Genomic DNA, 72089 nt, shown 5'->3' on the forward strand with positions numbered 1-72089 from the left:
CTGCAAGCACTGAAATTGTAGGTAACAAGTTGTTTGATAGCAAGATAATTTGTAACAAGCAAGTAACGGTAATGGTAACAAAAGTGCAGCAAGGTAGCTCAATCCTTTTGAGGCAAAGGACAGGCCAAAACGGCCTCTTATGATAAGCAAAGCGTTCTTGAGGGTACACGGGAATTTCATCATATCACTTTCATCATGTTGGCTTGGTTCGTGTTCGCTACTTTGATAATTTGATATGTGGGTGGATCAGTGCTTAGGTGTTGTTCTTACTTGAACAAACCTCCTACTTATGATTAACCCCCTCGCAAGCATCCGCAACTACGATAAAAGTATTAAGATAAAATCTAACCATAGCATTAAACTTCTGGATCCAAATCGGTCCCTTATGAAGTAGCGCATGAACTTGGGTTTAAGCTTCTATCACTCTAGCAACCCATCATCTAATAACTACTCCACAATGCATTCCCTTAGGCCCAAATATGGTGAAGTGCCATGTAGTCGACGTTCACATGACACCACTAAGGGAATCACAACATACATATCATCAAAATATCGAACACATATCAAGTTCACATGATTACTTGCAACATGACTTCTCCTGTGACCTCAAGAACAAAAGTAACTACTCACAAATAATAATTATGCTCAAGATCAGAGGGGCATTAAATAGCATAATGGATCTGAACATATAATCTTCCACCAAATAAACCATATAGTAATCAACTACAAGATGTAATCAACACTACTAGTCACCCACAAGCAACAATCTAAGGTTCCGGTACAAAGATTGAACACAAGAGATGAACTAGGGTTTGAGAGGAGATGGTGCTGTTGAAGATGTTGATGGAGATGGCCCTCCCAAAGATGGGAGAGTTGTTGGTGATGACGATGACGATGGTTTCCCCCTCCGGGAGGGAAGTTCCCCCGGCGGAATCGCTCCACCGAAGGGCAAAAGTGCTCCTTCCCAAGTTCCGCCTCGAGACGACGGCGCTTCGTCCCAAAAGTCCTCTCCTTATTTTTTTTCTAGTTCAAAATGACTTATATACCAGAAGGGGGCAACGGAGGTGGGCCGAGGAGGGCACAACCCACCAGGGCGCGCCTGGGCTCCCTGGCACGCCCAGGTGGGTTGTGCCCACCTGCTGGGGCCCCTTTGGTAGTTATTTGCTCCAATAATTCTTAAATAATCCATAAAAAATCTTCGTGAAGTTTCAGCTTATTTGGAGTTGTGAAGAATAGGTAGCTCTGGCGTGCTTTTTCAGGTCCAGAATTCCAGCTGCCGGTATTCTCCCTCTTTGTGTAAACCTTGCATATTATGAGAGAAAAGGCATTAGAATTACTCCCAAAAAAATATTATGCATAAAAACATTATAAATACAATAGGAAAACATGATGCAAAATGGACGTATCATGCTTCTAGACATATCATCAATCTTATTCGACTTTTCTTCTATCGTATTATTGAAAACTTTTTGAGCATATTATTCTCAAGACCAGAGGGGTTCCTACTATTATTGTAAGATGGATTACCATAGGAATTACCATAATTGTTAGAGGAATTTCGAGGAAAAGGCCTAGGATTAAAATTACCTCTATAAGCATTGTTATTAAAATTGGCAAAATTCACATCAACGGGATCACCATTTTGCTCAATCAAAGTAGACAAAGGCACAACATTAAGATCAATAGGAGCACTTTTATTGGCAACTAGTTTCATAAGAGCATCAACTTTCTCACTCAAATTCCTAATTTCTTCAACTGAATTAACCTTTTTACTAGTAGGTGCTGTTTCGGTATGCCATTGTGAATAATTTGCCATAATATTATCAAGCAATTTATTAGCTTCACCCAAAGTAATTTCCATAAAAGTACCACCCGTGGTGGAATCCAAAAGATTTCTAGAAACAAAGTTCAAACCCGCATAAAATTTTTGTATGATCATCCAAAGATTTAAACCATGAGTAGGACAATTTCGTAGCATCAACTTCATTCTTTCCCAAGATTGCGCAACATGTTCATGCACAAGTTGCTTAAAATTCATGATTTGAGTTCTAAGGGAAATAAGTTCCGCGGGCGGAAAATACTTAGTAATAAAAGCATCTTTGCACTTATCCCAGGAATCGATACGTTGGCGAGACGACCACGATGCTACGATGGAGATCAAGGTGTCAAGCCGGTGACGATGGAGATCATGACGGTGCTTTGGAGATGGAGATCAAAGGCACAAGATGATGATGGCCATATCATGTCACATATTTTGATTGCATGTGATGTTTATCTTTTATGCATCTTATTTTGCTTAGTACGGCGGTAGCATTATAAGATGACCCCTTACTAAAATTTCAAGGTATAAGTGTTCTCCCTGAGTATGTACCGTTGCGACAGTTCGTCGTGCCAAGGCACCACGTGATGATCCGGTGTGATAAGCTCTACATTCACATACAACGGGTGCAAGAAAGTTTTGCATGTGCGGAATGCTCGGGTTAAACTTGACGAGCCTAGCATGTATAGTCATGGCCTCGGAACACTGGAGACCGAAAGGTCGAACGTGAATCATATAGTAGATATGATCAACATAGAGATGTTCACCATTGAAAACTACTCCATCTCACGTGATGATCGGACATGGTTTAGTTGATTTGGATCACGTGATCATTTAGATGACTCGAGGGATGTCTATCTAAGTGGGAGTTCTTAAGTAATATGATTAATTGAACTTAATTTATCATGAACTTAATTGTGATAGTTTTTGCATATCTATGTTGTGGATCAATGGCCCATGCTACCGTTCCCTTGAATTTTAATGCCCTAGAGAAAGCTAAGTTGAAAGATGATGGTAGCAACTACATGGACTGGGTCCGTAACTTGAGGATTATCCTCATTGCTGCACAAAAGAATTATGTCCTTGATGCACCGCTAGGTGCAAGGCCTGCTGCAGGAGCAGATGCTGATGTTATGAACGTCTGGCAAGCTCGATCTGATGACTACTCGATAGTTTAGTGTGCCATGCTTTACGGCTTAGAATCGGGACTTCAAAGACGTTTTGAACGTCATGGAGCATATGAGATGTTCCAGGAGTTGAAGTTAATATTTCAAGCAAATGCCCAAGTTGAGAGATACGAAGTCTCCAACAAGTTCTATAGCTGCAAGATGGAGGAGAACAGTTCTGTCAGTGAACACATACTCAGAATGTCTGGGTATCATAACCACTTAACTCAGCTGGGAGTTAATCTTCCAGATGATAGTGTTATTGATAGAGTTCTTCAATCACTGCCACAAAGCTATAAAGGCTTCGTGATGAACTATAATATGCAAGGGATGGAAAAGACTATTCCCGAGCTCTTCGCAATGCTCAAAGTTGCGGAGGTAGAAATCAAGAAGGAGCATCAAGTGTTGATGGTTAACAAGATCACTAGTTTCAAGAGAAAGGGCAAAGGAAAGAAGGGGAACTTCAAGAAGAATGGCAAGCAAGTTGCCACTCCCGAGAAGAAGCCCAAGTCTGGACCTAAGCCTGAAACGGAATGCTTCTACTGCAAAGGAATTGGTCACTGGAAGCGAAACTGCCCCAAGTATTTGGCGGATAAGAAGGATGGCAAAGTGAAGAAAGGTATATTTTATATACTTGTTATTGATGTGTACCTTACTAATGCTCGTAGTAGTGCCTGGGTATTTGATACCGGTTCGGTTGCTCATATTTGAAACTCGAAATAGGGGATATGGATTAAAAGAAGATTGGCTAAGGACGAGGTGAAGATGCGCGTCGGGAATGGTTCCAAGGTCGATGTGATCGCCGTCGGCACGCTACCTCTACATCTACCTTCGGGATTAGATTTAGACCTGAATAATTGTTATTTGGTGCCAGCGTTGAGCATGAACATTATATCTAGATCTTGTTTAATGCGAGATGGTTATTCATTTAAATCAGAGAATAATGGTTGTTCTATTTATTTGAGTAATATCTTTTATGGTCATGCACCCTTGAAGAGTGGTCTTTTTTTTAAATCTCGATTGTGCTGATACACATATTCATAATATTGATGCCAAAAGATGCAAGTTGATAATGATAGTGCAACATATTTGTGGCACTGCCGTTTAGGTCATGTTGGTGTAAAGCGCATGAAGAAACTCCATGCAGATGGACTTTTGGAATCACTTGATTATGAATCATTTGATGCTTGTGAACCATGCCTCATGGGCAAGATGACTAAGACTCCGTTCTCCGGAACAATGGAGCGAGCTACTAACTTACTGGAAATAATACATACCGATGTATGCCAGTCCGATGAGTGTTGAGGCTCGCGACGGGTATAGTTATTTTCTAACCTTCACAGATGATTTGAGCAGATATGGGTATATCTACTTAATGAAACACAAGTCTGAAACATTTGAAAAGTTCAAAGAATTTCAGAGTGAAGTGGAGAATCATCATAACAAGAAAATAAAGTTTCTACGATCTGATCGCGAAGGCGAATATTTGAGTTACGAGTTTGGCCTTCATTTAAAACAATGTGGAATAGTTTCACAACTCACGCCACCTAGAACACCATAGCGTAATGGTGTGTCCGAATGTCGTAATCGTACTTTATTAGATATGGTGCGATCTATGATGTCTCTTACGATCTACCACTATCGTTTTGGGGTTATGCATTAGGGACAGTTGCATTCACTTTAAATAGGGCACCATCTAAATCCGTTGAGACGACACCGTATGAACTATGGTTTGGCAAGAAACCTAAGCTGTCGTTTCTTAAAGTTTGGGGTTGCGATGCTTATGTGAAAAAGCTTCAGCCTGATAAGCTCGAACCCAAATCGGAGAAGTGTGTCTTCATAGGATACCCTAAAGAGACTGTTAGGTACACCTTCTATCACAGATCCGAAGGCAAGAACTTTGTTGCTACGAATGGATCCTTTCTAGAGAAGGAGTTTCTCTCGAAAGAAGTGAGTGGGAGGAAAGTAGAACTTGATGAGGTAATTGTACCTTCTCTTAAATTGGAAAGTAGTTCGTCACAGAAATCAGTTCCAGTGATGCCTACACCTATTAGTGAGGAAGCTAATGATGATGATCATGAAACTTCATATCAAGTTACTACCGAACCTCGTAGGTCAACTAGAGCATGTTCCGCGCCAGAGTGGTACGGTAATCCTATTCTGGAAGTCATGTTACTAGACCATGACGAACCTACGAACTATGAGGAAGCGATGATGAGCCCAGATTCCGCAAAATGGCTTGAGGCCATGAAATCTGAGATGGGATCCATGTATGAGAACAAAGTATGGACTTTGGTGGACTTGCCCGATGATCGGCAAGCCATAGACAATAAATGGATCTTTAAGAAGAAGACTGACACTGATGGTAATGCTACTGTCTACAAAGCTTGACTTGTCGCGAAAGGTTTTTGACAAGTTCAAGGAGTTGACTACGATGAGACCTTCTCACCCGTAGCGATGCTTAAGTCTGTCCGAATCATGTTAGCAATTGCCGCATTTTATGATTATGAAATCTGGCAAATGGATGTCAAAACTACATTCCTAAATGGATTTCTTAAAGAAGAGTTGTATATGATGCAACCAAAAGGTTTTGTCGATCCTAAAGGTGCTGACAAAGTGTGCAAGCTCCAGCGATCCATTTATGGACTGGTGCAAGCCTCTCGGAGTTGGAATATACGCTTTGATGAGGTGATCAAAGCATATGGATTTATACAGACTTTCGGAGAAGCCTGTATTTACAAGAAAGTGAGTGGGAGCTCTGTAGCATTTCTAATATTATATGTGGATGACATATTGTTGACTGGAAATTATATAGAATTTCTGGATAACATAAAAGGATACTTGAATAATAGTTTTTCAATGAAAGACCTCGGTGAAGCTGCTTATATATTGGGCATCAAGATCTATAGAGATAGATCAAGACGCTTAATTGGACTTTCACAGAGCACATACCTTGATAAAGTTTTGAAGGAGTTCAAAATGGATCAGTCAAAGAAAGGGTTCTTGCCTGTGTTACAAGGTGTGAAGTTGAGTCTGACTCAATGCCCGACCACTGCAGAGGATAGTGAGAAAATGAAAGTCATTCCCTATGCTTCAGCCATAGGTTCTATCATGTATGTCATGTTGTGTACCAGACCTGATGTGTGCCTTTCTATAAGTCTAACAGGGAGGTACCAAAGTAATCCAGGAGTGGATCACTGGACAACGGTCAAGAACATCCTGAAGTACCTGAAAAGGACTAAGGATATATGTTTCTCATTTATGGAGGTGACAAAGAGCTCGTCGTAAATGGTTACGTCGATGCTAGCTTTGACACTGATTCGGATGACTCTAAGTCACAAACCAGATACGTATTTATATTGAATGCTGGAGCTGTCAGTTGGTGCAGTTCCAAGCAAAGCGTCGTGGTGGGATCTACGTGTGAAGCGGAGTACATAGGTGCTTCGCAAGCAGCGAATGAAGGAGTCTGGATGAAGGAGTTCATATCCGTTCTAGGTGTAATACCTAGTGCATCGGGTCCAATGGAAATCTTTTGTGATAATACTGGAGCAATAGCCTTGGCGAAGGAATCCATATTTCACAAAAGTACCAAACACATCAAGAGACGCTTCAACTCCATCCGTGATCAAGTCAAGGAGGGAGACATAGAGATTTGCAAAATACATACGGATCTGAATTTGGCAGGCCCGTTGACTAAGCCTCTTCCACGAGCAAAACATGATCAGCACCAAGACACCATGGGTGTTAGGATCATTAAATTGTAATCTAGATTATTGACTCTAGTGCAAGTGGGAGACTGAAGAAAATATGCCCTAGAGGCAATAATAAAGTTGTTATTTACATTTCCTTATGTCATGATAAATATCTATTATTCATGCTAGAATTGTATTAACTGGAAACTTGATACATGTGTGAATACGTAGACAAAACAAAGTGTCCCTAGTATGCCTCTACTAGACTAGCTCGTTAATCAAAGATGGTTAAGTTTCCTGACCATAGACATGTGTTGTCATTTGATGAACGGGATCACATCATTAGGAGAATGATGTGATGGACAAGACCCATCCGTTAGCTTAGCATAATGATCGTTAAGTTTTATTGCTACTGCTTTCTTCATGACTTGTACATATTCCTTTGACTATGAGATTATGCAACTCCCAAATACCAAAGGAATACCTTGTGTGCTATCAAATGTCACAACGTAAATCGATGATTATAAAGATGCTCTACAGGTATCTCCGAAGGTGTTTTGTTGGGTTGGCATAGATCGAGATTAGGATTTGTCACTCCGAGTATTGGAGAGGTATCTCTGGGCCCTCTCGGTAATGCACATCAGAATAAGCCTTGCAAGCAATGTGACTAATGAGTTAGTTACGGGATGATGCATTACGGAACGAGTAAAGAGACTTGCCGGTAACGAGATTGAACTAGGTATGAGGATACCGACGATCGAATCTCGGGCAAGTAACATACCGATGACAAAGGGAATAACGTATGTTGTCATAACGGTTCGACCAATAAAGATCTTCATAGAATATGTGGGAGCCAATATGAGCATCCAAGTCCCGCTATTGGTTATTGACCGGAGAGGTGTCTCGGTCATGTCTACATAGTTCTCGAACCCGTAGGGTCCGCACGCTTAACGTTCGATGACGATTTGTATTATGAGTTATGTGTTTTGGTGACCGAAGATTGTTCGGAGTCCCGGATGAGATCATGGACATGACGAGGAGTCTCGAAATGGTCGAGAGGTAAAGATTGATATATTGGACGATAGTATTTGGACACCGGAATGGTTTCGAAGTGTTTCGGATATTTATCAGAGTACCGGGAGGTTACTGGAACCCCCTGGGGAAAGTAATGGGCCACATGGGCCATAAGGGAGAGAGAGGGCAGCCCACAAGGGGGTGGCGCCCCCCCCCCATGGGGAGTCCGAATTGGACAAGGGGAGGGGGCGCGGCCCCCCTTTCCTTCTTCCTCTCCCTCTCCTTTCCCCTTTCCCCCTCCGAAAGAAGGAAGGGGGCAACTAGGACTAGGAGTCCTAGTGGGTTTCCCCCCACTTGGCGCGCCCCTAGGGCCGGCCTCCTCCCCTCTCCTCCTTTATATACGGGGGTAGGGGGCACCCCAAAGCAAATCAATTGTTTCTTAGCCGTGTGTGGTGGCCCCCTCCACCGTTTACTCCTCCGGTCATATTGTCGTAGTGCTTAGGCGAAGCCTTGCGCGGATCACTTCACCATCACCGTCACCACGCCGTCGTGCTACGGAACTCTCACTTAACACTTTGCTGGATCAAGAGTTCGAGGGTCGTCATCGAGCTGAACGTGTGCAGGACTCGGAGATGCCGTACGTTCGGTGCTTGATCGGTTGGATCGAGAAGACGTTCGACTACATCAACCGCATTAAGCTAAAGCTTCCGCTTTCGGTCTACGAGGGTACGTGGACACACTCTCCCCCTCTCATTACTATGCATCTCCTAGATAGATCTTGCGTTATTGTAGGAACTTTTTTTGAAATTACATGCTACGTTCCCAACAATCTGATCATAAACTCAAAGTTCATCGGATCCCAACAAACACATCGCAAAAAGAGTTAAATCAAATAGATCTCCAAGAGACCATTGTATCGAGAATCAAAAAGAGAGAAGAAGCCATCTAGCTACTGCCTACGGACCCGTAGGTCTACAATGAACTACTCACACATCATCGGAGAGGCACCAATGAGGATGATGAACCCCTCCGTGATGGTGTCTAGATTGGATCTCGTGGTTCTAGAACTTGCGGCACTAGAATTGTGTTTCGTCGACTCCCCTGGGGTTTTTCGAATATTGGGGTATTTATAGGGTGAAGAGGCGGTGCGGGAGGCCACCAAGGTGGGCAAAACCCACCAGGGCGCGCCTGGGCCCCCAGGCGCGCCCAGGTGGGTTGTGCCCCCCTCAGGGCACCCTCTGGTACTTCTTTGGCCCAATTTGTTCCTTCTAGTCCATAAAAATTCTCCAAAAAGTTTTGCTGCGTTTGGACTCCGTTTGGTACTGATATTCTGCGAAGTAAAAAACAAGCAAAAAAACAGCAACTGGCACTGGGCACTATGTCAATAGGTTAGTCCCAAAAAATGATATAAAGTTGCTATAAAATGATTGTAAAACATCCAAGAATGATAATATAACAGCATTAACCAAGCAAAAATTATAGATACGTTGGAGACGTATCAGTGGGTTGCTAGTAGTGTTGATTACATCTTGTAGTTGATGCTAGTTGGTTTATTTGGTGGGAAATTATATGTTCAGATCCTTGATGCTATTCAATATATACCCCTCTGGTCTTGGACATGAATATGATTTTTGAGTAGTTACTTTTGTTCTTGAGGACATGGTAGAAGTCTTGTCAAAAGTAATCATGTGAATTTGGTATTCGTTCGATATTTTGATGATATGTATGTTGTTGCTTCCTTTAGTGGTGTCATGTGAACGTCGACTACATGACACTTCACCATCTTTGGGCCTAAGGGAAGGCATTATGGATTAGAAATTACATGATTGGTTGCTAGAGTGACAGAAGTTTAAACCCTAGTTTATGCGCTATTCCATAAGGGGCTGATTTGGATACATATGTTTCATGCTATGGTCAGATTTATCTTAATTCTTCTTTCGTAGTTGCGGATGATTCCGAGAGGAGTTAATCATAAGTGGGAGGCTTGTTCAAGTAAGAACAACACCCAAGCACCGGTCCACCCACATATCAAATTATCAAAGTAGCGAACGCGAATTGAACGACATGATGAAAGTGACTAGATGAAATTCTCGTGTGTCCTCAAGAACGCTTTGCTTATTATAAGAGACCGTTCGGCTTGTCCTTTGCTACAAAAAGGATTGGGCTACCTTACTGCACCTTTGTCACCGTTACTATTTATTGCTCATTACAAATTACATTGCTATCAAATTATCTGTTACCGACAATTTTAGTGCTTGCAGAAAATACCTTGCTGAAAACCGCTTGTCATTTCCTTCTGCTCCTAGTTGGGTTCGACACTCTTACTTATCGAAAGGACCACGATTGATCCCCTGTACTTTTGGCTCATCAATATGCCCTATCCGTCGCATAGAGCTACCTAGGTTATTACTCCAACCGTAGGCCCTATCCGTCGCGCAGGGCTACAAACCCCAAGGTGAGATTTATCGGCATCCCCGTGAATCAAAAACTTGTTCACTATGCGGTTTCCTCGTTACCGATTTTATACTCTTTTCTTGCTCCCGTGTTTCGGCATCCCCGTGATCAAATCACGTTGTGTCTTGCTAGGCGATGATGCATACCTTCACACTGAGAGGGCGCTAAGAATACCTCTCTATCGTCTGAGGAGCAAATCCCAATATTTAGCTATCAAGTACCTTGTCTTACTTTACCGATGCACCCAAAAGTTGTCGTTATGATCACCCTGTTATGCGTGACATTTGACGAACCCCAAAGTAGATCGTCCGACATGAAGGTACTTGATACTCTCATGGTCTAAGGAATTATGCAGACGTTAACTTTCTCTGTGATGATACTTATAACTTAGTGACTATGTGATCTCAAAGTATAACAATCAATTGTGTCCATTCAACACAAGTGTTATGCGAACATTGTGTCCTCAAAGTTATTGGCATTGTTTGTTACAATAACTCATGCTCATGATCAGGAAAACATAATCATCATGGAACACTTGAGCCGATCTTAGAGGCGAGACTAGGAATCTGTTTTACCGTTTATTATTCCACAGCCATGCTAAATGAGTTTCCCTCTGAGCCTCTTGGATATACCTACTGGCTTGGGGGCATATTTTCTTCACTTCTGCCTAGAGCTTTAAGCTTCATTTATTCACAACTTGACAATGGACTATGCCTTGAATTGCAAGTTTTGTGTGAGAGGTTTCACTTAAAGTCATAACCAATAGTTGACTGCTAGTAGCGTACCCGGCGGTTGGAGCATATGCATCATACTCCCCGGTCTCTTCGCGAGCATACTAGAGAACACCCAAGTCTCATAGACTATGACGTTTAACAGTCGGGGATCATATAGGTGTGTTCTTTCATGAATGGTTTCTAGGACAACATATTTGCTACATGTAGCCAAGAAACGCATTAAGGCATCTTGTTAACATGCCTGACAGTTCTCTTACAGTTCTGAGAGTTTTGCATCTTCACTAGAGTGGGTTATCCGTTACTCCCCTTCATTAACCAATAGGCTGTTCTTCCCAAGTCCTAATTCACTCGATCTCCAATTGCAAAGGTTGGGTTACTACGATGGTGTAACACATATGGGTTTCATACTCATCTGTCTCGATGCATTATCTATCACATTTCGTGGTAGTCCCTTTGAAAAAGGATCTACCAGGTTTTTGTCTGTTTGAACATACATAACAGTTATTGCTCCAGGGTTTCTCAATTTCCTGACAGACTTCAAACATCTCTTCACGTGTCTAGATGACTTCGCCTTATCCTTATAATTTTTGTCATAATTCATAAGAATAATCGACACTAGTTGTTCAACCACAGGCAAGCCCATCGAGGGCTCAAACAACCACCCAGCCTCAATAGTGGCTATGTGTAAAGCAGAAAGTTTTGCTTCCATGGTTGACCTTTGTCAAAATGGTTTGCTTACAAGACCTTCATGATACCACGCCACCTTCATAAGTAAATACATACCCACTTGTGGCATAAATCACACCAACATAAGAAATCCAGCTCGAATCACCATATCCTTCAAGCACACGAAGTGCCTTGAATAGTGAATTTCATAACTCATTGTACTTCTCAGATGGCACAAGACTCTATCAAGTGCATGCCAATGATCACCCCCTATTTGACAAGAACCTATTCAGTTTGCACAGCAAAAGAGATATCGTGTTAGACTACGGTGGCGTCGCAAGTTGTGACATGAGGCAAAACCCTAGCTTGTTTCGGTATGTCTTTGGTTGTGACCGGTAAGTCATATATAAAGGAGAACCCAAGCGGTTTTGTGTCGCGATTACAATCTCAAATGTACTTGGTTTCCAAGTCGTAAGTAACTGGACAAGAAAATAATCAACTTGTCTGCCAAGACATCAAAAAATAAAATGACAAAAGGAAGCAGCGTTGTATGTGGGCGGATCATTCACGTGCATGTCGCATGCCCACGCCCCGGCCCGAGCTCGGTGAGGCAGGGCGAGGCAAGGTGAGCATGCGCGTGTGTTGTTCTCTTTCTCTCCTCATACTCACCATATTAGGTAGTTGGAAGAACCTACTATATAGAGAGGTCCCACATCTACTCACTAGCGATTATATATGAGACTAAAGTTTGGAACCACCTCCTGCCATTGGGCCTTTGATATTTACTTTAGGAATTTCACAACTTGTACATGACCAAACCCATTACTTTTAAGAAGAACTCCCGAGTGCGCCGGTGAGTGTGGCTTTTGGGTGGACCGGACGTGTCGTAGTCCGATGTGGCGGATGCCTAGATGACCGCAAACCGCCTCTACGTCTGGTTCTGATTTGTGTAATTTATGACATCCGGTCCAATCCGAACTAATTAGATGATCGCCATTGAATGAAAAAAATGTTTGAACTGCGTGATTCAAATATTTAGGGGCGATTTGGTGATGCGAGCTGGAGTTGTCTTTCTGGGGGTAGCCGATGGACTGCTCTAACTCTTACACATGCTGGAGTACCATCGTAAGAGCATCTACAACCGGACTTAGCAAATCCGGCCCCTCAAACGCCCGCGGACGCGCCCGGGCGCGTCCGCAGGCACTTACCAGGCACCCCTCAAATTTCCACAGTTGCAGCCGGACATCTCATACTAGATTCTCAAATCCATACAAAGACATGCAAACTAAAATAAACCTACGTACTACGTCGATCACCTAGCCACTCGTTGTCGGAGATGTCAACGATCTCCGTGCCCGGCCCCGGCAGCATGGGTGGTAGCCGCAGCTCTGGCTCCTCCGCCTTGAGTTCGGCGAAGAGCGCGTCAGACTCCTCCTGCTCCCACCGGAGGAACGCCCGGTTGGCCTCCACATAGGCCTCATCCTGGATGGACTCCAGGATGGCCTGCTGCTCCGCCATCTCCTTTGACTCGGCGACGGCGAACTCCGCCTCCGCCTGCTCCATGTTGAAGCTCGGCAGCTGCTGCTCCGGCTCCTACTGTTCCGCCTCCTCCACCTCCATCAGAGCCATCTCCTCCTCCTCCTATTCCCCCGGCTGCTCCTCCTACTGTTGGAAATATGCCCTAGAGGCAATAATAAATGGTTATTATTATATTTCTTTGTTCATGGTAATTGTCTATTATTCATGCTATAATTGTATTGTCCGGAAATCGTAATACATGTGTGAATACATAGACCACAACCTGTCCCTAGTAAGCCTCTAGTTGACTAGCTCGTTGATCAACAGATAGTCATGGTTTCCTGACTATGGACAGTGGATGTCATTGATAACGGGATCACATCATTAGGAGAATGATGTGATGGACAAGACCCAACTTAAGCATAGCATAAAAGATCGTGTAGTTTCGTTTGCTAGAGCTTTTCCAATGTCAAGTATCTTTTCCTTAGACCATGAGATCGTGCAACTCCCGGATACCGTAGGAGTGCTTTGGGTGTGCCAAACGTCACAACATAACTGGGTGACTATAAAGGTGCATTACGGGTATCTCCGAAAGTGTCTGTTGGGTTGGCACGGATCGAGACTGGGATTTGTCACTCCGTGTGACGGAGAGGTATCTCTGGGCCCACTCGGTAATGCATCATCATAATGAGCTCAATGTGACTAAGGCGTTAGTCACGGGATCATGCATTGCGGTACGAGTAAAGAGACTTGCCGGTAACGAGATTGAACTAGGTATTGGGATACCGACAATCGAATCTCGGGCAAGTAACATACCGATTGGCAAAGGGAATTGCATATGGATTGATTGAATCCTCGACACCGTGGTTCATCCGATGAGATCGTCGTGGAGCATGTGGGAGCCAACATGGGTATCCAGATCCCGCTGTTGGTTATTGACCAGAGAGGCTTCTCGGTCATGTCTGCATGTCTCCCGAACCCGTAGGGTCTACACACTTAAGGTCCGGTGACGCTAGGGTTGTAGAGATATATGTATGCGGAAACCCGAAAGTTGTTCGGAGTCCCGGATGAGATCCCGGACGTCACGAGGAGTTCCGGAATGGTCCGGAGGTAAAGATTTATATATGGGAAGTCTTATTTTGGTCGCCGGAAAAGTTTCGCACTTTATCGGTATTGTACCGGGAGTGCCGAAAGGGGTCCGGGGGTCCACCAAGGGGGTCCACCAGCCCCGGGGGTCCACATGGGCTGTAAGGGGTGCGCCTTGGCCTATATGGGCCAAGGGCACCAGCCCCAAGAGGCCCATGCGCAAGAGATAAGAAAAAAAAAGGGAGAGTCCTAAAGGGGGAAGGCACCTCCGAGGTGCCTTGGGGGGGGAAGGACTCCCCCCTGGCCGCACCCTTCCTTGGAGGAAGGGGCAAGGCTGCGCCCCCCCTCTCCCTTGGCCCTATATATAGTGGGGGGAAGGGAGGGCAGCACTATCTAAGCCTTGGGCGCCTCCCTCCTCCCCTGCAACACCTCTCTCTCTCGCAGAAGCTCGGCGAAGCCCTGCCGGAGACCCGCTACATCCACCACCACGCCGTCGTGTTGTTGGATCTCCATCAACCTCTCCTACCCCCTTGCTGGATCAAGAAGGAGGAGACGTCGCTGCACCGTACGTGTGTTGAACGCGGAGGTGCTGTACGTTTGGCACTCGGTCATCGGTGATTTGGATCACGGCGAGTACGACTCCGTCATCCACGTTCATTGGAACGCTTCCGCTCGCGATCTACAAGGGTATGTAGATGCACTCCCTTCCCTTCGTTGCTAGTAGACTCCATAGATGCATCTTGGTGAGCGTAGGAAAATTTTAAATTATGCTACGATTCCCAACACCTACTCCTCCAGCTCCGACGAGTCCGGAGGTAGCCCGGCAGCGATGCGGGCGGCTGATAACCCACAAGTATAGGGGACCGCAACAGTTTTCGAGGGTAGAGTATTCAACCCAAATTTATTGATTCGACACAAGGGGAGCCAATTGCAAGTTTTAGCAGCTGAGTTGTCAATTCAACCACACCTGGAGATTAATTATCTGCGGCAATATGATCAGTAGCACAGTAATATGATAATTTTGATAGCAGTGATGATAGTAACAGTAACGATAACAGTGATAGCAATGATTTTGTAGCAAGTGTAGCAACAACAGTAGTAACTTAGCTGAAACAATATGTGGAAAATTCTTAGGCATTGGATCGGTGAATTCGTTGGATGATATTCATCATATAATAGTCATAACCTAGGGCGATACAAAACTAGCTCCGGTTCATAAATACAATGTAGGCATGTATTCCGTAAATAGTCATACGTGCTTATGGAAAGAAATTGCATGACATCTTTTGTCCTACCCTCCCGTGGCAGCGGGGTCCATAAGGAAACTAAGGGATATTAAGGCCTCCTTTTAATAGAGAACTGAAACAAAGCATTAACACATAGTGAATACATGAACTCCTCAAACTACGATCATCACCGGAAAGTATCCCGAATAATGTCACTCCGGGTTTACATATCATAATATGTAATAGGTGACTATAACTTGCAAGATCGGATCTAGAACATAGATATAATGGTGATAACATAAACGGTTCAGATCTGAAATCATGGCACCCGGGCCCAAAGTGACAAGCATTAAGCATGGCAAAGTCATAGCAACATCAATCTCAGAACATAATGGATACTAGGGATCAAGCCCTAACAAAACTAACTCGATTACATGATGAATCTCATCCAAGTCCTCACCGACCAGAGAGCCTACGAAGGAATTACTCACACCAGGTGGGGAGCATCATGGAATTGCCGATGGAGAAGGGTTGGTGATGACGAAGATCGAAGACCCCCCCTCTCCGGAGCCCCAAACGGACTCCAGATCTGGCCTCCCGATGAAGAACGGGAGGTGGTGGCGGCTCCGTCTCGTGAAACGCAATAATTCTTCCTCCCTGATTTTTTCTCCTAAAATAGGATTTTATAGCGTCGGAGATAGGGTCAACGGGGCCACCAGGTGGGCACAACCCACCTGGGCGCGTCAGGAGGGGGCGCACCTTGGTGGGTTGTGCTCCCCTAGGGACCCCCCCTCCGGTGGTTCTTGGCTCCAGTATTGTTCTTTTATTGTATAAAAAGTCTCCAAAAAGTTTCGTTCCATTTTGAGAACTTTTATTTCTGCACAAAAACAACACCATGGTAGTTCTGCTGAAAACATCATCAGTCTGGGTTAGTTTCATTCAAATCATGCAAATTAGAGTCCAAAACAAGAGTAAAAGTGTTAGTAAAAGTAGATACGACGGAGACGTATCAACTCCCCCAGCTTAAACCTTTGCTTGTCCTCAAGCAATTCAGTTGATAAACTGAAAGTGAAAAAGAAAAACTTTTACGAACTCTTTTGCTCTTGTTTACATAAATAAGCTTAAGTAGCACCTAGGTTTTCAGCAAAGATTATAACTAACCATGTCGACAATAACTCTTAAAAATTATATTAAGTCATGTCAATGGCATAATCAACTAGCGAGCAATAATAAGATATCTCAAATGACAACAATTTGTCAAAACAACCATGATATAATATGACAATCGTGGTATCTCGCTAGCCCTTTCTGAGACCGCAAAACATAAATGCAGAGCACCTCCAAAGTTCAAGCAGCGACTAAACATTGTAATTCATGGTAGAAAAGATCCAGTCATGATCAACATTAGCTATACACAATGCATATGATGACAATAGTGCTCTCAGATCTGGCGCTTATATGAGAAGGTGATGACTCAACATAAAAATAAATAGATAGCCCCTTCGCAGAGGGAAGCAATGATTTGCAAAGGTGCCAGAGCTCAAAATTTTAAAACAGAGATAAATGAAATTTTGAGAAATGCACCCTTCCTGTTTACTTCGCGACCATTAGTTATCGATATCTTCCATGCTAAACACATTAGAGGCGGTTCCCAAGCAATAAATGTAATGTTTACTCCCCCTCCACCAACAAACACATTCCACGGCTAGCCGAATCCACGGGTATCGTCCATACCAACAACAATCATGGGGGAGTTTTGTTTAATTATTTGCAATTTTTGAATTCGGGACTGGGAATCCCTATTACCGCCCCTCTCGTGCAAGGACGAGTGAATAAACACTCATTATGAGAATAACCCGCTTAGCATGGAAGATACTGACTACCTCCTGTCGCTTTATGAACAATCCAGGCACACAAAAACGAATGTTTATTTGAAGTTTTTTAGAGGTGTCACATGCAAATTTACTTAGAACGGCAGGGTAATACTGATGTCTACTACACAACCTTCTTCTTGTAGACGTTGTTGGGCCTCCAAGTGCAGAGGTTTGTAGGACAGTAGCAAATTTCCCTCAAGTGGATGACCTATGGTTTATCAATCCGTGGGAGGCGTAGGATGAAGATGGTCTCTCTCAAGCAACCCTGTAACCAAATAACAAAGAGTCTCTTGTGTCCCCAACACACCCAATACAGTGGTAAATTGTATAGGTGCACTAGTTCGGCGAAGAGATGGTGATACAAGTGCAATATGGATGGTAGATATAGGTTTTTGTAATCTGAAAATATAAAAACAGCAAGGTAACAAGTGGTAAAAGTGAGTGTAACCGGTATTGCAATGCTAGGAAACAAGGCCTAGGGTTCATACTTTCACCAGTGCAAGTTCTCTCAACAATAATAACATAATTGGATCATATAACTATCCCTCAACATGCAACAAAGAGTCACTCCAAAGTCACTAATAGCGGAGAACAAACGAAGAGATTATGGTAGGGTACGAAACCACCTCAAAGTTATTCTTTCCAATCAATCCGATGGGCTATTCCTATAAGTGTCACAAACAGCCCTAGAGTTCGTACTAGAATAACACCTTAAGACACACATCAACCAAAACCCTAATGTCACCTCAAGTATCCGTGGGTATGATTATACGATATGCATCACACAATCTCAGATTCATCTATTCAACCAACACATAGAACCTCAAAGAGTGCCCCAAAGTTTCTACCGGAGAGTCAAGACGAAAACGTGGGCCAACCCCTATGCATAGGTTCATGGGCGGAACCCGCAAGTTGATCACCAAAACGTACATCAAGTGAATCAATAGAATAACCCATTGTCACCACGGTTATCCCACGCAAGACATACATCAAGTGTTCTCAAATCATTAAAGACTTAATGCGATTCTTCAAAGGGAAAACTCAATCCATTACAAGAGAGTAGAGGGGGAGAAACATCATAAGATCCAACTATAATAGCAAAGCTTGCGATACATCAAGATCGTATCACCTCAAGAACACGAGAGAGAGAGAGATCAAACACATAGCTACTGGTACATACCCTCAGCCCCGAGGGTGAACTACTCCCTCCTCGTCATGGAGAACGCCGGGATGATGAAGATGGCCACCGGTGAGGGTTCCCCCCCTCCGGCAGGGTGCCGGAACAGGGTCCCGATTGGTTTTTGGTGGCTACGGAGGCTTGTGGCGGCTGAACTCCAGATCTCTTCTGTTCCCCGATCATTTTAGGGTATATGGATATATATAGGCAGAAGAAGTACGTCAGGGGAGCCACGAGGGGCCCATGAGGATGGAGGGTGCGCCCAGGGGGGTGGGCGCGCCCCCCTGCCTCGTGCCTTCCTCATTGCTTTCTTGACGTGGACTCCGAGTCTCCCGGGTTGTTTTCTTTCCAAAAATAACTTCTCCAGAAGGTTTCATTCCGTTTCGACTCCGTTTGATATTCCTTTTCTTCGAAACACTGAAATAAGGGAAAAAACAGGAACTGGCACTGGGCTCTGGGTCAATAGGTTAGTCCCAAAAATAATATAAAAGTGCACAGTAAAGCCCATAAAACATCCAAGATGGATAATATAATAGCATGAATACTTCATAAATTATAGATACGTTGGAGACGTATCAAATACCGCATATAGGTAGATATATGGTGGACTCATCTAGAATAACTTGGGTTTTAGGATTTTGATGCACAAGAAGTACTCCCGCTTAGTACAGGCGAAGGCTGGCAAATAGGTTGAGAAGCGACCAGCTAGAGAGCGAAAACGGTCATGAACATGCATTATGCATAAGTAACATTGGATAGTAGCATGAGTAGGATATGAACACCATGAACATAAATATCATAGAGGCTATGTTGGTTTTGATTCAACTACATGCATGAACATGTGCTAAGTCAAGCCACTTGAAACATTCAGAGGAGGATACCATATCATCATACTACATCACAATCATTTTAACACAATGTTGACATCCAAGATAAATCATTATACACTCCTAGCTACTTAAGCATGGCATGAGAAACTATAATCTCTAATAGTCATTGCAAACATGTTTGATCATAATAGGCTGAATCATGGATACTAGGTTAAACATATTTACAAAAACAGAACAAGTTGAGTTCATACCCGTTTCTCTCTGCCACAGCCAGTTCATCAAATATCATCATTATTGCCTTTTACTTGCACGACCGAATGATATGAAAATAATAATAGTGCAAGACTGTCGTGGACTAAGCTGGAATATGCAAACATTTTATTCAAAAGGAGAAGACAAGGTAATTTGGGCTCTTTGTTAGATCAACAACAATACATATAAGAGCCACTCAACATTTTCATCGTGGTCTTCTCTTCGGTAAGACTCAATAAAAAGAAAGGAATTTCAGATAAACACATTGAAATATTTTTGGAGTTTTTAGTTTTTCTGAAAGAAAGCGAATTAAAGAGAAAAACAAAAATGAGAAAAACTATTTACACGGGAGAGCTCCCAACAAGCAAGAGAAGAACAAGGAAATCTTTTTGGGTTTTCTTTTTAATACTACAACTAACTAAACTAGAAAGAAAAACCAAAAAGAAGCAAGAAATATTTTTGGGTTTTCTCAAAGTTTTTTAAACACACAAGAAGAAAGCGAGAAAATGAATCTAGCATGGATAATACAATGAAAAAGTGTGGACACCGACAACTGGAATGAAATGTGTGAACATGAATATAGTGTCGGTGGAAATACGTACTCCCCCAAGCTTAGGCTTTTGGCCTAGCTTGGTAATCACCACTCATAGTAGCCATCCGGTCCCACGTTGAAGTGCTGGGGAGCGGGTACCTGAGCGTCCCATTCCTGAGGCTCCTCCTCTGCTACCGCCTGGGCGTTCCGGTAGGCAATGATGTCATCCAGCATGATCCTGTATCCACCCCTGGCAATAGAATCAAACAAAGCAGGTGCAGGAAACAGAATAATATCATGGGTATCCTCACTGAAAACCAGGTTATAAGGAATATGGAAAGTAGTGTTCTCGCCATCAATAAATTGATGAGCTGCCATAGCCTGGCGGTCTAAGTAAACCTTGGGCAAGCGATAATCATGTTGGCGTATCTGAACATTAAAGTGACTCACTAAACGAGTGGCATAAATACCGCCATGAATTTTACCCTTGGTCCTATTAAGGTGTAGACGACGTGCAATAATAGCTCCTAGGCTATAAGTGTTATCACTGTATAGCGCACGGCGTAAGACAGCGAAATCGGGGCACTAAGTGCACCAACCTTCTCTCTAGCAAGTAAACACTTCGCAATGAATAGAGCAAAATAATGCATAGAAGGAAACTGCAAGCTAGTGGCGGTGACACTCGATACCCCTGTCTCATCTCCCATTGACAGAGTACGATAAAAGTCCTCAAACTCTGGAGGCCCAGGCTCTCTTATTTCCCTGTCAGAAGGGATCAAGCATATATCACAAAATTCAGTAAGTGGTATCTGACGGGTTTCAGCATATAAATTAAACTGCACCTCAAGAGGGTTATTCCTACTCAGAAAATGGAAGCCTTGCACAAAGGAATTTGTAAGGAGATGGTATTGTTCACACTCAGCTGTGATGAAGTCGGTGAGACCAGCATTAGCAGCAAATTGTGTGAACTCTTGACGGATCCCGGCTCCATCCATGAAGGGGTTGTGCGGCCATTCGTACGGCCGCACTTCCACCATTCTCCGAGTATGGAGGTCACTATCTGATGATTCCCCAATGACTCCCTTGGAATTCTTCTTGGAAGCAAACTTCCTAAAGAAACTCATCTTATTCCTATGGATAAAATTCTGAAATTTTTAGTCCACAAAATTTTTGTCAACAAAACTTCACAAGATTGATAGCAACTACTCATAGAGATGCATAGAGGCCATATCAAGCATTCAAACTACTTAGAACTCTAAGAATTCAACATGCAAGCTCATCTACAGCAGCACCAAGAGTAGCTAATTATTCAAAATATAAACCACTAAAGCAAGAACTAATTGGACCAATGGAGGAGTCACATACCAAGCAGCAATCCCCCAAAACAGTTTCAAAAACAAAGCTTTGAGCAAAGAGATTGAAATCCGCGGGTTTGAGAGCAAGAACACAAGGGAGAGAGCAATGGTGATTTTTTCCAGAGGTAGGAGATGACATGGGCTAAAGAGATAAGTGAGGGGGCCCACGTGGGGACCACAACCCACTAGGGTGCCCCTGGGGCAGCTGGCGCGCCCAGTTGGGTTGTGCCCACCTAGTGCACCCCCTCTGATGTTATTTGCACTAAAAATTCAGAAATATTCAGAACAAAATCGTATTAAATTTTCAGGGCATTATGAGAACTTTTATTTTGGGTCATTTTTATTGCACTGAAAATCTAGAAAACAGGATAAACATGCCTTTTTATTTTATTTAACTAATAAAAACATAAAATAAAAGGTAAGGACATAAGGTAGTGCCTATTAAATTCATCAACTTCATACCTCTCAAAAATGATCCATTAATAAGGTTGATCAAGTCTTATTAATAACCACCTTCAATTAGCATGAAACCAAAGAACTTTAGTAAAACACTAAGTTACCTCAATGAGGATATGCATGTCCCCAACAATAAGTATATCATATTTCTTTTTAGCAGTAGGTAGAGGTAGTTGAAAACTTCCAATAGTGAGTGTCGGAGATCTTTCAATAACATTAATACCATTCACTTGGAATTGTTTCTTTGGAAAGTGCACCGTATGCTCATTACCATTGATATGAAAAGTGACCTTGCTTTTATTGCAATCAATAACAGCCCTTGCAGTATTCAAGAAGGGTCTACCAAGGATAATTGACATGTTGTCGTCCTTGGGCATCTCAAGTATAACAAAATTAGTTAAAATAGTAACATTTGCAACAACAACGGGCACGTCCTCACAAATATCGATAGGTATGGCAGTTGATTTGTCAGCCATTTGAAAAGATATTTTAGTAGGTGTGAGTTTATTCAAGTCAAGTCTTTTATATAAAGAGAAAGGTATAACACTAACACCAGCTCCTAAATCACATAAAGCAGTTTTAACATAGTTTCTTTTGATGGAGCAAGGTATAGTTGGTATTCCCGGATCTCCAAGTTTTTTAGGTACTCCATCCTTAAAAGAATAATTAGCAAGCATGTGGAGATTTCAGCTTCAGGTATTTTTCTCTTATTAGTGATGATGTCTTTCATAACTCCGCCTATGTTGTCTCAACATAGCCGGTCCCAAGCCCGAGTAAAGGAGGAGGGTTGTGATAGGCTTGGCGAGCCAACGTAAAAACTCAGCCACTCTTATGGAGATGAAACCCAAAAGATTTTCGTTGGGGCGTAACCCTCTCAGCGGCGCGCCACATCGGAACCCGGGTGTGGTGGAAAATGAGCAAGGGCCGGGCCGTCACCCCCCAGGTGGCGCGCCGTATCTTGATCCGGATACGGTGGCAAGTGAGCGAGGATCGGGTCGTCGCATCCTTAGTGGCGCGCTACATCGGCGCCCGGATGTAGTGGAAAATGAGCAAGGGTCTTCGCATTTGATTCGACGAGTGCGAAGGGTAAGGAAGCTAGCCGAGCCTAGGAGGATTCGCTTAGGTAGCTGGAACATAGGATCTCTGACAGGGAAGCTTCGGGAGCTAGTTGATGCAGCGGTGAGGAGAGGTGTTGATATCCTTTGCGTCCAAGAAACCAAATGGAGAGGACAGAAGGCGAAGGAGGTGGAGGATACCGGCTTCAAGCTGTGGTACACGGGGACGGCTGCAAACAGAAATGGCGTAGGCATCTTGATCAACAAGAGCCTCAAGTATGGAGTGGTAGACGTCAAGAGACGTGGGGACCGGATTATCCTGGTCAAGCTGATAGTTGAGGACTTGGTTCTCAATGTTATCAGCGCATATGCCCCGCAAGTAGGCCACAATGAGAACACCAAGAGGGAGTTATGGGAAGTCCTGGAAGACATGGTTAGGAGTGTACCGATTGGTGAGAAGCTCTTCATAGGAGGAGACCTCAATGGCCACGTGGGTACATCTAAAATAGGTTTTGAAGGGGCGCATGGGGGCTTTGGCTATGGCATCAGGAATCAAGAAGGAGAAGATGTCTTAAGCTTTGCTCTAGCCTACAACATGATTGTAGCTAACACCCTCTTTAGAAAGAGAGAATCACATCTGGTGACTTTTAGTAGTGGCCAACACTCTAGCCAGATTGATTTCATCCTCTCGAGAAGAGAAGATAGGCGTGCGTGCCTAGACTGTAAGGTGATACCTGGAGAGAGTGTTGTACCCCAGCATAAGCTGGTGGTTGCTAACTTCCGCTTTCGGATTCGTGTCCAGCGGGATAAGCGTGCCAAAGTCGCTAGAACGAAGTGGTGGAAGCTCAAGGGGGAGGTAGCTCAGGCGTTCAAGGAGAGGGTCATTAAGGAGGGCCCTTGGGAGGAAGGAGGGGATGCGGACAATGTGTGGATGAAGATGGCGACTTGCATTCGTAAGGTGGCCTCGGAGGAGTTTGGAGTGTCCAGGGGAAGGAGAAGCGAAGATAAGGATACCTGGTGGTGGAATGATGATGTCCAGAAGGCGATTAAAGAGAAGAAAGATTGCTTCAGACGCCTATACCTGGATAGGAGTGCAGACAACATAGAGAAGTACAAGATGGCGAAGAAGGCTGCAAAGCGAGCTGTTGGTGAAGCAAGGGGTCGGGCATATGAGGACCTCTACCAACGGTTAGGCATGAAGGAAGGCGAAAGGGACATCTATAAGATGGCCAAGATCCGAGAGAGGAAGACGAGGGACATTGGCCAAGTCAAATGCATCAAGGACGGAGCAGGCCAACTCTTGGTGAAGGACGAGGAGATTAAGCATAGATGGCGGGAGTACTTCGACAAGCTGTTCAATGGGGAGAATGAGAGTTCTACCATTGAACTAGATGGCTCCTTTGATGAGACCAGCATGCGTTTTGTGCGGTGAATCCAGGAGTCTGAGGTCAAGGAGGCTTTAAAAAGGATGAAAGGAGGCAAGGCGATGGGCCCTGATTGTATCCCCATTAAGGTGTGGAAAGGTCTCGGGGACATAGCTATAGTATGGCTAACCAAGCTCTTCAACCTCATTTTTCGGGCAAACAAGATGCCAGAAGAATGGAGACGGAGTATATTAGTACCAATCTTCAAGAACAAGGGGGATGTTTAGAGTTGTACTAATTACCGTGGAATTAAGCTGATGAGCCATACAATGAAGCTATGGGAGAGAGTCATTGAGCACCGCTTAAGAAGAATGACAAGCATGACCAAAAATCAGTTTGGTTTCATGCCTGGGAGGTCGACCATGGAAGCCATTTTCTGGTATGACAACTTATGGAGAGATATAGGGAGCAAAAGAAGGACTTGCATATGGTGTTCATTGACTTGGAGAAGGCCTATGATAAGATACCACAGAATGTCATGTGGTGGGCCTTGGAGAAACACAAAGTCCCAGCAAAGTACATTACCCTCATCAAGGACATGTACGATAATGTTGTGACAAGTGTTCGAACAAGTGATGTCAACACTGACGACTTCCCGATTAAGATAGGACTGCATCAGGGATCAGCTTTGAGCCCTTATCTTTTTGCATTGGTGATGGATGAGGTCACAAGGGATATACAAGGAGATATCCCATGGTGTATGCTCTTTGCGGATGATGTGGTGCTAGTTGACGATAGTCGGACAGGGGTAAATAGGAAGTTAGAGTTATGGAGACAAACCTTGGAATCGAAAGGGTTTAGGCTTAGTAGAACTAAAACCGAGTACATGATGTGCGGTTTCAGTACTACTAGGTGTGAGGAGGAGGAGGTTAGCCTTGATGGCCAGGTGGTTCCCCAGAAGGACACCTTTCGGTATTTGGGGTCAATGCTGCAGGGGGATGGGGGTATTGATGAAGATGTGAACCATCGAATCAAAGCCGGATGGATGAAATGGCGCCAAGCTTCTGGCATTCTCTGTGACAAGAGAGTGCCACAAAAGCTAAAAGGCAAGTTCTACAGGACGGCGGTTCGACCCGCAATGTTGTATGGCGCTGAGTGTTGGCCAACTAAAAGGCGACATGTTCAACAATTAGGTGTGGCGGAGATGCGTATGTTGAGATGGATGTGTGGCCACGCGAGGAAGGATCGAGTCAGGAATGATGATATACGAGATAGAGTTGGGGTAGCACCAATTGAAGAGAAGCTTGTCCAACATCGTCTGAGATGGTTTGGGCATATTCAACGCAGGCCTCCAGAAGCTCCAGTGCATAGCGGACGGCTAAAGCATGCGGAGAATGTCAAGAGAGGGCGGGGTAGACCGAATTTGACATGGGAGGAGTCCGTTAAGAGAGACCTGAAGGATTGGAGTATCACCAAAGAGCTAGCTATGGACAGGGGTGCGTGGAAGCTTGCTATCCATGTGCCAGAGCCATGAGTTGGTTGCGAGATCTTATGGGTTTCACCTCTAGCCTACCCCAACTTGTTTGGGACTAAAGGCTTTGTTGTTGTTGTAGTGATGATGTCTTTCATGTATTTTGCATACGGGGCCATCTTTAAGATATCAGTCAAGCGAGTATGCAAAAAGTCTGTCCTGAGCATTTCAACAAAGCGTTCAAATTCTTCATCATCCTTTTTCTTAGTTGATTTAGGTGGAAAGGGCATGAGTTTTTGAACCCATGGTTCTCTTTCTTTACCATGTTTTCTAGCCACAAAGTCTCTTTTATCATATCTTTTATTTTTAGGTTGTGGTTTATCAAGATCAACAGCTGGTTTTATCTCAACATCATTATCTGGTTCTTTATCATTGTTTGGTTGAGTGTCTTCATGAACATCATCATTATCTTTTTCATTATCACCAGATGAATGTTCATTACCAGTTTGAGTTTCAGCATCAGAGATAGAAACATCATTACTATCTTCAGGAGGTTTTCCTACTTCAGGTTCACTAGAGGTATGCAAAGTCCTATCATTTTTTTCTTTTTCTTTTTCTTTTTCTTTTTAGACGGACTAGGTGCATCAGTGTTTATTCTTTGAGAGTCTTGTTCACTTCTTTTAGGGTGACCCTTAGGATAAAGTGGCTCCAGAGTCATTCTACCTCCTCTAGTTACTACTCTAATAGCATGGTCATTGATATTACTGTTCATTTCATCAAGCAATTATCTTTGAGATTTAACAACTTGTTCTAACTGAGTATGAACCATAGAGGCATGTTTTCGTACACCTCTAACATCATTAGAGATTCTAAATAAAAATTCACTCAGACGAGCAATCATATCAGAGTTGTATTTGAATTGTTTCATAACATTTTCATTGAAGTGATATTGCTTTCTAATGCAATTGTCAAACTCATAAAGGCATTGACTAGGATGCATATTATAAGGGTTGTCCCTGTCATCAAATTTCATTAAGGAGTTTACCTCTACCACCTTGGGTGGTGGTGCATCAAGTCCATGTATTTCTTCAATAGGAGGTAAATTTTTAACATCCTCTACTTTAATACCTTTCTCCTTCATAGATTTCTTTGCCTCTTGCATATCTTCCAGACTGAGATATAAAATACCCCTCTTATTTGGAGTGGGTTTATGCGGTGGTTCAGGAAGAGTCCAATCATCATAATTTTTCAATATGTTATTCAATAATTCCTCAGCTTGTTCAACAGTTCATTCCCTGAAAACACAGCTAGCACAACTATCTAGGAAGTCCCTAGAAGAATCGGTTAGTCAATTATAGAAGATATCAAGTATTTCATTTTTCTTAAGAGGATGATCAGGCAAAGCATTAAGCAATTGGAGAAGCCTCCCCCAAGCTTGTGGGATACTCTCTTCTTCAATTTGCACAAAATTAAATATTTCCTGTAAGGCACCTTGTTTCTTATGAGCAGGAAAATATTTCTCAGAGAAGTAATAAATCATATCCTGGGGACTACGCATACAACCAGGAGCAAGAGTATTATACCATATCTTAGCATCACCCTTTAATGAGAATGGACATAATTTGAGAATATAATAGTAGCGAATTTTATCCTCAAGAGCAAAAAGGGTGGCTATATCATTTAATTTAGTAAGGTGTGCCACAACAGTTTTAGTTTCATAGCCATGGAAAGGATCAGATTCAACCAAAGGAATTAACTCTGGGTCGACAGAGAGTTCATAATCTTTATCATCAACAAAGATAGGTGAAGTAGCAAACTTAGGATCACATTTCATTCTAGCATTCAAAGATTTCTCTTCCAGTTTGCATAATAATTTCTTATGATCATCTCTATCATTGCAAGCAAGAAAATCTCCAGTTGTCTCCTCATCCATAACATAACCTTCCGGTATCTTAAGCAATTCATATCTAGGAGAGCTAGGTCTAATAGGTGTTTCAAGATTTTCAGTTTCAAGCACTTCATCAGTTTCAATAATTTCATCAGTTTCAGTAATTTTATTCTCTTTAGCTCTAGCAATTTGTTCATCAAAATCACCTAGTCGCACCCCATCATCAAGCAAGGTACTAGCATCATCATGATTAGCATTCATAGAGGTAGCATCATCAATAACTTGTGACATATCAGGATTAATAGCATGTGGTGGTGTTGCAAGTCTACTCAAAACAGAAGGTGAATCAAGTGCAGAGTGTGATGGCAGTTCCTTACCTCCCCTTGTCCTAGAGGGAACGATCTTGGTATTTGTATCCTTCAAATTCTTCATAGTGATAAATAGATAATAATCCCAAGTGACTCAACAATTATAGCTATGCTCCCCGGCAACGGCGCCAGAAAAAGGTCTTGATAACCCACAAGTATAGGGGATCACAATAGTTTTCGAGGGTAGAGTATTCAACCAAATCTATTGATTCGACACAAGGGGAGCCAAAGAATATTTGGAAGTTTTAGCAGCTGAGTTGTCAATTCAACCACCTGGAGATTAATTATCTGCATCAATATGATCAATAGCACAGTTATAATAATTTTGATAGCAGTGATGATAGTAACAGTAACGCTAACAGTGATAGCAATGATTTTGTAGCAAGCGTAACAGTAGCAACAACTGTAGTAACTTAGCAGAAACAATATGTGGAAAATTCTTAGGCATTGGATCGGTGAATTCGTTGGATGATATTCATCATATAACAGTCATAACCTAGGGCGATACAAAACTAGCTCCAGTTCATAAATATAATGTAGGCATGTATTCCGTAAATAGTCATACGTGCTTATGGAAAGAACTTGCATGGCATCTTTTGTCCTACCCTCCCGTGGTAGCGGGGTCCATAAGGAAACTAAGGGATATTAAGTCCTCCTTTTAATAGAGAACCGGAACAAAGCATTAACATGTAGTGAATACATGAACTCCTCAAACTACGATCATCACTGGAAAGTATCCCGAATACTGTCACTCCGGGGTTTACAGATCATAACACATAATAGGTGACTATAACTTGCAAGATTGGATCTAGAACATAGATATAATGGTGATAGCATAAACAGTTCAGATCTGAAATCATGGCACCCGGGCCCAAAGTGACAAGCATTAAGCATGGCAAAGTCATAACAACATCAATCTTAGAACATAATGGATACTAGGGATCAAGCCCTAACAAAACTAACTCGATTACATGATGAATCTCATCCAACTCCTCACCGACCAGCGAGCCTACGACGAAATTACTCACTCCCGGTGAGGAGCATCATGAAATTGGCGATGGAGAAGGGTTGGTGATGACGAAGATCGAAGATCCCCCTCTCCGGAGCCCCAAACGGACTCCAGATCTAGCCTCCCGATGAAGAACAGGAGGTGGCGCCGGCTCCGTCTCGTGAAACACGATAATTCTTCCTCCCTGGTTTTTTTCTCCAAAAATAGGATTTTATAGCGTCGGAGATAGGGTCAGTGGGGCCACCAGGTGGGCACAACCAACCTGGGCGCACCACGAGGGGGGGCGCCCTGGTGGGTTGTGCTCCCCAGGGACCCCCCTCCGGTGGTTCTTGGCTCTAGTGTTTTTCTTTTATTGTATAAAAATTCTCCAAAAAGTTTTGTTCCATTCCGAGAACTTTTATTTTTACACAAAACAACACCATGGTAGTTCTGTCTAGTCCGGGTTAGTTTCATTCAAATCATGCAATTTTGTAATCATGCAAATTACAAACACAAACCAGCCCCCTCCCGCGAGCGCCCGGGGAGGGACCCTAGCCGTCGGCCAAGGGCCTCTCCTTCCCCTTCTCCCCTTCTCGTCGCGGCCACGCGCGAGCTGACGGGCATAGCCCGGCCAGCATCGATGGCGGTGGGGCGTTTATCCTTCCCCTGCTCGGTTCCTGGTGGCGAAGGCTGTCGGAGTCGGGCGGTGGCGCGACGCGGGCACGGGGCGTGGCGGCGCGGTGGCAGTAGCTGGCGGCGGAGGCGCGGGCTGCCGGCGGCCATGTGAAGGGGTTGTGGGCGTCAGGGGCGGCGCGCGGCTCCTCGTCATGGTCCAGGTGGATCGGATCTGGTGCGAGGGCTTGCGGCTCTGCTTCCGGCGGCGGTTGGGCTTGGGTCTGGCGCGCGTGGAGGCAGGGTCTGGGCCTTCTCTGCCCGGCTCCCCTGGTGGTGGCGACCTTGCTGTCCGCCGGCCAGGTCCGGCCAGGCCTTGTCTGGACTTGTCGCCGGCAGGGGCGCGAGCTGTGTTCGGCAGGTGCTGGCGACCACTACTGCGTGTTTGCGGTAGTTGTTCTCAGCGATGGTGGTTGCTTGGCCTTCGACCCTCTCCTCGTCGTCCGAGCATTACTTTGGTCGAAGGGTTGGTCTCTCCTAGTGGCGGTTCATCTCTCGTCTCGCGCCCGGTGCAGCAGGATCGAGCTCGTCTCGCGCCCGGCAGCAGGACCGGCTCGTCTCGCGCCCGGCGGCAGGACCATGCTCGTCTCGCGCCCGGCGGCAGGACCGAACTCGTCTCGCGCCCGGTGCTGCAGGACGGATCAATGGAGGCTAGTTTTGACTGGCCTATTGGGTCTCGGCGCTGGGAGCTGCCCAGGGGTGCGAAATGCGGGGCCTTTCCACTCGTCTCTTTGGTTGGGGTAGCGGCGGGTCTCGAGTGAGGTGGTGTCAAGGTCTTGGATGCCGGGGCGGTGGCCCTGGTGGTGGTAGCGCGGTGCTCTTGGGCAGAGCCCGTGGCTCGGTGCTGCCTGGTGACCATGGCCGTGCGGGCGGCGTGGTTGCCGGGGTGTGGCGTTTGGAGGCGGTGAGCATTGGCCGTGGTGAAAACCTGCTCTATCTTCGGACGGACCGGCGGCGGCAAAGCTCGTTCCCTTCTTGAAGGCGTCACCGCGGCTCTCATCGCCCGTCGTATTGCTCCAGGGGAAACTCTGATCCTCGGTCGGGCGATGGCGACGCTCCGGTGTCGTAACCTTCTTGAAGGTGCCGCCTTGGAGCCCATGGTGAGTCGTATGCGGCTTCATCTCTTCGCGATGGCATGTTCACGGTTGAAGTCCCTTGTTGCTCTTGTAGTGCTAGGGTTGGTGTTGCTGCGCTCAGCGCCTATGTATCCTGCCTTGGATGTGTGCATGTGTTGTGGAGGCGTGCGTTCGTACCGGGATGTTGTGAATCATTGCTTTATATATAATAAAGCGGGGCGAAAGCCTTTTTCGGCAACAAGAGTAAAAGCATTAGGAAAAGTAGATACAACGGAGACGTATCAGCGGCGCGCGCGGCTTGCCTCTCCCGGGTCTCCATGGCGTAGTAGGTGATCTTGCTTCGAACCATGGCGAAGTGCCGGAGTGTGGGCGGAGCGTTGAACCGGGGGCAGAGCGCCGAAGCGGGAGAGAAGGAGGTGGATGGGCTCGGACTGGCGGCGCGAAGAGGGGAGAGGTGGATGGGTTAGAGTTGCGGACGCCGAGCGCCTTAAATAGCCGGATTTGGTCTTGGGCGGCGACGGATGCTGCGTCCGTCGGACCGCCGGGTTTTCGGGCGTTTCCGCGTGGGACCCTGCCGTCAGACCGACATGGTGGACGTGCCCGGACGACCCATATCCGCCCCATATTGGATAGGGGTGCCGGTCAGCTCGAGTGTTTGAGGTCTGTTTAAGAAGTTCGTCTGGGTCAAAAAGTGGCCGGACACTGACCGGACGGCCCGACCGGACGTATAAGACGGATTTGAGAGGTCCGGCTGTAGAGGCTCTAACACGCCTCGACACAGCAGATCAGTCGACACTGACACAAAGCAACGCCCTTCAAATTGTTGGGTTAACCTTCTCAAAACGGCAACGCTTAGCTCAACCCACCTGGTGAACACTGAACACGCTGCACTTAGAAAACTGCGGGAAAATACTCCAAGAAAAAGAAAAGGAGAGCCAGCATGCCGTCCCACTGACATATGGGCCCACGCGCTCCTTACAGCCACCCCACGCAGGCCCTGGGAGACCCACCAATCAGCCCCGCCCACGGCCCGGGCCCGCCATCCCCACCCCCACCCGACGCGGCCCCGGCCGGCCGATGGCAACACGCCAGTTCCACCCACGGCCACTGCCGCGTGGGACCGGGGCGGCCCTGCCCCACATGGCAGGGCTGAGGGGAGCCCGTCGCGGCCGAAAGAGCCCCGGACGAAAAATACCAAACGCACGCGAGGCCACACGCACCCCGACCCGTTCGTCCATCCCACCCCCGCCCCCGCCCCCCCCCCTCCCTCCTCGCCGCCGCCCCGCCGGCGCCGCGGGCCGCCGCCGCCGATGGCCAAGACCCGGAGGCCGCCCGTCCCGCCCCCGCCGCCGCCCCCCGCCCCCGTGGAGACCCCGTCCCCGCAGCGGAAGCGCAAGAAGAAGGGCCGCCCGTCGCTCCTCGACCTCCAGCGCCGCAGCCTCCGCCTGCAGGCGCAGAGCCCCGAGGCCGCGTCCCCGCCGCCCCCCGCCCGCCGCGGCCCCGACCCCTCCGACGACGACGAGGACGCGGGGGGCGCCAGCACCGGGCGGCGCCGCCAGAAGCGGCTCAAGAACGTCCTCTCCGGCTCCGGCGAGGTCGGCCCCCCTCCCCCCTCCCTCCCTCGCGCCGAAATTCCGAGCCCCCCCGAGGTTTTGCGGGCGCCCGGGCGGGGTTTTGGCCCCGCGGGACACGCGGCGATGCCGGCCCGTGGTGGTTGGATCTGCGATTTTTTTCTCCGGGGCGCGGGGCCGGCCTCCCCCGCGGTACGGTACGGCGGGGGAGAGAATCTGGCGGGACGAGAGAGGGCGAGGGATCAGTGCGCGCCACTGCGTGCGGGAGTGGCAGCCGCGGATTTTTCGAGCTTCCCGGAGAGAAGACGTTGGCTTTTTTTGGGCGGGCCTGGATTTGTTTTTGTTCCCCCTGGGGGTCTGCGTCTAGCTTAGGGGATCTCCACCTCGTCAGCGCTTTAATCCTTTCCTTTGGCGGCAAACAGTACGCGGATCTGACAAGTTTTTGACGGATTTGACTGCCTTTTCCTCGTATTTTTGTTGTTGTTGTTGTTGTTAACGGGTCGCGGCCAAGCAGCCACTGTCCGAGCGGCGGCAAAAGTCGTCGCCTCTCTGGGCGGCGCGCACGCAGAGCCAAGGATTTATTGCTGGCGAATGCAAAATTTTACAGCCATGTTGACGCAAGCTTGCGATTTCATTCATGGCTGACTGACTGAACTTCTTTTGCTGCTGCTGATGCTGCAGGAGGAGGAGGGAGCTGCGGTGGAGGAGAAGAAGGATGCGGCGAAAGCGACGGGGAAAGGTGAGGTCTTGGAGGGAACCAAGCATCAGCCTTGAGGTGGTTAAAGAATTTGAATTTTTCTCTCCCTGCGGCTAACGTTTGCTCGCCTCTCGCTGCTGCTGCTGCTTGTGGGAGCAGGGGCCGCTGCGTCGTCGGGTGGCGGGCCCACGGGGACGCCCCTCCCGGACAAAAAGTTGCTGCTCTTCATCCTCGACAGGCTCCAGAAGTGAGTGCCCTGGCCCCATCATCCTTCATCCTCCTCTGCTTCTCCTCTCCTCCTCCAATGTTCTTCAGCTATTCGCGTCTGTTTTCTTACGCTGCCTTGCCTTGCACTGCTTCTCCCAGGAAGGACACCTATGGAGTTTACTCGGACCCCGTCGACCCGGAGGAGGTGAGCAAGCGGTTTAGCTCTCATGACCAGCTGTGTTCTTCTGATGTTGTTGTGCTGATGCTGACAGTACGGCTGTTTTGTGTGGCTGCAGCTTCCGGATTACCATGAGCTCATCGAGCATCCCATGGACTTCTCAACCATCCGCGAGAAGCTTTTGAGCGACAAGTATACCATCTTGGAGCAGTTCGAGGTATGCTGCCTGTTTTTGCCGTTACTGATTCTATGTCCGATGTTTTTTTGTGCTACCGGGCTCGTTCTGATCCAGTGGCAAAACAGATGTTGGCTGATGGCCGCTGTTCTGTAATGCCTTATTTTCGAGGTCACTTAATAGGTTACCGTGCTTATTGTTTTGTACTCCCTCTGTCCCATAATATAAGAGCGTTTTTGACACTAGTGTAGTGTAAACGCTCTTATATTGTGGGACGGAGGGACTACAATCGTAGGCCTTTTCAGCCTAGTTCTGTTTTTTCCTTCTATTCCGTCTGTTACTGATTCTATATGTCTGATGTTTGTTTCTGTCACTGGGCTCTGTTCTGATCCAGTGGCAAAACAGATGTTGGTTTCTGCCCTCTGTTATATACTGCCTTTTATTCTGGGTCACTTCATAGATTAGACTGTTGGCCTGATTTTTTATTTGCATAATCGAAGGCCATCATCCTAGTTCTGTTTTCCCTTCTATTCTGTCTGTTGTTTGTAATGTACTGATTCAACTCTTAACTGGTGTTGTTTGCTTGTGCTCTCGGCATTTTGGGTTTGTAAAGATGCATTCTGATATGTTCACATTAATTGAGGCGGTCGTCTGCATGTGGCTTCTGCATGCATCTTAATTCCCATCGTGGGCCGAAATAGGGATCTTTTTGTATGAATTATTGTCCTCTTTGGGAGATACTCCTTTGATTGGCATTTAGAGATTTTCATTGTTGCTGTATATGATGTCTACTGGAACTGTTGAGGGAGAAAAAAATCCATTCAGCCTTTTCAAGGTTTACTCCTACCACAGCTCTGCTGTTGTACTTATTAATTAACTCCGCATCTTATGCTCTGAAGTGCTATGCCAGTGTGCTGTAAATGATCACCTAACACAGTCCAACCTCCACTTTATTCTTGCCAGCTAACATAGGATAGGATAGATCACTAGAGGGTGAACTTTCATGGGGAAGTCTGTCCAGATTTATGCAGAGATAATCCTGTAATTGATGTAGATATCTCCTTCTCTGAGATATAGTTGATGCACTGGGCAGTGCTTTTTACAAGTTTTAGTGCATTTATGCTGAACCTTGTATTTTGGAAATTGATATGTTCCATTAAACCAGCAACAATGATGACAATTTTCCGGTATATATATGTTGCAATTGTATGTGAGATTCATTACTGTCTTAAGGGATGATGCAAATCATAATGGAATAATACTCTGCTTCTGTAGCATGGATCTGTTTTGATATCGATGTTTTTCTGTGCAGAATGATGTATTTCTACTTACATCCAATGCCATGTCCTACAATTCAGAAGACACAGTATACTATCGCCAGGTATATATATATGATTTAGTGCATATGCTGCTCGTATTAAAGATGTTTCAATCTATCCTGGCACATGTACTGCTGTATTATCTGGACGGTTACTTGGTAGTTCTTTTCTTAGGAAATAGGAATATGTAGGATGTGTTTGGTTGGTCCTTCCATTTTTCTGGCAACCCCTAAGAATTTGGTGGATGGCCAAGTTTGGCACACCAATGGCCTTTTGACCATTTTTGCGCCAATTGGAACCAAAACCTTTGCGGATTTTTGGCTAGCTAATTTGTTTTCCAATTGGTACGTATCATAATTTTTGTATGATCAGCGCGGTTCTTTGGGAACTTATGTGTTAAGTGTGTAACTTGACCTTCTGCTGTTAGTTTGTATACCAACAGGACATCAAGTTTACTATTTTTCACAGCATATTTCCTCCAAAAGGACACTTTAGTTTTGAAAATATTGTGCATTCACAAACGCAAAATGGAACTGGTACATTTTCAGAATAGTCGCTTCTGTTCTTTTGCTTCTTACACTATTTTGTTGTGTATGTAAAGTTGCGGTCTTCTTCTTAGCTTTACTTAAAATGTTCGCATCTCCATAGGCACGGTCTATTGAAGCTCTTGCCAGAAAGGATTTTGAGAACTTGAGGCAAGCTAGTGATAGTGAAGAAGAACAACCGAAGACAGCACCTAGAAGAGGCAGGCCACCAAAAAATGCAAAGAAAACAGTTGAGAAGGTTGAGGGCGATGGTTCACCAGATTTATCCAATGTAAAAGGAAACAGATCTGTAGACAACACTGAGACAAGAAAAAGATGGACTAGTGAGAGAACTCGAAATAATATTACCATGAGAGATTCATCCATTCTTCACCACAGCACGTTCGGTTCTTTTAGTGGTAAAAAAACAGAGAAAACTGGTGTTTACTCAGGTTTGTTTTTCCTAGTGTTTATTTCTCATGTTTTCTTTGCAGTGCTGTACTCGTGGAGCATAAATAAACATGGCTAATGCTGCTTTCATCGTGTAGGGTCTTCGAAGTATGGAAAGAAGACTACTATTTTAGATGATGATCGGCGGAGTACATATGATCAGCAATACTCAAATTATAGTCCTCTTTTTTCTGCCCTCGATTGTGAGCGGAAACAACTAATTCCAGTAAGCACATTCTGACCAGTTTAAATTGAACCTTTAACTCTTGATTTATAAAATGAAACCTTTTCCAACTTAGCTGTTAAGGTGAATATCTGCAGCTACTATTTTACATTTATTTCGGATTAAATTGACTTGGAGTTGGAATAATTTTTTTTACATGCTAATCAATAATTTTATACTGATTTTTTTTCATAATGGAAACAGATTGGGCTTCAGCAGCAACATGCATATGCCAGGAGCTTGGCACGGTTTGCGGCAAAGCTCGGACCAATTGGATGGGATATAGCAGCGAAAGGAATCAGACGTGTATTACCACCCGGGACAAAGTTTGGCCCAGGATGGGTTGTAGATGGCGAGCCACCTCAAAACTCGCAGTGTCCGCGAGTTCCTGAAGTTACCGACCCGTCCGCAAAGTCCAGTATTCCATCATGCGGTATACCACCCAAAAGCGATGATCTACGTCGGAGTTCTGAGCTATCTTCAGATGGGGATGCTGCCGCAGGTGAAGAGTATCTGACTAAAAACCAGCCAGTGGCGTCTACATCAGCAGGCTTTGAAAGGAGCTCTACACCTGCCAGTAAAATACCCACGTATGAAAATGGAGCTACCATGACAGGTGATGGTGTGGGTAATACTCGACCAACGCCTCCGTTACAGCAGCAGAGTACCAGTCAAGAAGTCCCCTCTAATATCAACGGAATGACTGCTGCGCCGAACACCATGGGTCAGTATGCTGGACAAGGTTTATTTGAGCAAATGACGCATGCCCAAGTGCTCGGGATGTTTTCTGGAGTCAATGGCAGAGCCAACGGCTTTCGCCATGGTCACCAACTGACGGAGGAGAGTGTTAAAACAGTGCAGAATGGAGTAATTGGAAAGGCAGCTACCACCACCAGCCCCTTGCAAGAAGCAGATCATGATCCAAAGGGTTCATATCCACAAGACGAGAACAGGTCCGCATCTCCAAGCTTGAATGCTGCCGGTTCCCCGCCTAGGGGGAAAGCGGCAGCGAACCCGAAGCAACCAGACTTGGTGTTACAGCTGTGAGCGCCGTAGCAGCCATTGACATACATAGTTAGTATCTGCCACCCCTGATGGAAACGAGATGGATCGGAAATTCAGAATCCTGCTTCTCCAGGGCCGATCGATCATCCAGCTCCGGATCCGCTGATAGTACACCCGAGAGGTGCCCAAGAGCTTGGAAGGATAACCAAAGACTTAACCAACCGATGGAGAATAAAATGAGGGTCGTGGGAATTGAACCCTAGCGAGCGGGCGAATGAAGTTGTTGTAAAAGGGTAGGTAGTGTACAGATTCTGATCCTATTGGAGACGACGATAATGTTCCAGCGCTCGCTCGCCTGGTAGCATCAACCGAATCGAATGTGTAACATTATTTATAGTAGAGAAGTTAGCATACAAGCAAGCAAGCAAAGCGGGAAGAGGGCAAAGGTGAATAGTCGTGCCGTTTCCTCCGTTCCATCTTGACCTGAGCAGCGGCCTGTGGCATGATCATGTTCTAGTAGTAGTAAGAATCCAATCTCCTGACCTGGTTATGTCTTATGTGGTGGTAGTGGTAATGATTTGTTGAAGTTGAATATATTTCCTGCTGTGGAATCTTGTTGGTATATGCTGAAGAAATTGGATGAATGGATGGATGGATGTTGTTTTCGTCCTTTTGGGGATGTGCTTGGGTGTATTTGCTCCTTTTTCAAAAAGTTGAATAATTTTCACTCACCCAAGGAAAACTTTGAAAGAAAACTCCACATGTTTGCTTGCAGATTTTCCAAGTTGGTGGAAATCGCTAACAGCTTGCAGATCCCAAGCAATTTTCCAGAACGTTCAAAAGCCATTCAGATTATGTTTTTTTTTCTTCACCCGGATAGCAAATTGATGAATTGTTTTCACAAAATGTTTCTTCACATGGATCACTGGGATATTTGCACACCAGCAAAGACATTTTTCCTGAAACCTTTAAAGTTTGTTCTTTTTGTGCTTCAGCAGCCCTTTTAACCGTGGCGGACACTGACAGGGTGTGGGGAAAGTTATGGGGAGCATCCGGCAGCCTCCACCTCGCCTCGTCGCATTCGCGTTGTGGCCATGCCGCTGAAGGCGAAGAGCAAAGTAGGCTTCAAGGGCGTGCGGCTGCAGCCCTCCGGCCGGTACGGCGTGGAGTTCCAACACGCCGGCCATTGGTACTAGCTGGAGCCCTCCGCCTCGCCGCCCGCGCCTACAACATCGCGGTGTGGCGGATCGGTCTGCCGCTGGATAGGCTCAACTTCCCGGAGATTGAGTCGTTGGAGGCAGCAGAGCTCATCGGGCCGAAGGTGACCATTGTGACCCTCCGGACGAAGCCGAACACCAACAACGTCGCCGAGGAGAGCGACGCGGAGATGAATTTCCTTTTCTCAAAAGAAAAGAGTTGCCCCGGAAAAGAGAGTAGAGGAGGAATCCCTACCGTCACTATCTCGCTGTGTGTGCATGTGTCGGACCGAGCGGAAGGAAATATGCGTTCTCGGTCGGTACGAAATTTGTGTTGCGAGGATCTGACACGGCGGGCTACCAAGACCCACATCGAGGTAGGGCCAACTCCAAGGAACGACCCCAAATTATCCGGCAGCTTCTGTTTGGGGCGAAACGGACACAAATCGCGAGCCAACGCGTGCCCTCAAACGGAAGGGCGTCTATTTGTTGTCCGTCGCCGACTCATTCTCGGCCCAAATTTGGGCCGCATATGCGTTGAAATGGACAACACGCCGACGCGCGCCCATGTCATCTCCTGACCGCTCGTCCATCTTTTCCCAAAAACCTCTCGCCCTCCCGCTCCATGGACGGCGCCCCAAAGCAACCCGCCGTCGTCCAGACGCAACCTCTGCCCGTCCCACGGAAAAGAAGAAGAGGAAGCCGAGGTCGGAGCTCACACTGGCGGAGCTTGGCCGAGAATTGGCCAAGAGGAGACCCCGGAGGTCCGTTCAAGCGGAGAAGGAAGCCGTTGCCGAGTTCGCCCTCGAGGCCGCCACCGCCCAACACAAGGATGCCATTGAGGACCAGGAGGCCATTGTCGCCAAGGCCATGCAGCCAGCGACCACGCACACCCTCGTCATGCTAGGGTTGTGCTGACCCATGTCGCCCCTTATTTCCGCCACCGCCATGGCTACGACGAGCACATGCACGTTCGGCCGTTCACCCACCACAGGGCCGGTTGCCGAGCTCCTCCATAACACCACAGACAACCGGTGTTCATCCGGCGCGTGCGCATTCTCCCTCCCCGCTTCTCGACGTCGCCGGACAAAAGCGTGATCGCGCCGGCCACACCCTCCCCCGCGACCGTCATCGACCTCAATGGCATGCCTGGGTCAGGCGGCGCCGGCAATTTGAAACCGGGGATGCAAAGGAAGCAACTGCAGGCGATTCCTACGGCCAGCTTTCCTGAAATGCGCAACATGTTCGATGGAACGCCTAACCCGACGCCGGCGCAAGACATGGAGAACGTCATCTACGAGGGCCGTGGCCAAGCCTTCCAACCCGAGGATCAACGCCAAGGCTACGGATCCCGACGAGACTCAAGGCCAAGACGACATGAACTACGGAGGCCGCGAGACATGCTATGGCCTTTTCCTGAAGGCTAGCATTTGTGCCAGGCGCTGGCTTTGTTGCCGGCGTGATCATTTTGTAGGCTGGCATGTGTGCCGGCCGCTGGCTTTGTTGCCGGCGTGATCATTTTGTAGGCCGACATGTGTGCCGGCCGCTGGCTTTGTTGCCGATGTGATACTATGAGGTTCTTCATTTTGTAGGTTAGCATTTGTGCCGGCCGCTGGCAAGCACTATGGCCGCGTAAATTTCAGGTTTGGTTTCCTTTGCAAAAGTTTCATATGGCCGGACGAAATGCGTTCGCCGGTTAGGCGCACGACCAGCGCAAATGTAGAAAGGGCCGGACGCCGCGCCTTGCTCCGGACAAAATGGAAGTCCATTTAGAATCGTGCGTCAGAGACAGCCAAGGTTGACCTTTTAACCGCGGCATACCGTGGGAAATGCTGCCAAACCTATGTGTCCGTCCGTAGAAAGTGGATACTTACAAGGTAGTACTCCATCCGTTTTTATTTATTCTGCATATTAGAGTTGATTAAAGTCAAATTTCATAAAGTTATATCAAGTTTATAGAAAAAATACAAACATTTACTATAACAAATGTATATGCTGTGAAAGTACATTCAATAATAAATCTAATGGTATTCATTTGTTATTGTATATGTTAATATTTTTATCTATAAATTTTGTCAAAATTTACAAAGCTTGATTTTGAGTAAAACTAATACGCGGACTGAATAAAAACGGAGGGAGTAGATCAGGGGTGGCAACGGGTGGCGTGACGTGATGCTCAGTCAGAAGACAATCCCCAAAGGGAAGGAGGGAATCCGATCCCTACATCCCGGTAATTGATTTGAGCTTCACCATCTCGGTTTGCCCGCGTGGACACCACGCCCGACTTCATCGCTCACAACCAGATGGCCACTCCATTACCTTTTTATATGGTCACACCGAGACTGGTCGTTCCTGCTCTCTTCCCCGCTCTCCGATTCGATGTAACATCCCAAAATTCTAAATTTTGGAATGTTATATTAAATAGATAGATTTGATTGTTTGTTTGATTGTTGTGTGATTGATTGACTGAAAGTGAGTGAATTCAAAAATTTTGAAAGTTAAATGAGAGGGAATAAAAGGACTTTCCCAAACTTTCATTTTGCATTTGGGATCTCCGTGAATTCAAATTCTTTTCAAATATAAAACCCTAGAAAGAAGATGACATGACTTCTTCCATTTAAATAAATGAAAAGGGTTTTGAAAGCATTTAAATTTCATTCGGAAAATATTTCCAATTCATAAACTTCATGCAACTCAATGATTTTCATGAGAGAAGATAAAATGACTTCTTCAAATTATATGAAATATGAGTTGGAAGTTTAAAAGGAACAATTTAAAGTCCTTTTGAAAATTATTTTTTCAATTTGGAGTTATTTGGGTATTATTCAAATTATTTTTCTCCAAAAATAAAGTATATGGAAATTAGGGTAACATGATTCCCTACATCAGAAAATTGGAGAGAAATAAATGTGAACTCATTTTGTATTTTTAAAATGATTTTTATGAGGTTTTATTTCAGCAGTAGTACTGTTTGATTTATCTGAATTTTTGTGGATTTTATTTGACGCCGGTAAAATGTTCATCTTGTAGGAAATCTTTTTCTGAAAATTTTGATATATCATATGCCTTTATAATATTTTTATTTTCTTTTGTTTTATTATTTTTGTCTGTCTCTATTCAAAAAAAAAACTTCTCCCCGACTGGGCCGGCCCAGCTTCGCGCCGCCTCGCCCGTCGTCCCCGTGCGGGACTCCGCTCGGAGAGCCGCCGCGCCGCCGTGAGCGCTTGGGACTCCGCTTCCCGAGGTTCGCCGACCCTCCCCTATAAAACCCGAGGCCCGGCCCCGCCTCTCTCTCCTCCCGCACCGCATCTCGCCGCCCCCTCGCAACGCGCCGCCGCCGCGTCGCATCACCGCCGCCGCCGCTTCCCCGCCGCCGCCGACACCAACCGCCGCGCGCCCGCCTCGCTGCGCGACGCCGCAAGTTGTCTGCCGCGCCCCCTCTCGCCGCAACTCCCCACGCCGCCTCGCCCGTCTCACCGTCGCCGGAGTTCGTCCTCGCTGGTTTTCTCGCGAAAACCGCCTAAACCGCCGTGCCGGCATAAACCGCAACCCGTCCGGGTTTTTTTTTCTGTTTTCGATTTTTTTAGAAAACCCTAGATCTGTTTTTTCAGGTTTTATTATACAGCGAACGTCCGCTGTTTAGATCTTATAAACGAACGTTCACTTTTTAGTCTTTTCTTTTTCTGTTTATTTACGTTAGGGACCTATTCGTAATTATCTTTCTTATAGATTAGTCCCTCTGTTTCAAACGATCACTACTTTTTACTCATTAGTCCAAATTCAACGAAACCAACGCCCACTTCTTCGTTATGATCCCCTCTATCCAGTAAACCAACTTAAACATATTTTTGAAAGTTTTAAAATTTGAATTTAAATAGATTTCTATTTGAATTTAGTTTGATCATAACTTAAGTTTCATAACTCCGTTTGAGTTGATTCGTGTTGCAAATTAAAGCTCTTGACCTAAACTTTCTGATAAGGCCAAATTCACATAATTTTGGTACTGTTAAAAATTGTTTTCTGTTGAAAGAGTTATTTGCTTGGTTTTAATGTTTTCCGAATTGTCTTCTTCGTTCTTCCCGATCTTTTGAGTGATTGCTTATGTGTGGTTACTATTGCTTGCTTACGATAGATTGACCGGAGTGTGACGAGTAGAACTATCAGGAGTTATGAGTGCGATTCATCTTCATCAACAGTACAGGCAAGTTCACACTTTGATCATATCCCTTTCATACCCAGTTTTTATGCATTAGTTTCACCCTCAAACATTGCATGAGTAGGATTGATAACATGTGGGTATTGGGAAGTAGTTGATGAGGTAGGAACCTATTGCCCTGCATTCAAACCCTGGGAGTTACTTCTACGTTGTGCTTATATTGCCATGCTATGCTCGTAGACGTGGATTGGGTTTGAGTGTATCCATGACAGATGTGAGATTGTTAATTACTGGTTCAACTTAAGGTGGCAACTTTAATACACATCTGGGTGGATTGTTTGTTTTGGGCACCTGGGGAATCCAGTGTTGTCCTAGGATATCCCGGGGTTATACCGTGCGATCATCCTACGGTCCGCCACCCAGGCTCAAAGGGATCATAAGATTATTCATGCTAGGAACTTCCGTGTGCAGCCACAAGCCATTATGGGCTCTGGCATAGTTGAGTACGTTGTGTGACCTCTTTCAGTGGTGGGCTAGCAGATGTAGGGGAAAGTAGGTGTAACTGTCCACCCAGAGTAAAGAGTTAATGTTTCTGAAAGACTGTGTCTCGGTCATCCGTTTCTCAAACACCCTGTAGTGCGAGAAATCCAACGGAGGCGATCGAGTCTTGTGGGGAAAAGTGCGCAAACCTCTGCAGAGTGTACAAACTAATCATGGTTAGCCGTGTCCCCGGTTATGGACATCTTGAGTATCTGGTTCTTGGATTATCATATTGATCTCATCACTCTATAAATTAATTTTCTTGGGTTATTAATTACCTTTTAATTGGGATTGAGATGGGGATTTACCATTCTCAATGTTTTCAACCAACTTTGTAGTTAAATAAATATATTCCTTTGCAGTAGGAAAAAATTGGCTTTTCGCAAAAACATTATAACCATAGAGCTTTTCCACCGGCCATATATGCATGTAGTGATAGTTATTATTCATCATTATCCAATGGTGTGAATTTGCCAGTACATTCAATGTACTGACCCTTTGTGGCTGCAACGTCTCATGTTGCAGGAGTCTTACGACGAGTAAGTGGTACGTTAAGGTTACGATTTCTACACTCAACTTTGCCGTTGGTGTTGATGGGAATCCACAACCTTGTTGTTACTTCCGCTATTTGGATTGAGGTAATAGTATTTACGTTACTTTATACATGTGATTTACCTCTGTTATAAATCCTCGAGTACTGTGTGTGTCAGCATACCGATCCAGGGATGACACTTAAGCACAGAGACTTGACCGTCTGAGGTCGGGTCGCTACAAGATGGTATCAGAGCACATGTTGACTGTAGGACGTGACCCCTAGAAACTGGCGAGCCCATAGGAAAGATTTTCTCTATAACTTCATTTTCAAAAAGGATCTTTTACCTCTCTTTTCTTCTGAGCTTATTCAAAAATTCCCTTTTAGTGAGCCTATATTGAAGGAAATATGCCCTAGGGGCAATAATAAAGTTATTATTTATTTCCTTCTATCATGATAAATGTTTATTATTCATGCTAGAATTGTATTAACCGGAAACATGATACATGTGTGAATACATAGACAAACAGAGTGTCACTAGTATGCCTCTACTTGACTAGCTCGTTAATCAAAGATGGTTATGTTTCCTAGCCATAGACAAAGAGTTGTCATTTGATTAATGGGATCACATCATTAGGAGAATGATGTGATTGACTTAACCCATTCCGTTAGCTTAGCACTTGATCGTTTAGTATGTTGCTATTGCTTTCTTCATGACTTATACATGTTCCTATGACTATGAGATTATGCAACTCCCGTTTACCGGAGGAACACTTTGTGTGCTACCAAACGTCACAACGTAACTGGGTGATTATAAAGGTGCTCTACAGGTGTCTCCGAAGGTACTTGTTGGGTTGGCGTATTTCGAGATTAGGATTTGTCACTCCGATTGTCGGAGAGGTATCTCTGGGCCCACTCGGTAATGCACATCACTTAAGCCTTGCAAGCAATTCAACTAATGAGTCAGTTGCGGGATGATGTATTACGGAACGAGTAAAGAGACTTGCCGGTAACGAGATTGAACTAGGTATTGAGATACCGACGATCGAATCTCGGGCAAGTAACATACCGATGACAAAGGGAACAACGTATGTTGTTATGCGGTTTGACCGATAAAGATCTTCGTAGAATATATGTGGGAGCCAATATGAGCATCCAGGTTCCGCTATTGGTTATCGACCGGAGACGTCTCTCGGTCATATCTACATAGTTCTCGAACCCGTAGGGTCCGCACGCTTAAAGTTCGATGACGGTTATATTATGAGTTTATGTGTTTTCATGTACCGAAGGAAGTTCGGAGTCCCGGATGTGATCACGGACATGACAAGGAGTCTTGAAATGGTCGAGACATGAAAATTGATATATTGGACGTCTATATTCGGACACCGGAATTGTTCCGGGGGTTATCGGATATATACGGGAGTACCGGGGGGTTACCGGAACCCCCCCGGAGGTTATTGGGCCTCATGGGCCCAAGTGGTGGAAGAGGAGAGGCGGCCAAGGGGCAGCCGCCCCCCCAAGTCCGAATTGGACAAGGAGGGGGGCGGCGCGCCCCCTTTCCTTTCCCCCTCTCTCTCCTTCCCTCTCCTCTCCTACTCCAACATGGAAGGGGGGAGTCCTACTCCCGGTGGGAGTAGGACTCCTCATGGGGCGCGCCAAGGGTGGACGGCCCCCTCCCCCTCCTCCACTCCTTTATATACGGGGAGGGAGGCACCCCCTAGAGACACAACAATTGATCCCTTGGATCTCTTAGCCGTGTGCGGTGCCCCCCTCCACCATAATCCACCTCGGTCATATCGTAGCGGTGCTTAGGCGAAGCCCTGCGTCGGTAGAACATCATCATCGTCACCACGCCGTCGTGCTGACGGAACTCTCCCTCAAAGCTCGGCTGGATCGGAGTTCGAGGGACGTCATCGAGTTGAACGTGTGCTGAACTCGGAGGTGCCGTGCGTTCGGTACTTGATCGGTCGGATCATGAAGACGTACAACTACATCAACCGCGTTGTGCTAACGCTTCCGCTTTCGGTCTACGAGGGTACGTGGACACACTCTCCCCTCTCGTTGCTTTGCATCACCATGATCTTGCGTGTGCGTAGGATTTTTTTTGAAATTACTACGTTCCCCAACATATACCCCTTTCCCCATTTGACCACGAAGATTCGATCGATGAGACCACTCCAACAAGTACAAGATATTGGACAACTAAGACCACTTCGTAATGGAGAGGATTTTACCGTGCAATGGAAACTACAATGGTTGAAGACAACGAAGACTAGGAGAATTTGAAGACTCTGAAGAATTTCCCGATTGTTATGACTAGGAAGGCTACCCTTATGGAATTTGTCAGACTATGGAAGCCGTCAATACCCGAGATCAAGGTGTATCGGAGAAAGACTGGAACATGGAGCATTAGAACTCAAAGTTTTGTCAACAAAACCCTAAAGGCAGGAGATATCAGTTATGGAATGAAAGCTCATGGCAGTAACATGGGCATAGACACGGCTAACCATAGTGTTATTGCCCGCTTATGCTATTGTCACCGTGCGGAGTTAAGCATGCATATGCATGGAAGGATTGGATGGTAGAAGGCTGATGGAGCATCTGTCAGCAAAGAATGCAATTTTAACCTTAGCTGGTGTATCGCCAGGATCTGGAGTATTATATCAAAAAGTTTAAGATGGACCTTTAGGAAGCTATATTTGACAAGGAGCATTTCATGAAGAACTTAGGACCCAGAAGCTGGAAGTAGCCAACCTGGAGAAGCAAAACCTCGAGATACCGGAGATTCGTCAGGAACTGAAGGACAGTAGGACCATGGTTCATGCCAAGGATGTTGAAACCCAGAAGTTTGGAACGCAACTCTAGAATATTAAAGGACGACATGAGAGACTTCGCGTCAACAGAGAGGATCTGACAAAAACAACTTGAGAAGGACAAGCATGATCGGAAGAAGCCATCGGAGACATGAACAATACTTGAAGAGTTTGTCGACGTTGAAGATTTATTGACCTTTAGAAGACCAAACCCCTGTTATATATCTATGTTAGATGCGACGATTGTGAGCTGTCATTTGTTTGATGTTTTTCCGACAACCACAATAAAAATTTGTCTTTTCAAAACTATTGTTTGTATTGTGTGCATCCCTCTCTATCTCTCTTATCTCACCCCAAAACCCTTAGAACCAATAGAGGATGAATGGAGATGAGCTTGTATTTTCTGGACCGATGAGTCAATTGGAGACAGACTGATGGATTCAGAACATGGAGGATCACATGGAGAATAACACTCTAGCCGAAAAGGATATGGCACAACATGCTCTTCAGTACTTTGAAAGAGGTGCTACTTGGTGGAGGATCTACCAAATCATCAATGGATGGCAAGGAGCAACCACTTGGGAGGAATTTAAGTTGACTCTGCCAAAAGCTCGGCATGTGTCCCAGAAATTGAATCCTGATGGAAGTGATATGCAGAAACCTTGTGCATGCAAGCTCTGTGGAGAAATAGGACACAACCATAACGAACACATGGATGAATGCCCTAATTATGAAGTCACCCAGTTGAAGAATGCCTAACTAGGCAGATTACTTGTTTCTTATGTGAAGGAACTACCCACTACCCTGCTCAGTGTCACATTTACCCCATGGTACAAAGAAACCGTCCAGCAGAAGAAAGAAGCAATGAAAGGAGCTTTTATGAAAATTTTAGAAGAACCCGTGATGAAGGAAGAGGTGGAGGACACACCCGAAGAAGACCCAATTAAACCATGCACTAAGTCATGCTATTCATGTGGAGAAGAAGGACACATCTCCCAGAATTGTCTGAATGGAGATTTAGTAGAATTCCCGACAGAGGAAGTAGAGTATGATCCACAGGAAATAGAAGCCCTGATTGGAACGGAAAAGTCCAGGAAGAGAAGTAGATTGGATTACAGGAAGGACCTGAGTCATATCACCTATTATAGGTGCAAGGAGTCAGGGCACTACCTCAGCAGTTGCCCAAAAAGGAAGCCAAGGACCCAAGGAGGCTATATAATCACAAGGAAACCTCGAGACTTGTCAGAAGTAATATGTTTTCGTTGTAATGAAGCAGGGCACTTTGCCAGAGATTGTCACAAGGAGAAGGAGACTTGTGTTAAACAGTTGATTCTGTGAGAAATATAGTAGAAGTGGAAACAATTCTTTTATACTGAGGTGTTAAGTTGATGCATGTAATGGAAATGCAGAAGATTGCAATAATTTGAGAAGCAATAAAGTTAGCATCGTTGGTATTGATTTGGATGAGTAGTTACTCTATGAAGAAAGATTGCTGACCATTTTCGAGGATATGAGAAATATGGTCTATGGAAGAATTGGAGCATTTTAAGGGTGGTAGTACCCTGTGAGGAGATTTGACCCCTGGAAAGGATAATGGTGTTCCACGGAGTGGACCTTGGACAAAATGAGTATAAGTTTTATCTCGATATGTGGGATACCCCAAGAGTATGAAGGGAGGAAGTACTATTGGATACAAAGGAGATATGATGTTGGTAATATGGAGCAATAGTAACCTCGTGATGAGTCTGAGTAATCATGTCTTAGTTTGGTACCAATAGAAGGAAGAAAGACAGTGCCATTGGATGGATTTAAGAATGCTAGGAAGTTGGATGTTGGAATAATGATCAGTTACCCCGAGGATGAGTTCAAGGTTTACAAGTGATGAGATGGGCCATAACCCACAGGCCTCAGGACCTGCCAAGAAGCAAGCACACTCTTGCTGAAGGAAAAACCCTGGAAGAGGATATGCCTTTATCAACAGACGATCTTATAGGAGTAACGCAAAACCTGAGAGTTGTGAAGGCACGATAGATGTTTTGTTTGGCTTGCAGAATCAATGGATTTATCCGAACTTAGTTCGTCGACAAGAGAAATTCTGCAATGCTTGTGAGGATGACCGAGTGTTAGAATGCGAGATTCGCTAAACCGAATACAAGGTAATGATTTGGGTGTGGGATGGATTGATCACCATACCGACTTACTCTTATTATTCGCCTTGCTATATGGGATGGTAAATCTGAGTGACTTACCTATAGTAGAGAGACGACGATATTAAACCTTGTTTGAACCTTAGAATGGTATAAGTATTTTCCCTTGTACAAGGCAGTCGTTGCCAACCGTAGGTTATACGGTGAGAATGAAGCCCAGACCCATTTCCTGCAGGAGAAACCATAAACTGATGACCACCATGAGATATCGATAGTTGTTTAGTATTGGCGCCATACCTGTCAGCTAAGAAGACCCAGTCTCGGAAGAATCCTACCAAGATGAACGGACAGAAGTATTGAGGAAAAAGGTTATGCCACTACCGGAAGGGCCCAGAGAAGGAATTTTCTCGAGGATATGAGAAGACAGACACTGTCAAGAATAAGGATAGGAGTATATGAGTTTTGATGGAACCATAACCATGCTTCTAAGGGTGGTAGCACCCGAGACCCCGGAGATGATCGATGGATTTTGAGAAGACCCCGACCCTAACCTATTTCTTGCTAGCCTCTCCGAATCTCGAGGACGAGATTCATTTTAAGGGTGGTAGGTTTGTAACATCCCAAAATTCTAAATTTTGGAATGTTATATTAAATAGATAGATTTGATTGTTTGTTTGATTGTTGTGTGATTGATTGACTGAAAGTGAGTGAATTCGAAACTTTTTGAAAGTTAAATGAGAGGGAATAAAAGGACTTTCCCAAACTTTCATTTTGCATTTGGGATCTCCGTGAATTCAAATTCTTTTCAAATATAAAACCCTAGAGAGAAGATGACATGACTTCTTCCATTTAAATAAATGAAAAGGGTTTTGAAAGCATTTGAATTTCATTCGGAAAATATTTCCAATTCATAAACTTCATGTAACTCAATGATTTTCATGAGAGAAGATAAAATGACTTCTTCAAATTATATGAAATATGAGTTGGAAGTTTAAAAGGAACAATTTAAAGTCCTTTTGAAAATTATTTTTTCAATTTCGAGTTATTTGGGTATTGTTCAAATTATTTTTTTCCAAAAATAAAATATATGGAAATTAGGGTAACATGATTCCCTACATCAGAAAATTGGAGAGAAATAAATGTGAACTCATTTTGGTATTTTTAAAATGATTTTTATGAGGTTTTATTTTAGCAGTAGTACTGTTTGATTTATTTGAATTTTTGTGGATTTTATTTGACGCCAGGAAAATGTTCATCTTGTAGGAAATCTCTTTCTGAAAATTTTGATATATCATATGCCTTTATAATATTTTTATTTTCTTTTGTTTTATTATTTTTGTCTGTCTCTGTTCAAAAAAAACTTCTCCCCGACTGGGCCGGCCCAGCCCCTGCAGGCCGCGGCCCAGCTTCGCGCCGCCTCGCCCGTTGTCCCAGTGCGGGACTCCGCTCGGAGAGCCGCCGCGCCGCCGTGAGCGCTTGGGACTCCGCTTCCCGAGGTTCGCCGCCCCTCCCCTATAAAACCCGAGGCCCGGCCCCGCCTCTCTCTCCTCCCGCGCCGCATCTCGCCGCCCCCTCGCATCGCGCCGCCGCCGCGTCGCATCGCCGCCGCCGCCGCCGACACCAACCGCCGCGCCGCCCGCCTCGCTGCGCGACGCCGCAAGCCGTCTGCCGCGCCGCCCCTCGCCGCAACTCCCCACGCCGCCTCGCCCGTCTCACCGTCGCCGGAATTCGTCCTCGCCGCCGCTGGTTTTCTCGTGAAAACCGCCTAAACCGCCGAGCCGGTATAAACCGCAACCCGTCCGGGTTTTTTTTTTCTGTTTTCATTTTTTTAGAAAACCCTAGATCTGTTTTTTTAAGTTTTATTATACAGCGAACGTCCGTTGTTTAGATCTTATAAACGAACGTTCACTTTTTAGTCTTTTCTTTTTCTGTTTATTTACGTCAGGGACCTATTCGTAATTATCTTTCTTATAGATTAGTCCCTCTGTTTCAAACGATCACTACTTTTTACTCATTAGTCCAAATTCAACGAAACCAACGCCCACTTCTTCGTTATGATCCCCACTATCCAGTAAACCAACTTAAACATATTTTTGAAAGTTTTAAAATTTGAATTTAAACAGATTTCTATTTGAATTTAGTTTGATCATAACTTAAGTTTCATAACTCCGTTTGAGTTGATTCATTTTGCAAATTAAAGCTCTTCACCTAAACTTTCTGATAAGGCCAAATTCACATAATTTTGGTACTGTTAAAAATTGTTTTCTGTTGCAAGAGTTATTTGCTTGGTTTTAATGTTTTCCGAATTGTCTTCTTCGTTCTTCCCGATCTTTTGAGTGATTGCTTATGTGTGGTTACTATTGCTTGCTTACGATAGATTGACCGAAGTGTGACGAGTAGAACTATCAGGAGTTATGAGTGCGATTCATCTTCATCAACAGTACAGGCAAGTTCACACTTTGATCATATCCCTTTCATACCCAGTTTTTATGCATTAGTTTCACCCTCAAACATTGCATGAGTAGGATTGATAACATGTGGGTATTGGGAAGTAGTTGATGAGGTAGGAACCTATTGCCCTGCATTCAAACCCTGGGAGTTACTTCTACGTTGTGCTTATATTGCCATGCTATGCTCGTAGACGTGGATTGGGTTTGAGTGTATCCATGACAGATGTGAGATTGTTAATTACTGGTTCAACTTAAGGTGGCAACTTTAATACACATCTGGGTGGATTGTTTGTTTTGGGCACCTGGGGAATCCAGTGTTGTCCTAGGATATCTCGGGGTTATACCGTGCGATCATCCTACGGTCCGCCACCCAGGCTCAAAGGGATCATAAGATTATTCATGCTAGGAACTTCCGTGTGCAGCCACAAGCCATTATGGGCTCTGGCATAGTTGAGTACGTTGTGTGACCTCTTTCAGTGGTGGGCTAGCAGATGTAGGGGAAAGTAGGTGTAACTGTCCACCCAGAGTAAAGAGTTAATGTTTCTGAAAGACTGTGTCTCGGTCATCCATTTCTCAAACACCCTGTAGTGCGAGAAATCCAACGGAGGCGATCGAGTCTTGTGGGGAAAAGTGCGCAAACCTCTGCAGAGTGTACAAACTAATCATGGTTAGCCGTGTCCCCGGTTATGGACATCTTGAGTATCTGGTTCTTGGATTATCATATTGATCTCATCACTCTATAAATTAATTTTGTTGGGTTATTAATTACCTTTTAATTGGGATTGAGATGGGGATTTACCATTCTCAATGTTTTCAACCAACTTTGTAGTTAAATAAATATATTCCTTTGCAGTAGGGAAAAATTGGCTTTTCGCAAAAACATTATAACCATAGAGCTTTTCCACCGGCCATATATGCATGTAGTGATAGTTATTATTCATCATTATCCAATGGTGTGAATTTGCCAGTACATTCAATGTACTGACCCTTTGTGGCTGCAACGTCTCATGTTGCAGGAGTCTTACGCCGAGTAAGTGGTGCGTTAGGGTTACGATTTCTACACTCGATTTTGCCGTTGGTGTTGATGGGAACCCACAACCTTGTTGTTATTTCCGCTATTTGGATTGAGGTAATAGTATTTACGTTACTTTATACATGTGATTTACCTCTGTTATAAATCCTCGAGTACTGTGTGTGTCAGCATACCAATCCAGGGATGACACTTAAGCATAGAGACTTGACCATCTGAGGTCGGGTCGCTACATTCGATCAGACAGTGTCCGTGTCCAACAGTCCCGCGCCTTCCCTGCATGGCATGGCATATGCAACCGATGCCGCCCTTTTTCATTTTAGGCGCGTTTGGTTACCTGCACCTTTTTTGCCACTTTACATACTTGTTTCAGTTAGGTCTGGTTGAGCATATACAGGTTAAGAACTAACATCTGTATGTTGATTGGTTATCTGCATCCCCTCTAACCTAAATGTGCTAAAACGAAAGGGCCGATGTTTGGTTGCGGACTTGTTTGATGAGAAACGCAAGTCCAGTTGTTTGGTTACATTTGTGTGGTAACCTCCTACTCGATGTGATGAGGTTACCAAAGGCACACATGAACTAGTAAGAACTAATTTAGTAGCCAACAAAACAATCTTAGGCACAAACATAAGTCTTAACCACGCAGAACAAGTTTTAAACCAACATAGTACGATAAGTTCTAAAGCAAGAAAAACCAAGGATTGGAACACAATACAATAACTCTTAAAGCAAGAACAACCAAGGATTGGACCACATGAGCCCAGGCGGTCGCGGCGAAGGCATTGCCATGCTCCTTGCACTTGGTGACCACCTCCACGCCCTCGTCGTTGAAGACGATCACCTTCATGGTGTCGGGGGACAACATCTTGAACGTCAGCATGTAGCCGATCATGATCTGGTGAACGGCGGCGAAGGTGGCCCAACCCTGATCAAGGTTGACCCTGCCGTCGATCACCCTCACCATCACCCTCCATGCACAGCTGGTGTTCGTCTTCAGCTTGTACTCTGTAGGGATGGCAGGGAAGTGCTTTGTGAAGTCCAGAGGCAATGGCATACTCTCCAGCTTAGAAGCAAGGATAACCTTGCATAAGTGGTTTGGTCCTGACTCCTGATGGAAATGGCGATAGTTCCTCCGCTTGGGGCTTGGGTGATCCAGCACATGCACTTCGTCCAATGGAGGCACAACCTCCTTGCCCTTCTCCAATGGTGGCACCACCTCCTTGCCATTGTCCATCTGCATTATGAACATCACACATGTCAATGGTCAGCATTCATTCATATCGGGCTAATGCTCCTATATTAACCCAGCCCACTAACCCAGCACCGCACTCAAACCCCCTCTGTTTCACCACCTCTCCTCGGCATGAACTCCAAATCCAACCCCCTCTGTTTCACCACCTCTCCTCGGCAATGGAGGGCTTTCTTCCTTGGGTGCTCGCTCGGTGACCGCAGGCAGACTCTGCGACGCTCGACAGCGGGCAAGATGGGCCAAGTACAGTTAGTACAAGGCGCCTCAAGACCAGCGTGCAAGATGGGTCGTAGGAGTCTGACAACGACGAGGTGCAGATGGTGGCCAGGGTGCCGGCAGCAGGCGACCGTGCAAGACCCATCGTTCTTGACGAAGACGATGAGGAAGAAAAGAAGATGACTACATCCCCCCTCTCGCCGCTCGACGCGACTCCAGGGTCGACGCGGCTAGACAATCCAATCCCCGCCACCGATGTAATCGAAAAATAACCTTTGAGACGTAAATGCAGAATCGATTGATGTCAATCCTTCCCCACTAGTAGAAAACGGAGCTTTATTACCGGTTCGTAAGGGCCTTTAGTGCCGGTTCTGCAACATGCACTAAAGGGTGGAGACTAAAGCCCCCCCTTTAGTACCGGTTCGGCACGAATCGCCACTAAAGGCCCACCACGTGGCGTGAGCTCGCGCCGTGGTATGGGGGACCTTTAGTACCGATTGGTAACCGGTACGAAAGGTTTTTTTGTTTTTTTTCAATTTTGGGAAAAAAATTGATTTTTTTTCAATTTTCTGAATTATTTGATGATATAGTCTCTAATCACCCCTCTTAACTGCTCAAGTGTGGATCACTCATTCCAAATCGTCTAACTTCCCGGCCGGTCACCCATCCTCTCACCACCCCACCCTGAGCACGCTTAACTTCGGAGTTCTATTTCCCCTACTTTCCAAGTCTGCACTTGTTGTTTTCCTGACAAATGTAAGCTGTCAATCATATTAACCCTCAGGAGTTTAGCTTGAGCATTAGGTCACACGTTTCACCGTTTGAGTTTGAAACTATTGTTCTAAAAAACAGTAATTGTTTAGTAACACTAATATTTCTTGAATAAGTAGTTTGACCATAGTTTGACCACAGTTTGACCATAGTTTGACTAGATTTGACCAAAATTCAAAAAACTAAAATAATTATTTAGTAACACTAATATTCTTGAATAATTATTTAGTAACATTAATATTCTTGAATAATTATTTAGTAACACTAATATTTCTTGAATAAGTAGTTTGACCACAGTTTGACCAAAATTCAAAAAAACTGAAATTTGAGCATATCTTTTTTCCTTTTAGAATTTGAGGATTCTAAAATTTTGCAAACAGGCCTATGGCGGTAAAAATCGGATGCGGATTTTCGTTCTGAACATTTTGATATATTATACTTTTTTTCGACATCGTATGCAAAAGATATAGTCGTTTTACTTTGTCATCACACTTTTTGCAAAACATGTCCAAATTTAAGTTTTTAAATTTTCCTAACTTGTAGATGTAGTAACATAACTACATCTCGAAGGATTTTAATTTTTGAAGTTTTGAAGTGGCGATACACCGGGGGGGGGGGGTAGAGTTTGAAAATTGCCCTATAGTCCCGGTTTGTGTCTCCAACCGGGACTATAGGTCAGACCCCTTTAGTCCCGGTTCGTGGCATGAACCGGTACTAAAGGTTAGCCCTTTAGTACCGGTTTGTGCCACGAACCGGGATTAAAGGGGCTCGTGGGGCCCCGGCCTGACGCCAGCCTGCCACCACCCCTTTAGTACCGGTTCGTGGCACGAACCGGCACTAATGCATAGCCGTTCGAACCGGGACTAATGGTACCATTAGTACCGGGACAAAATCGAGCCGGGACTAATGTGTCTCACATAAGCTCCTTTTTCTACTAGTGCCCCCTCCCCCCGATGTGTTCAATCCCCTCCCTAACTCTTCAATCGCATGCTCTAATCGAATCTAGCCCGAGTCGAAAGCAGTGAATGTACAGAGAGGACGAGGTCTTACCGCCATGGCCGATGCGCTCCGGTGGAGGTCTGCAGTCGCTCCGGTGGTTGTCGCCGTCGTCTTGGATCGATTCGCAGTAGAGCTCAGGTGGTCACGGCCGGTGTGAGTGGGGAAGAGGGGAGAGAGCGGTGAGGAAGGGAAGGTGAGGGTAATTTATGACGACGCGTCTGGAAACAACGCGACGTCTCGGGACCGCACCCACGCATGCAACCGCCCACGCCCACGTGCCTAGGGTTGCATCGCTCGGGCCTGGCTGAGGAAAAACGACCGATTTGAGCGTTCCCAAGGATGCAGGCGTAGAGGTGCTTTAATGTTCGTGCTATGCAGGCCCAACAGTGAATGCGGGTAATCAAACGGTCCATTTTCTTTCCGCGCGGGCCTGGCTGAGATATATGCGGGCAACCAAACGCGTCATTTAACTCTAAGCTTAGGAAGCTCCCGAGCTCGATCCGGGGACCCAGCATCCCCTAATGCGGGCCTCGGGGCCAAGGCACTCCCTTATTAAGTTATTATTTCTACTCGGCAAGAAAAATCTACTGGAAATCAAACCATCCATACGAAGGACCAGGTACAACACAACCAGTGGATTAACATATCGTGCATAAATCGTCCAGCGGGTATCCTTTCTGAAGCAGTTTGAAACATTTTTTTCACAACCATGGCATTACGTCAAATTGAAACGTCAGCGAAGTGGAGTTGTTCACAAGCATGGCTAGCCGAGCAAACTAGTTGATGTTAATTTTGCCGGGCCCATCAGAGAAACCTAGGAATAGGCAATCAATCAATCATCGTGCCAGCCACACAAGTGGCTTCCCCTGACGGGACGGACGCAATGGTTTCAATAATCTCGGGCTCGACCAGAAGCCCGTGGCTCACGAGCTTAATGAGCGTTCGATAATTTGGCCCCTTCAACTTGTGGCTCGCTTTTTAATGAACAGGGCCTATCAACGATTTCGGCTCGTTAAGCTTAATGAGCTTAAGGAACAACCGAGTTTCACGAGTAGCTCGTTAAGCTCGTTAGTAACAACACAACACATAGTTTTATTATCCTAAAAAAACACATATTTCTATTTTACATGGCAAAGTTTTCGTAGCATCTCAGCCCATCTATTCAATCTAATCTATATGGGATGCAACAAACTAGTGTGTTTCCTGCATTTCCTTTTGTAGTCACCATATTCCTTCTTAAAAGCCACATCTACATATTCATCGTGTAGACCATAACACATTAGAATCTGTTAACGAGCGATCACGAGCTTCAAACGAACCGAGCCGAGCAGGGTTTTCTGCTTGTTAATCTTAACGAGCTTAACGAGCCAAGCCTTAACGAGCACGAGCAGCTCGTTAATCCACTCTTCCTCACACATGTGACACGAAACAACTTCACATGCGTGGACAATTGGTGCCTTTGATAACCACCACACTCCACGGTCTACTCTATCACTAGATCGCCGCTAGCTCCTTCCTAGTGAACACCGTTGATCCTTCACCTTTGCACTCGTCGTAGAGCACGCAGGCAGGCAGACAGGCGATCATGTCATGGACGGCCCAAGCTGCAATCTGTTTCGGTTCTCGACCGCCCACGCATGGACCTGTGCTTTGTTAACCAGGGTGGCGGTGGTAGAAATCTGCATGACGCATGCATCCACGTTGCAGTCGTACACATAGGTGCATCACCTCATGTCATCCCTAAACGATGATCGATTAGAAACAGACCACCCAATACCTAGTTCTTTTTGGGAGTTAGGTTTTGGGCTGATTTTTTGGAAGTTAAGGGCATCTTCGGTATATGTCCAGATTATGATGTCCGGGCCATTTGTGTCAACTTTTGTCATTCAATGAGGACTCCTATCGGTTCGCGAAGTGGTCTGGACGTTCGGTTTTCCGCAAACCGAAGCAAAACTGGGGGAGCTATGCGGGACTCCGGTCCTCTCTCTCATCCCAACCAAACACCATGCCACAATATCCCATCACATGTAAAACTGGGGGAGCTATGCGGGATTCGGTCCTCTCTCTACCCTCTGTTTTCCCGACCGGATTAATTTATGAATACCGTTGCATGACTCCCTCCCGCATCATGCGCACATTTGCGGTGCCCGTTTACTGGTCAGTGTTGGACATGCCCAAAGTTTTGGGGTTTGATTCGATCAGAGCTGCCCTTATATACATGGCGATGTAGAGAGAGAGTAGATCCGAGCAAAGAATTTAAATTAAAACCACGACGAGTAATTTGGAAGTGAGGGAGTAATTGTCAGCGTCAACGCAGTGGAGTGGTTCACAAGGAAGCCTAGCAAGCTAGGAGTAGTAGCTAGCTGGTCTTTTGTCGGGTCCATGCACGGCACACCTCATTAATCACGCCATGTCCTAGGAATCAATCAATCAACTAACCAGTGCGCCACACCATTCCACACACTTTTATCAAGAAAAAAAGAACACCATTCCACACACTTTTATCAAGAAAAGAAAAAACACCATTCCACACACAAGTGGCCGTGATCCAGGAGCACTCCACTAATAACTAAGACCAAATTGCTCGCTCATCACATCACACGCATGTGATCCACACCACACGTCGCGAAGCAACCTCACATGCATGCATGGAAAACCGGCCGGTGCAGCTGGATCGATCGATGGCCCCTACATTCTACGCACGCGGTACTACGAACGTAGCACCAGCCAGATCGCCGCTCCCTAGCTACTACTCGTAGGACAGTAGGACTAATCTTCATCTACACCACTAACCACTGTAGTACACTAGCTAGGACTAGTCTTGATCTACGCAGTACACCACTAACCACTGTACCAGCACACACGTACCAGTGCCGAACTGGTCTGGTCCCAAAGCCACCATTGCATTGCACCCGTTGTAGAGCGGGCAACCCCTGTCTGTCCGGCCGGCCTGATCCCGCCGTGCACCATGTCATGTCATGCCCGGCCCATGCCGCGCAATCCATGCCGCTCCAACAACCACTCGTACGACTACTTGCTTGGTTCTAACCAGGGTGGGTGGTAGAAATGCGCGCGTCCACGTTGCAATCATGCATGCATACACATGTCCTCTCCATGCACCATTCGTTCACTCATTCATCCATCCATTCATTCATTCATAGGAGTGTCCATGTCGGTCAGTGTTAACAGGGCAGGGGTGGACAAAGTCGCAGTAATGCATCATCATCGTGTCGTTTGCGTAGTTGCCGTACCGATGGTGCAGCCAGATCGAGGGAAATGCAACCAGAAACGGCATCCGATCAATGCTTCGATGCTAATCGACAGCATGCGCCATTGTACGACGTCCCGGCCATATGGGCATGCACATGTGCTTGACTTGCAAAGTGTGTGGGTGCGCGGGGCAGGCCAAGCGGCGGCAGCGGCATGCATGATTATGGACCAAGAGTTTGGTAACACAGTGGCAATTTCGGCTCCGCGCACACCAATCAATCAAGGGCTTGGGCAGGCATTGCATTCCAGGGAACACTTTCCCCTGACCTGGCCCAGCGGAGCAGACCACAGGCCGGGAACTGTTCTCCTAGAGCAACCGAGGAACAGGGTGCAGGGAGAGGCAGATCGATCAGGATGCATGGCACCGACAGATTCTTTCTTTTTCTGTCTTGCCAAATGTTTAAGAAAGGCCTCCCAACAGAATCTCTTTTATTCCCAACTGTCAATGGTGGCAGCTGGGTTAACCGACCCTCGCTTGTCACCTTACTAGTTTCCATTGGATATACTAGTAAACTACCAATTGTTCCATTGTGTCTGCTTCAAGTTTGTCCTTGGTGACTTGAGCATTGGAGTTGTGCCCGGCTCTCTTGTTGCCTACTCCATCCATCCATCCATTCAGGAATGCTTTGGAAGATGCACTTTGTCTTCCTTGAAGAGTACACAACATGTTCACTACTCACTATGCAATGCATCATGGACCAACCCTCCCTTATCACTACGTTGAAGTCTCCAACAAGAAAACAATACATATAACCAGGCTTATGTGTAGTATATAATACAGTATCATGCAGCAAAGCATCATCCCCATTCTTTTCTTTTCTGAGAGAGCATAAGAAGTGCCAATCTTGCAGCACCAAATACAAGCACATTTTTGGCTCATAGTGACCATGTGAGATATATCTGTATATCTATATGCATAGTCATGCACCCGGCCAGTGCTCTGACCATGCATGCATGCATGCATCAGCACCAGCATCTTCCATGATTACTTCTGAAACAGTTTCAGGGCAGTACTGTACTGTTGTTGCATCCAGAGCACCTTCTGCAGTTTCACTCCAGAGTCCATCAACAGTCGCAGACGGCAGCCAAGCATGCATGCATGCACGTTCCTCTGAATGAATACAATGCATCTGCAAAAATTCAGCTATGACTCCCTGTCGACCAGCCAGTCAGTCCCGTTGCACCCTCGTTTAATCAGAGGGAACATGGCCAGATGATATACACTGCACTGTGTGTTACAGTACAGTCAGTGCAGGACACATACGCACATTGATAAGCCTTCAGTTTTTGCTGACCATTTGATTCTTCATCTGTAGTGTAACTGAACAGAAAAAGACACGGTAAGCTAGAAATTTCAACAATAACCAACCACGGCAAAAAGAAAACGAGGCAAAATCTACTACCCGTTAACATTGCTTTTTGGTGCAAATTATTCAGATATCTATTTGAATAACGATGGGCTCTGTTAGAGATATATTTGGGTTATATATGTTTGGTAGTCTAGGATTTGTAATCCATCTCCTACCCTATCTCTAGGAGAGGTGTCTTGCCCTCCAAGTCTTGTACTCAATATATACTCGCCCTCGAGGCTCAATAATACATCCATCATATTCCGCAACAATCTCTCTCCCTTCTAACATGGTATCAGCCTAACCGATCCAAACCCTAGCCGCGCCGTCGCTTCCGCTCCGCGCTGCCCTCGGGGCGGTCGGTCTCCATGATCGCCGCTGGGGGCCGCGCCGCCCGTACCTAGGGTTCGTCCACCGGCCGTGTTGGCCGGCTGCCCTAGAGAGTCTTTTTTCCCGATCATTTGATCCGGATTTTCTCTCTCTCGCCGGTCGCCTTGATCGGCGTCTACTTTTTGGTTTTCCGGTCTATGTGATCCGGTTTGCGTCGCCCACCGCCGTCGTCGACCCCGTGCGCCTCTACTCCAACACCGGCGCGATTGGCTGGCTTCTTCACCGACCCGGCGGCCTCGCGCGTCATCCGCGCGTCTGCCCGTCGGTCGCCCCGACTCGGCGGCCTCGCGCGTCGTCCGCGCGTCGGCCCGCCGGTCGCCCCGACCCGGCGGCCCTTCACCGCTGCCGTTCACGCGACGGCCCGCCCGTCGATCTACGCCGGCCGTCACCGCCCTGCTCCGACCGGGACTCCTGCATCACCCCAACCCGGCGGCCACGCGCCATGCGGCGGCCAATCATAGTCGTCCTACCGCCCCCCCGCCGCCGGCTTCATCTCGGACTCCGCCGCCACCGCGCCTCCACCGAGCGGCGTCCCCGACCTCGCGCGCGATCGGATTGATCACCCGCCCGCCGCCGCGATCCACCTCATCTACGTCGTGCGACCGACCTGGCCCGTCGGTTGCGCGCGCCTCCGCAGGCCCCGTGAAGACCGTCCCGAGTTCAGCGTGCCCCTCTACCGATCGAGCAACGGGCTGCCGCTACGTCGCCCCGTCGGGCCGCTGCGCCGCCGCCCCATGGTTCTTTTCTCGGCTGCACCGACCCGCGTCACCGCTACGTCGCCCCTTCGGGCCGTAGTACCGCGGCCCGCGGTCCACCGCCGCCTAGAGGCCGTCCGCTCCAGGTCGTCCCTGTGGCAGCACCGACCCTCGCGCCGCCACTGCGTCGCCCCGTCGGGCCGTAGCGAGCATGGCACGCGGTCCACGCCGCCGTCCAGAGGCCGTCCCCGTGGTTGCACTGACCTGCGCTCCTCCGCCGCGCCGCCCCTTCGGGCTATCGCGCCGCGGCCCGCGGTCCCTGCCGTCGCCCCGACCCGCCTGCCGCCGCTGCGTCGCCCCTTCGGGCCGTAGCGCGGCGGTCCACGGTCCACTTCGTCGTCCACGCGCATTGACTTTCCGTGGTATGCGCCGCGCTGTCTCGCTTGGCGCGGGAACGCCACCGTCCGCGCCGGTCTTCGTCACGCTGTCAGGGTTCTTCGCTGTGACGCCCCCAATTTGACCGTACACTAATCATGCACGCAAATGTGTACGATCAAGATCAGGGACTCACGGGAAGATATCACAACACAACTCTACAACATAAATAAGTCATAGAAGCATCATAATACAAGCCAGGGGCCTCGAGGGCTCGAATACAAGTGCTCGATCATAGACGAGTCAGCGAAAGCAACAATATCTGAGTACAGACATAAGTTAAACAAGTTTGCCTTAAGAAGGCTAGCACAAACTGGGATACAGATCGAACGAGGCGCAGGCCTCCTGCCTGGGATCCTCCTAACTACTCCTGGTCGTCGTCAGCGGGCTGCACGTAGTAGTAGGCACCTCCAGTGTCGTAGGTGTCGTCGTCGACGGTGGCGTCTGGCTCCTGGACTCCAACATCTGGTTGCGACAACCAGATAGAAAGGCAAGGGGGAAAAGAGGGAGAGAAGCAACCGTGAGTACTCATCCAAAGTACTCGCAAGCAAGGAGCTACACTACATATGCATGGGTATATGTGTAAAGGGGCATATCAGTGGACTGAACTGCAGAATGCCAGAATAAGAGGGGGATAGCTAGTCCTGTCGAAGACTACGCTTCTGGTCATCTCCATCTTGCAGCATGTAGAAGAGAGTAGATTGAAGTCCTCCAAGTAGCATCGCATAGCATAATCCTACCCGGCGATCCCCTCCTCGTCGCCCTGTTAGAGAGCGATCACCGGGTTATATCTGGCACTTGGAAGGGTGTATTTTATTCAGTATCCAGTTCTAGTTGTCATAAGGTCAAGGTACAACTCCGGGTCGTCCTTTTACCGAGGGACACGTCTATTCGAATAGATAAACTTCCCTGCAGGGGTGCACCACATAACCCAACACGCTCGATCCCATTTGGCCGGACACACTTTTCTGGGTCATGCCCGGCCTCGGAAGATCAACACGTCGCAGCCCCACCTAAGCACAACAGAGAGGTCAGCACGCCGGTCTAACCCTATGCGCACAGGGGTCTGGGCCCATCGCCCTATGCACACCTGCACGTTGCGTACACGGCCGGAAGCAGACCTAGCCTAGTGGCGTTCCAGTCCAATCCGGTGCGCGCCACTCAGTCGCTGACGTCACGAAGGCTTCGGCTGATACCACGACGCCGGGATACCCATAACTACTCCCGCGTAGATGGTTAGTGCGTATAGACCAAATGGCCAGACTCAGATCAAATACCCAGAACTCGTTAAGCGTGTTAAGTATCCGCGAACGCCGACCAGGGCCAGGCCCACCTCTCTCCTGGGTGGTCTCAACCTGCCCTGTCGCTCCGCCATAAAGTAACAGTCGGGGGCCGTCGGGAACCCAGGCCCACCTCTACCGGGGTGGAGCCACCTGTCCTTTCAGCCCCCTCATCAGAATCACTTGCGGGTACTCAACGAGCCGACCCGACTTTAGTCACCACATGTGTCACGTATATAATGTATATAGTATATACCCGTGATCACCTCCCAAAGTGATCACGGCCCAGTAGTATAGCATGGCAGACGGACAAGAGTGTAGGGCCACTGATGGAACACTAGCATCCTATACTAAGCAGTAGGGTAGCAGGTAAGGGTATCAACTGTAGCAACAATGACAGGCTATGCATCAGGATAGGATTAACGGAAAGCAGTAACATGCTACACTACTCTAATGCAAGCAGTATAGAGAAGACTAGGCGATATCTGGTGATCAAGGGGGGGGGGCTTGCCTGGTTGCTCTGGCAAGTAGGAGGGGTCGTCAACTCCGTAGTCGAACTGGGGTCATCAGTAGTCTCGGGGTCTACCGGAAAGAAGTAACGGAGGGGGAACACAATAAATAACAGAGCAATCAAAGCAACACAAAGCGTAACATGACAATACACGGTGCTAGGTGTGCCCTAACGCGGTAATAGGTGATACCGACGAAGGGGGGAGGGAAACATCCGGGAAGGTATTCCCGGAGTTTCGCGTTTTCGGACAGAGGTACCGGAGGGGGGAAAGTTGCGAGTTCAATAGGTTAGGGAGGTGTGGCGGACGAACGGGCTGCGTATCCGGGTTCGTCTCGTCGTTCTGAGCAACTTTCATGTAGAAAACATTTTCATCCGAGTTACGGTTTAAAAGATATGAATTTTCAAAGATTATTTGAATTTCTGGAATTATTTGAATTTAGCAAAAATGAATTATGATGTCAGCATGAGGTAACGCTGACGTCAGCAGGTCAACAGGTCGGCTGACCAATCAAACCAGACAGGTGGGTCCAGTGGGACCCACATGTCAGCCTCTGTTAGTCTAACAGTAATTTAAACTAAACTAACAGTCTAATTAGAGGGGTGGGCCCCATATGTCAGTGAGTGTTTAGGCTAGTATAGTTACTTGTTTTTTTAAAAACGTTTATTAAACTAATTATCAGAGCGGGGGCCCACATGTCTGTGACAGAAGCCGGCCCAGTCAGCGTTGACCTCAGTCAACTGGTCAAAGTGGGGCTCCTGGGCCCACCAGTCAGTGGCTGGGGCCTGCCCAGTCAGCAGTTGACTGGGTCAACCCAGTCAACTGGGGCCCGTGGGGCCCACTGGCAGTGAGCCAGGGGTGGGGCCCGGCCGGCCACGTCGGCAGGGCACCGGAGAGGGGCTCCGGCGAGCTCCAATGCGGCGGCGAGGCGCGGGTGAGCTTCGGGTTTCGCCCACAGGGCATCCCCGGGGCTGTGGTTTGGCCCATTCGAACGGCCAGTCCACACCGCGTCGAATGGAGGTGGTGGCGTGGCTGGGGACGGCCGGGAACGTCGCCGGCGGCGAGTCAGGTGGTGGTGGGTTTCCGGTGAGCGGCGAACAGGGGGCTACGGGGCACGGCGAGAGCAGCAGACGCGCGCGTTGGGCCACTAGGAACCCTAGGAGCACGATGCGGCGCTCGGCCGCATGTGAAGGCGACCATGGCCACGACGCCGAGCTCGTCGGCGGCGAGGTTCTTCGGGCGAGCTACGGGAACGGGGCTACGGGCGTCGGAAAGCTCGGGAGAGAGAGGGGAAAGAAGCGCAGGCTCACAGTGCTCCTGCAGATGTGCTCAAGCATGCTCGAGGAGGGCTCGGTGCGGCGGAATCGACGGCGAAGCTCGTCAGAGAAGAGGAGGAAGACGGCAATGTAGGGGATGATGCAGAGGCGCTCCTGCTCGGGTGATTCGTCGGGGAGGAAGAGGAGGTCGAGGCGGTCCTTCTTGGCGCGGAGGAGAGGCGAGGCGGTGTCGGGGACCGCGTGTGTTACGCGGCAGGGCCACGGCAGCGCTCGGATGCGGTGGGGAATGGGAGAGGCGGAGAGGGCAAGTAGCAGCTCGTGGGGAAGGGGGCCGTCGCTGGCGTCCTTATCGTCCCCTCGGCGCCTGTAGCAGCGTGGCCGGCGAGGTGGTTCGGCGGCGACGCCCCTGTTGCGGTCTGAGACCGAGGAACAGGGCGGGGGGGGGAGAGACCGCTGCGAGGGGGCACTGGGCTGGCTCGGGTGGGTTAGGTGGGCCGGCCCAGGTGGGTTCGGTCCAGGGAGGGGGGTTGCTCTCTCTCTCTCTCTTTGCTTTTTTCTTTTTTTTAATCTTTTATCCTTTTATTTATTTTCCTTTTCTGTTATAGTTTTGCATCCTATTATTTTAGTTTTAGTAAAATATATACTTTGTTTATAAATTAGTATTTCAAATTAGTCCATACTCAAAAGTCCAGTCCTCAATAAATTAGTTTGACATTTTATTAATTACAAAAGGTTTTTTAAATAATTATTTTGCTGCTGTTTTATTCATCTCATATTATTTAAACATTTTATAAAGGTGTGGTTTCTCCACCATAATTATCTATGCAATATTTGGTTCACTCCGAACAATTTAATTTTAATATTTGAAAACTTTTATTGTTTGCTTGATTTTGGATTTGAATTAGAATCGGTTTCGAACTAACGTGAGATTAACAACAATAACCGAGGTGACATGGCATCATTAATAGAGGGTTACTGTAGCTTAATTATCCGGGCGTCACATTCGCCTACTTCGAGCACCGCCGCCGCACTCCTAACCAAGCCGCCGCCGCCGTCAGGCCGCCGCGCCGCTCTTCTTTGGCCGCCGCCGCGGCTACCTCCGTAGCTGCCGCCGCTGCCCGTCCACCCCACTTCGTCTTCGTCCAAGCACCAGCCCGTCGCCAGCGTCGCCGTCATCTACCCCGACCACTTCGTCTACTCCGACCACCGTTGGTGACGTCGGCCCCGCGCCGATGGACACCGCAATCGTCGTCGAGTTCTTCTCTGCTAGCCCCTCCGACTTCTCCGACATGGCGTACAGCTCGTGCAGGTCCCTCGTCTACGCATGCCCGGTGCTGGCACCACCGATGCATGCCTTCATCCACGACGTGTCCCCGAGCCTGGCAAGCCTGGTCGGCGCTTCGTCAACTTCGTCTTCGTCCGTCTACGCATGTCAGGTGCTGGCAACACCGGTGCGTGCCTTCGCCCATGATGTGTCCGGGCTTGGCAAACCCGTCGTGACGCGTCGTCAACAACATTTTCTTCCCGGCGCACCCCTACTTTGACACCACTGCGCCCAAGCTAACTCGGCACCCTCTTGCGCCCGCGGCTCCACGACGACTTCCTCGACACCGGCCATCCCGACTCGACATCGACCACGGCATTCTTCGTACGGCTACCTCGACCACGGCTCCACCACCCACGCTCTCGGCTACATCAACATTGGCACAAAGGGTTATCATCCGCTTGAGCAAACACGTCGGCTTCCTCTACAGTCAACGCGTCCGTGACGCGACACCGTCCACGATGCTTCCGATAGGACTGCGGGGGGATGTCAGTCCGTCGGCTGCTATTCTCTACAGTCTGACCGTCCGCGTCGCTCCTGTTGTTCGCAACGCTACCGCTACGACTGCGGGGGGATGTCAGTCCGTCGGCTGCTATTCTCTCCAGTCTGACCATCCGCGTCGCTCCTGTTGTTCGCAACGCTACCGCTACGACTGCGGGGGGATGTTAGAGATATATTTGGGTTACATATGTTTGGTAGTCTAGGATTTGTAATCCATCTCCTACCTTATCTCTAGGAGAGGCGTCTTGCCCTCCAAGCCTTGTACTCAATATATACTCGCCCTCGAGGCTCAATAATACATCGATCATATTCCGCAACAATCTCTCTCCCTTCTAACAGGCTCTCCCGCCGATTTCTATTAAAGAAACCGCCCAAGATTACCCAGATACAGGTTATGCCAAAAACCGCCGTGGCTTTGTCGGAAAAATCCAACTAGATTTCCAATTACAATAACATTTCTTGCAATAAACAACCATCGCGATGTCGGCTAAGCAGCATAGGCGCACCGGTCATCAAACACTCCGGTCATCAAACACTGTATGTACATAATGCTTTATCAAAAATATTTTGCCGGATTAAAGTGGCCAAGACAAATGTAATTCAAATACCCCAGAGATTTTTTTTTGGGAAATGCACCGGAAAGGCACGTGTAAAAACCAGAGTGACATGTGAGCCCGCTGCTAGATTATCTCACCCGTGACAAATCAAATCAACAATGCATCTCACCGTCAAGAGGGAGGGTGGACAAATATTATAGGGAGTGCAGCTCATCTGAGAGCAACAATAACCGTGGCGAAAAGAGAGGCGGAATCTACCACCCATTATCTCTTCTTTTTTGCGGGATACCACCCATTATCTCAACACATACTATTTCAGGCATCCTTTTTAAGACAATAGGCCGTCCGGCTGATTCCTATTACAGAAGCCTTTGAAGATCATCAAGATATGGCTCTGCCAAATATCGCCGCGATGGGATAGCAAAAGTTCAATTGCATTTCCAGTTACAACAATATATACACGCTGAATACATAAGAGTCACTCAATACATAAAGAAGGGTCTTGACGTCTTGTGGAATGCACTAAAACAACATGCCAAAGGCTTCTGTAATAGGAATCGAGAGTGACATGCGGGTCTGATTGGATTCTCTCACATATGCCAAAGCAAAGTAACGAAACATCTCACCATTGACGGAGAGAGGGGGTGGACAAATATTATTGTCGAGAGCACATCTAATCAGATTTCAACAATGACCACATCGAAAAGAGAGACGCAATCTACCACCCTTTATCTCAAATACAGAGTTTATAATAACTTTTTAAAACAATGGGTCCTCGATGATTGCTATTAAATAATCTGTAAGGAAATAAAGTTATGGCAAATATCTGCAATGCTTTGTAGCAAACATCCAATGTCATTTTTCATCATCATCATCATCGTCAAAAACACATGGCAAAGGGAAACCCACGAGAGGGGGGAGGGGAAGGGTGGACAAATATCATCATCGTGTCCTACGAGTAGGAGCACGAGGGAGAGCGGCGCTCGGTCATCAGATCTACTCCTCCCTCCGCCACCGAGCAATTAAGCCAGCACAGTCCACGCCAGGAAAACCGTACGCACGCAGCAGTCACGCTCACTCTCCACTCCCCCATCCTCATCTCGCGGGAAACCCAGCCAGCCCAAGAAACCGGCCACGAGTCTCTCTCCCTCTCCCTCACTCTCTCTCTCTCTCTCTCTCTCTCCCTCTCCGTCCGTCCGGACGGAGCAAGAGCGAACAAGGCCGCGAGACTGACGGCCGGCCGGCTTCCAAACCGGGATTCGATCTTGATTCTTGTTTCCTGCAGGAGCCTAGCGGAGCTGACGGGCCGCCAGCCAGACCAGAGTCTGTGTGGATTTCGTTTCGTCCCGCTGGTTAATGCTTTCCCGAATTGCTCGTCCGCCTCGCCACCGCTGGGGCCGCCGCTGTCCTCCTCCCCACTGCCGGCGATTACTTCTTGCCTAATTTGCGCAGCCCCCCGGCGCGCTGTTGCCTGCTAGCCCCGCAAGGCCGCAATCCATCGCCCGCTCGTCGGCCGCCGCTCGATCGGTCGGTCGGTCGGTCAGTCAATCCCGGCCCCTGGATTGGAGTTCCCCCGGGACGGGGCCCATGCCGACGGGTTTGGTCGCGCATTTATAGCCCCCCTCCCTCCCCTCCTCGCTCCCTGGGCGAGCGAGATTGATCCTCCTCCCTGCCCTCGCGCCGCAAGTATCTGACAGGCGCGCTGATTTGGGGGGGATGGGCTGCTTCGGGTGCTTCGCCCCGGCGGCGCGCCGAGGGGCCGGCGACCTCAAGCCCTCCAAGCTCGCCCACCACTGCACCGACGACGACTCAGGTCATCTTCTTGACCGATTTCTGCCCGTCCCCGCCGCCACGCCCCCGCCTGGTGCAAAGCGCTCTTCTTTGTTTCTCATCTTTCTTATCCGTGTTGTGTTGTTGGGTCTCGGAGCAGTCGCGGACGCGCAGAGGAAGGTGGCGCCGGACGTGGGGAGCGGCTGCGCGCACAGCTTCACCTTCAAGGATCTGCTCGTCGCCACCGGCTACTTCAACGAGGGCAATTTCATCGGCGAGGGCGGCTTCGGCAAGGTGTACAAGGGCAAGATCTCCAAGACCAACTCGCAGGCGAGTCCCCACTCTTCCTCCCCTGTTCCACCTCTGTTCCTCCGGCGGCCCTGGTTCCGGTGAAAGATTCGAGTGATTGTTTTCCTCCTTCTCACAGGGCGCTTCCGATGCGCAGATGGTGGCGGTGAAGCAGCTGGCGCGGGAGAGCGTGCAGGGCAGGAAGGAGTTCCTGGTGGAGGTGCTGATGCTCACGGTGCTCAGCCACCCCAACCTCGTCAGCCTCGTCGGCTTCTGCGCGCAGGGGGACGAGCGGCTGCTGGTCTACGAGTACATGCCCTTCGGCAGCCTCGAGAGCCACCTCTTTGGTAATACCTCTTCTCAGAATTCTTCAGACTTGCTCTCTGTTTTTGGTTCAGTTCATCTCTGCAATGCAGTTAATATGTATCGGTCTCTGTTTTTGGTTAAGTAAGCATAATGTGCGCTATGGTAGTTCTGTTTGTGTGGTAAACCTTCGCACTACCGGCACACGCTCTCTCGAAAGTAATTCGTGTGGATTCAGGAAATCAAAGGGGAAAAGAAACCATCTATGGTTTGGTTCCCCTTTCTCAGTTCTGGGAAAGAGGTGGCTTTGAGAATTTGCTTTTTTGGGATTCACTTTTGGGAACCATCCATGGTTGTGCTGCTGTCTGTTAGTCTATGATAACTTCTGATAGAGGTGGAAAATAAAAAGTCCAGTTACTATCACCAAACAAAATAGAAGGTTGTACTTTTGTCGAGAAAATAGAAGGCCGTACGCCAACTGTTCGAAGATTCTTCTTGTCCGGTGCACCGATATGAGGATTTATTGGAGTTTCACTTTCTCAGGATCATGGTTTTTTTTTCCTTTAACTATGAAACAGATCGTATTTTGACCGGGTTACTCAGTTCATAAGAAAACAAATATTTAGTTGTCTTTATACCCAACCTACTCTTATAAAGATCTGGGTTGGTGGTGGTCCATTCACCCTCATCAAGATTTCCTGTTGTGTTATTAGGACATTACCTGTTGTCATCCATTATGTGGAGGACATAAGGTTCATTCAACTGATGTATGCTTTGAGATATGGGCAATAGCACCCAGAGAATAAATTATATTAAGAAGAACCGAGCACCCTGCTGACGCCAGGCCTCGAACGCGGGTGGGCGAGCAGCAAGCGCGCAGACTCGCGCTCCTAGCCAGGCGAGCGATGCTCAGTTCTCTTTCTTTTTAGCTTTTATTATCTGCTTTAATAGAATTCAGAATGCCTATTCTTCTACATGTTGAAGTATTCATTTCTACAAAAATCGTGAAGAAACAATAGGCAGATATTTTATCTGTATCAACTGTTGGTGCATAAACCACCCTTGAGCACCCTGCTGATGCTGGGCCTCGAACGTGGGTTGGCGAACAACGAGTGCGCAGACCCACGCTCCTAGCCAAACGAGCAGTGTTTGGTTCTCTCTTTGTTTGTCTCTCTTATTCTCTACTTTAATAGAACTCAGGGTGCTATCTATTCTTCTGTATGTCGAAGTATTCATTTCTTCAAAAATTGTGAAGAAACAATTAGACAGATAATTACGCAGACCCGCGCTCCTAGCCAATCGAGCGTTGGTCGGTTCTCTTTCTTTGTCTTTTTTATTATCTGCTTTACTAGAATTAGGATGCTATCTATTCTTCTATATCTCGAAGTATTCATTCCTACAAAAATCGTGAAGAAACAATAAGGCAGATCTTTTTTCTGTATTAATTGTTCGTGCATCAACCAATCTTTAGCACCCTGCTGACACTGGTCCTCGAACGCGGGTCGGTGAGCAACGAGCACGCAGACCTGTCCTAGCCAATCGGGCTATGCTCGGTTCTCTTTCTATGTCGTTTTTATTATCTGCTTTAATAGAATCCAGGATGCTATATATCTTTTATATGTTGAAGTTTTCATTTCTTCAAAAATCGTGAAGAAACAATAGGGTTGGTATTTTTTCTCTATGAATTGTCGGTGCACCTAGACAATCGAGCGTTGCTCGGTTCTTTTTCTATGTCGCTTTCATTTTCTGCTTTAATAGAATTCAGGTCTATCTTTTATATGTTGAAGTTTCTATTTCTACAAAAATCATGAAGAAACAATATGGCAGGTATTTTTTCTGTATTAATTGTTGGTGAATCAACCAACCTTCCACCTCCGTTTCTTAGTGCATGGATTCAGATTGGAATTTTGTGTTTTTTAGTACTTGATTGCAATCCGGATTTTGTATTTAAGAAAGTCAAAGTTGGGACAAAGATATAAGTTAAAAAAGGTCAGACATAGTATAGTATATCCATGCACTATAATGTTCGAGAATAATAGGGGCAATAGCTCCCCACCGTTTAAAATATACTGCAGTACTACTTTGCATTCCCCATATGTCCTCTGCCATCGCCTTTGTCTTCCTGATTTGTTTGCTTGTAAAGCTGAATACTTGGCAAGATTTCTGAAACTATGGGTATGCTGTCTCCTCTTTCAAGGGATGAAAGTCAGGGGACAATGTAGTTTGTTATTGTCATTTATGTTCATGTCCATTTACAAACACTATTAAGTATTGAGTGTGATGGTAACGCCTCCTGTACTGGAGCGACTGACCCGAGTTCGAAGCCTGAGTCTTGCATAAAAAAAATTCCCTCTCGATGGCACGCACAGCGACACCATCCCACGTGAGGGTTGAGTTTTTTTTTGTGTGTGTATAGTTAGTAAGTTGGTAAGTATTATTGGCTAATCACTTAGTTGGGTAGTGTGAAGTGTGAACCATCCATTCTGGTGTATTCTGGAAAACTACAAAATAAACTGGTTTCAGCGTGCAATCCGCACAAAAACTTTGTCATACTCGCTTATGAGTTTCTTACCTGAAAAGCAACCTTTTTGATGATTGATCATTTTCCTACATGCCAAAATTATTGAGCACGTAATGCCTAAGGTTAGCCAGAATTGTCCCCACGGAAATTATTGAAGCTCTCAGGTCCTCGTGCTTTGTCTCATGCCTCAACATCACATGGTCTGCACAATGATAGCAGTACTAGGTGATGGGCATGATGTGAACCATCTGAACTTTTCTGCAAAGTTCCTTTATTTTCCTAACATGTAATCTGTTTCAGTGATGTGCTCTTGCTAAACTTAGGCCAATACTTCCAGTCTTCCAAAAATGTGTTTTCGTAACTCTTAACTCGACTTGATTTTTTTTATCTAACCGTTCGCGTACTTTCTGTTTCTTGTCTCATCTAAACATCATGT

General features: G+C 46.7%; 2 protein-coding genes across 3 annotated transcripts in view; both read left to right on the top strand.

The window, feature by feature from the left end:
- Nucleotides 1–31939: 31939 nt before the first annotated feature.
- On the top strand, nt 31940–37761 carry LOC109750336 (uncharacterized). Its single transcript, XM_020309301.3, has 9 exons — nt 31940–32328; nt 32986–33043; nt 33161–33248; nt 33368–33413; nt 33505–33603; nt 34874–34942; nt 35529–35856; nt 35953–36080; nt 36282–37761. The coding sequence occupies exons 1-9, from the start codon at nt 32044–32046 to the stop codon at nt 37122–37124; spliced, it is 1944 nt and encodes a 647-aa protein (XP_020164890.1). The 5' UTR covers nt 31940–32043; the 3' UTR covers nt 37125–37761.
- A 30063-nt stretch (nt 37762–67824) lies between these two features.
- LOC109750334 (probable serine/threonine-protein kinase PBL21) overlaps nt 67825–72089 on the top strand; it is a 5654-nt gene continuing 1389 nt past the window's right edge. The window contains exons 1-3 of one of the 2 annotated variants that reach the window (XM_020309299.4): nt 67825–68584; nt 68702–68871; nt 68969–69176. In XM_020309299.4, the coding sequence (XP_020164888.1) occupies nt 68488–68584; nt 68702–68871; nt 68969–69176 (475 nt within the window). In that variant the 5' untranslated portion in view covers nt 67825–68487. The remainder of the gene's footprint in view (nt 68585–68701; nt 68872–68968; nt 69177–72089) is intronic. The other variant, XM_020309300.4, reaches the window with a different exon arrangement.

The sequence above is a fragment of the Aegilops tauschii genome, chromosome 4 (genome assembly GCF_002575655.3).
Source record: "Aegilops tauschii subsp. strangulata cultivar AL8/78 chromosome 4, Aet v6.0, whole genome shotgun sequence".
Lineage (NCBI taxonomy): Eukaryota > Viridiplantae > Streptophyta > Magnoliopsida > Poales > Poaceae > Aegilops > Aegilops tauschii.

Bases quoted from the DNA above. Each gene is read 5' to 3' on its own strand.
- LOC109750336 (XM_020309301.3), top strand. From the start codon at position 32,044: ATGGCCAAGACCCGGAGGCCGCCCGTCCCGCCCCCGCCGCCGCCCCCC. The intron at 33,249-33,367 runs GTGAGTGCCCTG...TGCTTCTCCCAG, and splicing joins ATCCTCGACAGGCTCCAGAA to GAAGGACACCTATGGAGTTT. The intron at 34,943-35,528 runs GTATATATATAT...GCATCTCCATAG, and splicing joins ACACAGTATACTATCGCCAG to GCACGGTCTATTGAAGCTCT.